A 72,089-nucleotide genomic window follows, 5' to 3' on the forward strand; every position below is an offset into this window, starting at 1 on the left:
TGGTTAAAATGACATTGACTGTAAGGAAATTTTACTATCAGGAAAGGCCAAAGAGGTGGCCGACACTTTAAAGATAAGTGGATAATTATAGGCGCGTGTGCCAAAAGAATACAGTGATGATGGTTAAAAATGTGAAGGTTGAATTATGGTTTGGAAGATTGACATTCCTTCTGATGACTGTGCAATACCCAACCGTAATAGTAGTTGGTAAAGGTTTAATTCGTGTAATCGCCATGAACGGGCTATCTATCTTAGAAGGTCCTATCTTGAGATAAGCCAGGACCATGTTTCAAAAAGGACTAGACGAACTTTTGAGTTAAGTCTTCTATTTAAGGCATATGATTAAGAATGGTATTAACCTGCTATCGTTGCTTTGATTGAAACTCTTCTGCAATTTTATCTGCTTCATATCATGTATGTATGTCAGGATCAGGAGTGTACTCCATGAATCATGAATGGTGATTATGTTACCTCCTTAGAAGGATTTGATACGACATGTATGGACTCCATATGGTTAGCTATTAAGACTTCATGGAAAATGAATGACGACAGTAGGTCAGTGGTGGACCATAGTAAGGCAGCAATGATTCTGCGAGTATTGAGCTGATTACAACCGTGAGAGTTGTATTGGAATGGGTGTTGAGATTGAGTACCACTAATCGGGTCGTGGTAGTGTATAAGTTATCATTGATAGACTAATTAAGTAGAGTATCTACCTAGTGAATAATTATTCTTTCTTATCAATAGAGAGTCGTATTATTATACGAGGAAGGTTGCGGTGCGAGCATAGAATTCTAGTAACGATGATGTATAGAATGAGATCCCAGATTCGATTTTCGATGTCGAGGGAGTTACAAAGGTGATTGTGTATAAGCTCGAGGAAGAGTGTGGGTCCATAGAATGATGGACGGAATAGAAATATTTAGGCATGGGAAATGCGATGCTATAATACTTGATGTTGATATAAATACATATATGTTTTGTTCTTCTATGACAAACCTCTATAGTTCAGAGGTAGGTTCCAAGCCAGATATTTTGTGGCAGTATATTTTTTTCATATATACAATTCTCTTCAGTTCGTTCTTTTCTCTTCTTTTCATTTCATGTAAGCTGAGAAGAACAACCCTTCCAAAAGGGGAGGTATTGCCGAATGACTATCTATCTGTGTGATAGAAGCCGAGTAGGATACCAGCTATTGTTTAATTGCTTGTCAAGTACTAAAAGCTGGCCACCTTCTGTACTAACTATGCGATATAACAAGTGTTCATGATCATAGTGATCTCTCAACAAATTCCTTTACTTCTATTTGAGTGATCAAATTTTGGAAAATAGAAACAACTGAAAAAGGAGTAATAAAGTGGTGGTAGTATGCGGAATGGGAACACATTCGTGATACTAAGGTTGACGTGGTTATTAAAAGGTTATAGAACGCTAACGAGCAAAAGTATAACCAGTATAATATTAGGAACGGAAGGTAGTAGCGATTACGAACTGGAAAAGAATGGGTATTGAGAAGCAGAAGCTCTAATGCTAAAAGCAATAATGAGAGTATGTGCAATAGACTTGAAAGAATTTGGAATGATCACTTAATTCGGATTGAGTTATCTTACGACAATAGATCATATGTCATTATCGAGATGTCGCCTTATGAGATCCTTGAGGGAAGACAATGTCGATCTCCCTTATGTTAGGATGAAGTTGTAGAGCGCAAGATGCTCGGACCCGCAGTAGTCCAAAGGACCAAGGATATGATAGATCTAATCAGAGGACGGCTGGTAGTAGCCCAAGATGGACATGATAAGTATGTTGATTTGACATGAAAGGATAAAGAGTATGAAATAGGGGACCTAGTAATGTTATAGGTATCCCTTGGAAAGGATTGATGAGGTTCGGAAAGAAAGGAAAGCTAAGTCTACAATTTGTTGGACCCTTGGATATATTAAGACGTTTGGGAAGTTAGCATATGAGCTAGCCCTAACCCCAAACATGTAGCAAGTTCATAACGTGTTCCACGTATCAATGTTAAGGAAGTGTAATTCGGATGCCAGTCAAATAGGGGCATATGAGCGCATAGACATGCAACCAGACGTAACCTATATGGACCAACCAGGAAGGGTATAGATTAAGAAGGAACGAGTGCTTAGGAGAAGGGTTATCAAACTAGTAAGAGTTTGATGGTAGAACCATAATGTGGGAAAATTGACTTGAGAGTTAGAATGTGCAATACTAAGAAAGTATCCCTATTCATTTCTATCTGATTCCGGGACGGAATCCTTTTAAGGAGGGGAGACTGTAATAACCCCAATTTTTGGGTAATTTTTGAAACCCTTATGAATAGTGTTTTTGCTGAATGAGAAAACTTTTCATGACACACTATGTAGGGGTTCTGATATGGATATTCTGAGATTTTATTAGTACTTTATATGGGATATAAGTGTATGTAAAGATCGTCAGAATCCAAATCCGAACACTTTGATTTTTCCCGGAAATCCACTAGATACGGAAAGAATTGAGAAAAAGGTAACAGGATAAAAAGGATTTAAATTAAAGGATTATAAGAGAGGATCATAAAAAGGAATATAATGTATTGAGAAAGGATAAGGGAACCTAAGTAATAAGATCCCGGGTATGATCCCTCAAACGATAAACGAAAACGAAAGTTAAGCGAACCGTATAACAGATCAGCGGTCATTAGGCAAACAATTAGGAAGTTAATCAAAGGGATTAGAGAGGATGATGTCACCCAACCAATTAGAAGAGGACAAGGAGGGGAGGATGACATCATGAGGATGACACAAGCATGACATAGAAGGGAAGGAAGTGTGGTTGAATTATAACCACACAAAATCAAGGTTAATTAAGTCATTAACCAAAAACAACACAAAAATCAACCAACCAAGCAAATCATTTCATTTTCATCAAACAAAACACAAAAATCTCTTTCTTCCCAAGCTAACTCTCGGCTTCTTTCTTAAAATTTGAAGATCCAAGCTCCACCACTTACTATTTAGCAAGGTAATTATCTAAGCTTCCCCATGGATAGTTACATACTTCCTATAAGTTTAAGCTTCTAATTCCAAGCCAATCTTTTTCTATAAATCAAGGAAGAAGATGGTGAATAGTAACCTTCAAGAAATAACTTTAGTTTTCTTGAATTTTTATGAAAGATTAAGGTTATACAAGCAAGGATCAAGGTTCTTTAGGCATTCAAAGCTCTTGTGTTGTGTTAAAAAGCTTCAAGGAAGGTATAATCTCTTAACCAAGCTTTGTTATTGAATGTTAAGAGCATAATATGAGTATTTCAGTTCATGAGAGGCTTGATGGTTGTGTATATAGAGATTAGTAAGTTTTGGGATGTTGTTGGATTGGTAAATGTTGTTGTTTTGATTAAAAGAACTTAAGTATGATAAAGTTAAGCTTAGGCATAAGTATGAATGATTATATTGAATTGGTTGGGGTTGTTATGATGTGATGAGGATGGATGTTGGTTGTATGTTGGATTTGAGGTTGATTTGGAATGGTTTTGAATGGTTTAAAATATTGGAAATCGCGTAAACATAGCCGTCGTAACGTCCGATTTTCTTTGGACTGTTTTTGTGCATAGCATTAGGACCCGAGAACCCCCTGCTAGATTATGACCACTGCCATGTTTAGATAGCTCATGTTACGAGCTTCGTTTTGATATGTAGTTCGTTCGATTCCGATGCACGGTTTAGGAGAAACGACCGTTTCAAGTAACGGCGTTTCGCGAACGAAACTTTTCCCCTCGCCTTACTTTGAAACATAGGTTAAAGACCAAAAAGGGTTAATTAATGTATGAAACATTTATGGTAAGTGTGTTAGGCAGTTGGTAAGACACTCACGAAGGAATCGCTTTAAAACTCGTAAAGATTAAATTATTAAAAATGGTGGAGCCGAGGGTACCCGAGTGACTTAAGCGAATCAGTGAGCGCAAAACAAGCGTTAGAGTCTAAGTTAGTTAAAGTATAGATTTACAAGTGATTTTGGTTTAATTCCAACTTACTTGTTGTTTATAGGTTACCAGACTCGTCCCGAGCCTTTTATCACCCCAAGTCGCTCAGGCAAGTTTTCTACCCGTTATACTGTTGTTGTGATGTATATATGTATATGCATTATCTTGTGATAGATGTATGTTGGTTAATTAGCAAATGTTGCGATATATTGAAGCATGCTGATATGGTATATATATGCATGCCTGTTTCGTATTCTTGCCATATATATCTGTTGGTTCATTTGATAATACCTATGCTAGAGAATAGCAGTAATTTGCATATACCCTTAGTATAAGGATCCAAAGGTGAAAATATTTTCTAAAACCGGGAGTCGAGGGTCCCGAGTAGATTTTGTATATATGGATATGGATATATATACATATATATTTATATATATATATGGTTATAGTTTTCCAAACTATTAATCGAATAAGGTTTATTCGATAACTTTAACTTTATTTTATTATTGAATATTATTTCGAATATTATTCGAAGGCGTATAACTCTTTTATATTATTTATTGAATATTATTTGAATATTCATTCGAGGGTTTATGACTCTTTTATATTATTTATTGAATATTATTTGAATATTCATTCGAGGGCTTATGACTCTTTTATATTATTTATTGAATATTATTTGAATATTCATTCGAGGGCTTATGACTCAGTTTATATTATTTAATGAATATTATTTGAATATTCATTTGAGTATCTATGACTCCGATTATTTGCTGAGATATATTCTTTATTTTATTAAAGAATAAGGTGTCAATAATCAAACTTATTTTCGATTATTCAAATAAAGATAATACTTTCATATAAGTATATCTTTGGTTATTTAATACTCGTTTCAAGTATAAGTTTTAATACTTCTACTTCAATTATTTTTATAAAGATTATTCTTTATGGGAATATTATTTAAATAATAATATTCAGTCATTTTCTAAATATTCTGGGGACTGATTTACTTCATTAAATCAGCTTTACTCCAAACACTCTATAAAGTGTTTTTGAGTCTTCAAAATGATTTTTAAAGTCAGAGCGGATCCCAAAACTCATTTTTATATTTAAGATCTTCCTTTTTTAAGGGGATTTAAATACTCGCTCAAAACCTGGGGAATCCGGCTCTGTGGTGTATTTTATATTCGCAACGAGGTTGCAGTTTTGGTAAATGAATTGATTACTTGCCCAATGTTCGGGAAGTAAGCCCATCTAATTGAGTCGGCATAAGCGACAGGCCGGGGTACGGTCTATGAAAGTGTAAGTGGCTGGGTGGCAGTCCATCAACGCGTAAGAGGCCGGGTGGCGGTCCAGCACAAGGTCCTTATGTGGCCAGGGTGATGACCGGTGGGGGATTCATCCATCTACTAGTAGAAAAGGTTACTTATTGGTATCTTTGCCTGATCAGCAAGATATCTGGTTTATGCCAAAATTCTTTTCCTTCCAAATTCATTGGATATTGCAACTCTGTTCATACTTTACATGACAGAGGTTTTCAGGAAATGTATGGGAGATATATATGAATATATTTATATATCGGGACTTAATGAAGTATCTCGTAACTTCATTATTTATAATGATATTCAAAGATTGAATCTATTCAAGTATTATCTTGTAGTCTCATCTATGTGATGAACTTTTGAACTGATTATAACTTGAACGGTGGTAGTTCAAGTAGTATTGGGAAAGATATAAGTATATTGGGGTATTTGGTAACCTCATCTTTTAATCTTATATCTAATTAATAATTGTCTTATGAATGACAAAGATTTTCAGAAAAACGTTGAGACAAGGTTAGATATATGAGATCACCTTGCAACGATATTTTTTTATACAGTTATACACTGGGACTTTGTGTATATTATGCATGGAAGAGGACTTCCAATATTTTGAAAAGTATATATGTATATATACTGAATATTTTGCGACTTCATCGCATTAAGATATCAAACTTGGTTCATTTCTTTTGACCAAGACTTTCATGAGTATTATGAGTAGGCTCATATATTGTAAATCATTCTACATATTATTTTGGTGGGCTTGCTGCTCACCCTTGCTTTATTTCTTCATCACACAACAACAGTTAGGAAAGATGGCCAGACTCCAGCAGACCCAGCGCAAGCGCGTGGGAAGCATCCCGCGTCTTCCCGTTGATGTTGTAGCTGCTATAGCTGCAGAGGTAGATCTATTGTAGATCAGACCATCTACTTTTGAGAATCAATTATGTATAATTATAACTTGGGGCAGATAATGGCAATTAATTGTAAATTTATCAAGTAATCATTTTGGGTTGTAATAACTTTTAAATTGTGGATTCAAAGACTTGTACTTATTTAAATTTCATCTCTGAGACTATAACGGGTTGTGGTGTGTGTTAGTGTGGGGTCACAGCATAAGGTTATTTATTATTAATTAAGTGAAGTGATATTGTGGAAAGAAAGACCGTGACGACCCGGATCCCCGACCCCGGATCTGGGGGTGTTACAATTTCTTTTTCTAAACTTTCTCTTATATCTAAATCTCTTTCTATTTTCAGGAGTATTTCTATATTTTTTAAATTTTCTTCTTTTAAATCTTCGATTAAATTGTTTATAAGGTCTATAGGTTTTATTTTGTTTTTTATAATATTCATTTTGATTATTATAATCTGTTTTTCTATATTTCCTATATTTCTTTCTAGTTTTATAATTTTGATTATCACATCCAAATATTAATTTTTTCTCTGTGAAATTACAGATTTCTCTTAATCTTTGTTTTTTATCCTTTTTAATTCTCTGTTGAATTTTTTTATCCTTTTTAATTCTCTGTTGAATTCTATATTCCTCACATTTTTGAGTTAAATATGCTCTTAATAATCTAATTATTTCTCCTAATGTATTTTCCTTAGGTTCTAGATTACTATATTCTTTAGTTATTTCGGTATTATAAGGTGAAGGTAAATGATCATAATACAGTTGTTGATATACTAAGTTTTCATTAGGTAAAAACTTAGCTTCATAAAAGAATTTAGTAAAACTTATGGTATATTCTGGTAATTTACTAATCCTACAACATTTCATATTATTTAGATACATTGTTATCTCTAATTTTCTTTCTACTGTTATATTTTCTTGAGCTACAAACCATCTTTCTCCTAGAAATTCTCTTTTTAGTAAAATATCAAATGTGTTTAACGTATCTTTCCAGCTTCTAGCATACCTTCTTACTTGTCCTTTTAATTCATAAATAATATTTTCTCACCAAAATGCTGCTTTTCCTACAATTGTTTTTGATATTAATTCAAAAACATAATCCAGATCTTCTATATTTTTTGAATTCATTAAGACTATATACATCCCTAAATTCCAATCTTTTATTCTTCTACTTATTTCTTGATCATCATAGACATTGTCTAAATCTAGAAAATATCCATTTATATTTATTCCCTGATTTATCGATCCTATGAAATCTTGTACTTCATTTTGTTGTCCTATAGGTATATTTCCTGGCATCTTAATATTATTTTTAGTTATTATATGATCTTCTATTTCTTCTTCTGGGTATGCATCTTTATCCATTATATTATCTGATTCGGTTTCATAATTTGTTTGTTTATGCGAAGTTTCTCTTTCTTCTATATCACTTTCATCGCTTTTTTCTTCATTTGTTATAATTGCATTTACGGTTTTTCCAAGGGCTTCTAATATTTCTTTATTTTCTTTTATTATTATTTCCTTTTCCTCATTATCTGATTCTTCTAAGTAATTTAATCCTTCTTCTCCTAGATTACTATCTGATTCACTTGTATTACTACTCTCACCTTGTTCTTTATTCGTTTCTGGATCACTATCGTCAGACTTAATAATTTCCTTTCCTTGTAATTCTATCATTAATTGATTAATTTCATTTTTTAAATTCTCTATTTCTTTTAATACATTTATTACTTCTAACTTTGTTTCTTTTAATTCTTTCTTTTGGGTTTTATATTTTTTTTATAAAATTTATATTTATTTAACCATTCTATATTGGTTTTAGTTTTTAATTTAGCATTTTCTTTTCTTAATTCTTGTAATTCATCTTTTCTTATTTTTTTGTTTTATAGGTTCATATTTTTGTCTTTCTTTTTCCATTAACTCTTTTCCATGTTTTTTAAGAAATGTTATTGCACTATGTTCTGTTATAGACATTTTTCTAGAATTTTCCTGATTTATGAAGTTCTGCTAAACCATTTATTGCCCTTTTAACCCCTATAGTCATTTTCGGTTTTGATTTGCTTATATCCATTAATATAGGTTCTTTAGTTCTTCCTATTACTGTTATAGGTACTATTTCTGGTTCTTCTGTTTCGTCTTTAATTATTTTCTTTTCTTTATTTTGTTCTAAACTATTTTGTATAATGGTTAACTTATCTAATATTTGTTTAAAGATTGGGATTTCTCACATATTCCATAACGCTGTTATTTATTCCTTAATTATTTTTCTATTAATTTCTTGATTTTCTTCCATCTTTTTTAATATAGCGTTTAAACTTTCTTTTATAAATATTTCATTCCAAATATCTTTTATTTGGTTTTCAGTATTATTCATATTTATAAACTCGTTTTCTCCATTCTCCTTCAATTATCCATGTTTTTCTTTTCTTACCTTTTATTTTCTCTAATTCTTTTACTTCTTCCTCTAGTTTTTCTTTTTCTTTTAAGTATTGTAGTTCTTTTTCTTGAGACATAATTAATGTTTCTTTTATTATCTTATTAATAGTTTCTATTTCATCTTTCTTCTCGTTTATCTCCTTTTCAGGGTTCATATTCTGTCTATAAATCTTAATTTATTCTGATCATTTATTTCTATTCCTTCATTCGTTATATTATATTTTATTTCATTTAAGAAATCCATTCCTAATAATAGTTGATAACTAACGTCATTTTCTATCACTCCTAGACTTATATTATATTCTACGTCTAAAATTTTTAATCTTAATTTTATACCTTTTGTTATTATTGTTTCTCTCGAACTATTTGGTTCAGTTATTATTTGAGATTCTATTTCCTCACATTTGTTTGAGTCAACTTCAGTTATATGTATTTGACTTTTTGTTGCTCCAGTATTTATTTCTGTTATGACTTCTTTGGCAAATATTCCATTAAATATTATTGTTTTTATTCTTAATTTATCTGATTCATAACACGGTAATTTTATTAAATCTAATTTTCTATTGGTCATACTCATTGATCTAACTAATTTTATAGGGTTTTGTTCTCTTCTAAAACTTAATCTAGATCCTTCCAATATTGGTTTAATTCTTTGTGTTGGAATTATTTGTCTATTACTAAAGTCTATTGTAAATTCTTCTGGGATTGTTATTTGAGATTCTTCTTTATGTTCAATTTTTTCTAATATATCATTATATATTTTTGGTACTATTATTCCTAATTCTGTTTGTTTCTTTACATGATGGTTTCCAGTCATAGCATATACTATTTTAGTTTCTATACTAATTACTTTACTTCCCTTTTGCATTTTTATTCCATCTAATTTATAATATAATGTTAAAGATCTTTCTTTATTTTCATCTCTTAATGATATGCTAAAATCAGGTTGTATTATAAATTTTAATTTCTGATATATTAAGTTTCCTTTTACTACTGCTATTAATGAATCTTGTATATTTCCTATTATTCTATCGTCTAGTACATATATCTGTATAGGAGTATCAATATTTTTCTGAAAATATGCTTTTATTGTAAATTATATTGCTCCAAAATAAATATTTTTTAGTTTATTTGGTTCTTTTTGTTTTAATTTAGATAGTTCTCTTTTTATCAAACCATCTGTTATTAAATTTATTTTTGTTTTTCCATTTATCGTATCTATGTCTATTACATTTTCATATTTTTGAGCTATATATCTAACTTCTTTATTTCTTTCAAAATATGATGTTTTGAATATCTTTTTTATTGTTACTTCTTCTGTTTCACTTTGGATTTGATTATATATATCCGGTTTAAAACTTAGAGTTTGTGATGTTCCTTCTTCGTATTCATCCATTTGATAATATACATCTTGTTTTTAACTTGATTTTTCTAATGACATTTTTTCAAACTGTATTATTATCCACTTATATTACTTGATAAAATTATTCTTTTAAGTCCTTGTATTCTTAGTTTATTATTTCTAAATGTTATTATCATATTTCCAAGTTGTTAATAACATCTTATTATTTCATCCCTATTTTCTCTTGTCCATTCAATTTCATTTTTTCTTTCTTGCAATTTATCTAGTGCTATTTCTAGTTTTTCTTGATTTTTTATTAATTCTTTTATTTTTCTATTATTTCTAGTTATTGCATTTGGATCTATCCAATTCATTTTTTAATTTTTTGCCTTAAATCATTTATTAATTTATATTGTTCAGTTAATACTTCTTTTAAGTCTTTTATTTGAATTTCTAAATTAATTTCTTTAATAAATTTTTCTCGTTTTATTAAAAGATTTTCTTCTTCCAGTCTTCTAATTTTTTCGTCTCTCTCTTCCAACATTGTTCCTAACCTAGCTATAATATCTAATTTTTCATTTATTATTTGCATACTTATTTTACAACTTTCAATATGTTGATTTATATCTTTATTGAAAGTAAAGTTTTTATCTGCTATCATTTTAATATTTTCTAACTTATAATCTTCCATAAATCAAATATTTATTTATTTTATTTATATAAATATATTAACTGTCTATATAGATTTTTCTTACACATTTGTTTTGTTTCTTTACTTTCTACTATAAAATAAATTAATAGATTTGCTATTATTTTAGACTCATAACTTTTATTATTATCTCTTAGTCTTTTTGCTGGAGGTCTCATTTAATTTTTATATTTTAATATTGATATTTCGTTTTTTTACTATTCATATTACTATTTAATTTTCACTATTCATCGGTTACTATTCATTGATTACTATTCATTCCGAAATTTTGAACTTTACTACTATTTGCTACAGTGATTTACTGTTCATCTTCTCGGCCTATTTTCTAGCTCTGATACCAGAATTCATCATTATCAACTTGTGTTACTAAAGAAGTTCTCCTCTAAGGTCATCTAAATTTGGATCATCAACTGATTCAATCTCTAATTCAAATTTCTGATGAATTTCAACAATGTGGTCCAAATTTTGATTCAAATTATCTTTTACATATTATTACGCATAATTTATATTAAACTCTTTATTATTAAATTTTAAATTTAAAAATGAATCACTATTTATATTATATCTAATAAATTAATTAAATCAGAAATAATTTCTTTTACTACACTTAAAAAATTAAAATTATAGAATAAAATTAGCTAATAATATATTAATTTCATTAATTAACATATAAAATATTATTATATTCATTAATTAATCACAAATCAATTTTAAATCTAATGAACTAAAATTATAAAAGTATTAAAAATTATTATTTTATATTAAATTAAATTTGGATCAGTGACAGTGGTGATCCAAATTTGGATAGAATTATTCAGTGGCACCATTTGGATCAGTGAGGAGAATTTAGGCTGCCATTAATTTGAATTTTTAGATCAGTATTAGAGATGCCCTTAAGATGGGCAGTATCATTATTTTAAAAAAGAGGAACGGTCTACAACAACCGTTTGTTGTAGACCATTTTATAACAAACGGTTTTTCCACCGTTGGACGAGGGAATGGGTGGCTGGGATGAGGGGTAGGACGGACCGCGGAAAATTTCTGCGGTTGGTAAGATTTGCTCCCTTATCCCCAGCAACCTAACAGCCTCCATTCACCACACAAAACAACCAAAATCCACAACAAAAATTCTACTTGGAGAGTGACCAATTTAGGCGATTCTGGGGCATTTTCATCAATAAATTCAAGTACTTTTATCAATTTAAGGTATATTTCTTGTCTTCAATTTCACATTTTCATTGCGGATAATTTATTTGCTTGTATGTTTCGTCATAAACGTCAAAATGAAAAAAAAAGAGGCTATTGATCATAGTTTACATCTTGATGATTTAAATACTAGTAAAGAACCTAAAACCCCTATATTTATTGAAGATGATGATTTTGTAGATAAAAATGAGGAATTTATTAATTTAGATGACGATTTGGTTGATGTTGAGGATGAAAATGATGAAAATGAGGTCGAAAATGAGCTTGAAAATAATAATGATAATGTTGAGGGTGAGGATGAAGATGCTAATATAGAGGATGCAAGTATGTATGAAAATGTTGATGGGGAAGTTCCATATTTGAATCAAATTTTTCAAAGTGTGGATGAGGCCGATCATTTTTTTACGGCTTATGCTTTACGAAATGGATTTGCTATTAAAATTCAAGCGAGCCATCATAATAAAGACAACGAGATATATGGTCGTTTATATGTTTGTGGGCTTTATGGAAAAATTGTGGTCGCCGAGATTAGTAAAAATAAACGGCGTAGTGAGGTTCTTCCTAAAAGTGAGTGCAAGGTGAGGATGTATGTCAATTATCAAAAGAAAAAATGTTTTTGGGAGGTAACTAGCCTTGAATTGGTACACAACCACGGTATTATTTCCCCTAGTAAGATGAATTTGGTACAACGCGAAAGACATGTCAACACCGCTACCCGTAGTTTGATTAAAACGCTTTATGATTCGGGGGTTCGTAATTTTCAAGTGATGAATGTGATTGGTAACATTCATGGAGGTAATATAAAGTTGATTTCAATGTTCAACATGTTAGGAATGTGTTAAGAGACGAGAGGAAGAAAAGGTTTGATATTAGTGACGCGCAAGAGGGGTTGGACTTGTTGCATAGGTTGAATGAAGAAACTGGTTCTAAATATTTTATTAGGACCGAAGTTGATGAAGAGAATCGTTTGAAGTGTCTAGTATGGATTGATCCGAGATGTTTAATGGCCTACCAAAATTTTGGCGATGTTGTGGCTTTTGATACCACTTATCAGACACATAGATATGCAATGCCATTTGTCCCATTTACCGGAGTCAATCATCATTATCAATCGGTGATTTTCGGGTTTGCATTGATGCGGACGAACATGCGTTGACTTTTGAGTGGATTCTTCGTACTTGGCTTGAAGGTGTGGAAAAGTATTACTTGCAAGAGCATAAATGGTTAAATGGGTTATATGAGTCGAAGCGCAAGTGGATTATTGCATATACTAGAAACACTTTCGGTGTTTCAAAATAGTATATCGAGGAGTGAGGGGATGAATTCTTTCTTTGATAAGTATGTGAGTTCGGCAACAGGTTTGAAGAAATTCATTGAAAATGCCCAAAAAGCATTGGGAAGGCAATTCATGAGGGAGAAGGAAGAAGATTATGTCACGATTAATCTAAAACGTCCCATGAAAATGCATACCACGTTGGAGTATCATGCTTCTTGTATTTACACGAAGGAAATGTTTAGAACATTTCAAGATGAATTGATTGAGTCTTCAAAATACTTTGTTGAAAAAAATCGGTGAGCTTGTTGTTAGGTAATGAATTACACACAAAGGGGGGAGGTGAATGTGTTTTTCTGATTTTAGCCTTTTCTTGAAAGATAATGGTTGAACAAAGTAAATTAAATGTTGTATAGAAAGGTGTTCATGCAGAAATTAAACTTGCATAAAATAAAGAACACAGATCTTCAAAACTCACTTAATTTTTGTATTAAAAATTAATATGCTTTGCTATAAAATTTCTAAGCTCTTTGAATTTAAAGAGCTCAACTTCTTCTCGAGAGTGTTACAAGAATTTTGATCTAAATTATTACTTCTAACTAGAGGACCAGTGTTAACTTTATAGCTCAGTTAACTACTGGTTTACACAGTGGATAATAAACATGATATTAGCTTTTCTAAACTGTCACTTGTCATTTCTATTTATAGAAAAGCAAATCTTCCATTTCGGGCTTAGTATATATTTAGCATCCCGTGTTTACTTTAATCCTCATCTATCAGTTAATCTTTGCCATTGATCTTGCACACACTTCAAGCTGCTTTTTGTAGACTTGTCAATCCAGCTATTGGATTGTTTGTTAATTATTTATCTTGGATATTGAATTGATATGCAATTCTGAACTTTGAGATTGTACTTCGAGATCTCCAGTTTGATTCATTTGAACACTTGATATCTCGATAAGTACAAAAGCTTATCGAGATCTCTAGTACTCCATAATGAGTTTGGCTTGTAGAGGTCTTCAGCTTATCGAGATCTCTAGTCTTCATAACTTCACTTGCCTTGTAGATATCTTTAAGTTCTCGAATGGATATAGACGTGTCGATAACTCTGAGTTCTCTAGTGAAGGAATGACTTGTAGATATCTTTTTGAGTTCTCGAGTAGCTTTCCTGAGTTCTCTACTCCCGGTGGATATTGCTTGTCCGTTGAGTAGATATTGTTCATCCATCGAGTAGATGTATAGCTTATCCGTCAAGTAGATGTTATTCATCCATCGAGTGGATATATAGCTCATCCGTCGAGTAGATATTGCTTATCCATCGGTACTCTCTAGAGTTTGAATGACTTCTCGATAAGTCATTATAGAGTTCTCGAATGATATCTCTATAACATTAAATCTGTGACTTGTAGAGATCTTGATTTAGAACATTTTTCTCCAAACAGATTTATTCAAATCCAAGCTTCTTCAAAATTGTTCTGAGGCATGATCTTTTTGATCTTCTTCCAAATAAAATCCTTAGGCTTGATACTATTTTAGGAAAAAGACTCCTCCTTTGCATTTTTACAGATTTAAGTGTTACAAGTATAGAATACAAATTTAGATAACAATACAACTTACTTAGGGTTGGCCCCAAGCCTAACTGATTGCTAATGAAATTGTCAGCTTCAGTAATATTTGACATCATCTATTATATATTACAATCTCCCCCAACTTGTTCATTATGAAATTATGCACAAGTTCTGATTGATGATGTCAAAACTTTATCAAAATGCAGAACCCAAGAACCCAATTTTCCCATCTGATCTTCTTTTGTGAGTTGCATTTAGATTTATTCTTCCTTCTCCCCTATCAAGAAAAGAATATTATTATCTGGAAACATCCATTAGCTGTTTTGGCATTTAGATATATTCTCCCCCTTTTTGACATTATCTTCAGGAAGAAAGATCCAGCTAGATGCACATTGTTCAAGCTTTTGTCAATGTTCATGTAGAACACTATCAGCAGCTTCAAGTTTTAGTGAAGTCTGTAGTGATGAGTTTACCAAGTAGATTAGAATAGGAAAATCCTAAGCTCTCTGTTCGTTTGAATAAGTAGTCTCACCACTTCTCACTGCACTAGTCTCATGAATTTTAAGAGTCAGAGTTACCTCACAAGGATTGCTAAATCCAGACAGTCATTATACCTCTCCTTATTCCAGGAAGGATCCTGCCTCTCTTATTTTCTGTTTTTCTCTCAATCTTTTCTCTCATTCTCACATGAAAGGCTCAATTGTTGTTTGTCCTACAAAAATAAGAGGTGGCTAAGAAGAGTTAATCTGTGATCATATGATTATGAGAAGACCATATAGGGCTAATCATACTCATTTCACCAGAAAAATGAGTGCATAAGCATCTATGACTGGGGTCACAGTTTGACTCACATATTGCTCTGTGGTTATGACAGTGTGTTATCCTCGACTTGTTGTGGGAACCTCCACTTGAATTGGAGGGGATTTGAGTAGGTTACTGACAGTGTTTTGAAATGTTTTAGCTGCAGTTTTAGCACTAATACCTATGAATTGATTATTTGAATTCCCTGTTGATGTCTTGTATTAGACCTGTAATGTATTGAACAAATGTATCTTTTTGGAATTTCATTAGACAAATACATTGTAAGATATTTTAGTTGCAAGCATTATTGCAGAGAAGGCAAAATTTAATATAGATATAAACACATAGGAATCATTACACAAACAAAAGAATACTTAGAGAAGAATTTGGATTTTCATTAATAATAGAAACAAAGTACATTAAGACATAGATTTAACAAGTAAATCCTAATCCTAACTACTCTAGTTTGGGCTCCTTCTTCTCTGCCTCCAACCTACTGGCCCTGCGCTCGTACGCTCTGGACATGGAGTTTGCAAGAGAAATAATTCTCTCCTGCAGCTCCAGAGCAGCAAGTCGTTGCTGCTCAGCCACCCTGGCTCTTCTCTCCTGCTCGAGAGAGACTTCCATCTCAAAGAAAAGGATACCAAGTTGATCATCCCATGAGAGTTCATCAAAGATCTCTCGTGGAAGATCAAAAGGGCTGCATACGATCCCCTTGATGCGGATTTGAAGTCCAAAAGGGTCATAATAGACCTTATCGTCAGTTAATTTTTGAGCTGGAAGATAAACATTGTGGTTGAGTGTGTGAGAAACGGGGGCAGCCATTGGAGCGAAAAGAACAATAGGTGAGTTTTGAGGCTAAAAAGTTTATTAGAAAGAGAGTGGTGATAAATGATAAAGAGGGAGGCATTTTTAATTTATAGAGGGAGTAACGATAGAAACCAATAGACTCTTGAGTTGCCCGGATAATATGAATAATAAACACATACGCATATTAGACAGTTAGAAATGACTAGTTACTATTCCCCATGCAAGTACTCAAGGATATTAGTTTAATTTAGAGAGTGACTATTCCCAATGCAAATAAGCACGTACTCCCTATACAGAAAGTAACTCCTCCTATCAGCATTCAGTCAAATAAATTAACCACTATTAGCATACTCAAAACAACACAAATAATGTACTAGTCTACTAACATTGGACTAACCTATTTCCACGTAAGCAAGAAATCATATAAGCATGTAAATGTGTCAATAAGTCAGAGAAATTAGAGACAAAATATGTCAAAAGTATTTTTCTGAACAGAATTTATGAATTAAATTTATTCAGCTTTTCATACTTTTTGCTTCTTCAGATCTGTTATTTTTTAAGTTCATATACTAAGGATATGAAGTAATAAATATTTAGTTTACTTAGAATTTTGAAAAAAAAAATCCAAGTTCAAATTAATCGAGAAGTCTGGGTATTTATAATGAAAGTAGATGACTTGTCGAGAACTCAAAAATAGACATTTGGAGTTGTTTATCGAGAAGTCATTTAAAGAAGTGAAGTACATGTCGAGAAGTCATTTTAAATTACTCTTAGAGAGTACTCAAACTTGACTTATCAAAATGTCAAATAAATACCCAGTTTGTCCAAAAAGTGGACTGAATTAATTCTAACTTTTACTTCAATAAATTCAAAATAAAATTAGAATGCATTTTCCAAAGGTATTTTACTAAAATAATTAATCAATTTAAATTATCTCAGTTCTGAGTTATTGATGAGTTAAAGTTTGTACTTATAGAGAACTCTGTGAATGAATACTACTAGAGAACTCTATAAGGACTTATCGATAAGTTATTTTGAACCTATTCGAGAAGTCACTCGAGAAGTCAGTAAGTTGACTTATCGAAGACTCACTCAAGAAGTCCTAAAATGACTTGTCGAGAAGTCACTTTATACTAATCGAGAACTCGGTTCTCTAGATACTTTTGGTTATTGTAATTCTGTCTTGAGAGTTAATTTTACATATTAAGGATGTAAATTAACACCTAAGCAGTTTACTCAGAATTTGAAAAATTCCAAGTTGAATGAATTTGAAAGACAAATATACAGAGATTTCTGAAATATTTATAATTCATATTTCAGTTAATTTCCAACTTAATCAAATTAATTTTAATTTACTGGAGATTAATCTGTTGCATAATATTAGCCGAGTTCTTACCTTAGGATGAAGAATTGAGCATTCCAATTTCACTTACAAGTCTAGTGAAAGTTGCCTCATCCAAAAGTTTAGTAAAAATGTTAGCTAGTTGTTTTTCTGTTGGTACAAAAATGAGCTCAATGGTACCATTAGTAGCATGTTCTCTAATAAAATGGTACCTCACATCAATGTGCTTTGTCCTAGAATGATTAACTGGATTAGCTATTATAGATATATCACTAGTAATATCACACATGATAGGAATTTTGTGTAGCACTGGGCCATAATCCATTAGTTGATTTCTAATCCAAAGCAATTGTACACAACAACTTCCTGCTGCTATGTATTCAGCTTCAGTTGTAGAAGTTGATACATATTGTTATTTCTTGCTGTACCAGGATACAATTCTTTGTCCAAGAAATTGACAGCTTCCACTGGTACTCTTTTTGTCAATCCTGTATCCAGCAAAATCTGCATCTGTGTATCCAACAACTTCAAAACCAGTTCCCTTAGGATACCATAATCCCAAGTTAGGAGTCCCCTTCAAGTATTTGAAAATCCTCTTTACAGCCATCAAATGTGATTCTTTTGGATTGGCTTGAAATCTTGCACATAGATATGTTGCAAACATGATGTCTAGTCTACTTGCTGTTAAGTAAAGTAATGATCCAATCATCCCTCTGTAGCTTGAGATATCTACACTCTTTCCCTTTTTATCCTTATCTAACTTTGTTGCGGTAGACATAGGTGTAGATGCAGGTGAATAGTCAACCATTCCAAACTTTTTCAGAAGATCCTTGACATATTTAGTTTGGCTGATGAAGATACCATCACTTCTTTGGTTGACTTGGAGTCCAAGGAAGTAACTTAGTTCCCCCATCATACTCATTTCATATTCACTTTGCATAAGCTTGGAGAATCTTTGGCACAGCTTCTCATTAGTAGAACCGAAGATGATATCATCCACATAGATCTGAACTAGGATCATATCTTCACCATATTTCTTGTAGAAGAGAGTCTTGTCTATGGTTGCTCTAGTAAAACCATGCTTCAATAGGAAATCTGATAGTGTGTCATACCAAGCTCTAAGTGCCTGTTTTAGTCCATATAGAGCCTTGAGTAACTTATACACAAAGTTAGGAAATTTTGGATCCTCAAAGCCAGGAGGCTGCTGAACATAAACTTCTTTTTCTAGTTCACCATTCAGAAAGGCACTTTTGACATCCATTTGATACACTTTGAAATTTGAGTGTGTAGCAAATGCTAGAAAAATTCTTATAGCTTCAAGTCTTGCAACAGGAGCAAAAGTTTCATCATAATCAATCCCTTCTTCTTGTGAGTAGCCTTTTGCAACCAACCTTGCTTTGTTTCTGGTAACTATACCATTTTCATATATTTTGTTCATGAACACCCATTTTGTTCCAATAATGCTTCTGTTCTTTGGTGTAGGAACTAACTTCCAGACTTTGCTTCTTTCAAACTGATTTAGATCTTCCTGCATGGCAGATATCCAGTCAGTATCCAGTAGAGCTTCGTCAATTTTCTTAGGATCCACTTGAGACAGAAAACATGCATGTAGGCATTCATTAGTTGTTGCACTTCTAGTCCTCACACCAACAGTATGATCACCAATAATTGCTTCTCTAGAGTGACTTCTATCCCACTTTCTTGTGTGTGTTTGTTGACTTGTGCCTTCATCATTTTCTTCATTATTGGTATGACTGGTGGATCCTTCTTCTCTTTCTCCCCCTGAGTTTGTGCCATCAAATTCAGGTGTTTGAGATGAGCTTCCATTCCCATGATTTTCTTGCTCAGCAGACTCTTCATACATCATTTGTTGTGCATTAACTTCATCTTCTCCATCAGAATCACTATCAATATTGAGGTTATCAAATGCAAGGGCTTCAGCTTCATTGTCATGTAGCCATTCCAAGCCTGGACACTTGTCTTCATCAAAGGTCACATATGTGCTCTCCATGATCTTCTTTTGATCAATCATATAAACTTTGTAGGTTGTTCTTTCCAGTGAATATCCCAGAAAAATTGCTTTAAAGACTTTTGAGTCAAACTTTCCCACATATTCAGAGTTGTCTTTCAAAATGTAACACTTGCTTCTAAACACATGAAGATGCTTTACAGTAGGCTTTCTCTTGGACATGATTGAGTAGGGTGACTTGCCATGTGCCTTGTTAATGAGATATATGTTATGTGTATAACATGTAGTGTTGACAGCCTCTTCCCAGAAACTTGTTGGCAACTTGGCATCTTGCAGCATTATTCTAGCAGCTTCAACCAATATTTTGTTCTTTCTCTCAACTACTCCATTTTATTTAGGTATTCTCGCAGCTGAGAACTCTTGAACAATGCCTTTACCTTTGCAGAATCCACTTAATGTAGCATTTCTGAATTATGTTCCATTGTCACTTCTCAGTCTTTTCACACTATTGTAATCCTCAGCCTGTTTTTCTATCTTCTTAATGTGCTCAATTATGATATGTGGAGTTTCATCTTTAGAGTTCATGAACTCTACCCAAGTGTATCTTGAGAAATCATCCACCATCACAAGTGCATATCTGTTCCTTGAAATAGATAAGACATTTACTGGGCCAAACAAGTCCATGTGAATTAGTTGCAAGGGTGCACTAATAGAAGTCAAAGTTTTTGACTTATGACTAGATCTTTTCATCTTTCCTTTCTAACAAGCTTCACAGACTTCAACTTGAGTAAACTCCAGCTTGGGCAAGTCTCTCACTAACTCCTTTTTGACTAAGTTGTTAATTGCCTTGAAATTCAAGTGAGACAGCTTCTTATGCCATAGCTTGCTTTGTTCTTCTGATGCCTTGGTGTGAGAGCAGCAAATACCATCCTTATTTGTTGAGTCCAAGTCTGCAACAAATAAGCTTCCTTTCCTTGCTCCTTTCAAAGCAATTTTACCAGTTTTCTTGCTGATAAAGGTGCATTCTTCTTTGTTGAATAAAACTTCAAAGCCTTTGTCTGCAAATTAGCTAACACTGAGAAGATTCACCTCAAGACCAGCTACTAGTGCTCCATCATCAATGACAACATTTTCAGAAACAATCTTGCCATATCCCATTGTGAATCCTTTACTGTTGTCTCCAAAGGTCACCAATGGGCCAGCTTTCTCCTCAAATTGTGATAGCAGGGCCTTATCACCTGTCATATGTCTGGAACATCCACTGTCAATGATCCATATGACTTTCTTCACTTTCCCCTACACACAATGAGATTCAGTTATGTTTAATAACCCAAGCAGTGTTGGGTACTTTCTTCTTGTTAACTCATTTAGCAAAAGTAGAGTGATTTGTTTCAGATAAAATAGAGTTCAATGATTGTTGTGCATTTTCCCTTTCTGATGTAGACTCAATTTTTGTTTCTTTAAGGTCTACTCTCAGTTTGTGGTAACTCTTCATCACTTTCAAGTTACAAGGAATGCAATCAAACTTATCACAGAATGAGTAGGGATCATCTAAATCTGCTTCATTGTATTTGCAAATTCCTTCAGTTGGCTTACTAACACTCTTTTTACAAAGATGAATTACATGATTTGTAGAACTACATATTCCACACTTCTTTCCAGGAATATCTGCAACATAGTTCAGATTATTGCTTTTGTTTTCCCCCCATTCTTCCACTTCTATTTTTCTTCTTCTTTCTTGCATCTTCAATCTTGGTTTCTTTGACAAGTGTCTTGGTACTTTGGTTGTCCATAAGATTTTCTTCAGCCTTGGAAGATTGAATTGAATCTGCATTCTTCTTTTCATTATCCTCATCTGCAATTTCTTGCTTGATAATCAATTGTTATTCACTGAAGTTTACCTCACAAGTCTTAAATACTGGTGACCCAACATTTTTCAGCATTGCTGGAACATTTTCAATCTTTGTTGCTTTTCCTCTGTCACCAGTGTTTTTCTTCTTGTTGTTTAAGGTATTATAATCAAGACCAATGGCAATGTTTGCACATGGTTTATTTTTCTCATGGTACTCACCAACCAATTCAGATGCATACTTGAAGGACTTCAACTTTACTTCACTTTTCTCCAGTTTTTCTCTTAGCACAGCTTCAATCTCATTTGCACACTTGAGCTTGTTTTTCAGATAGCCATTTTCTTGTTTCAAGGCTTCAAGCTCCACTATCAACAATTCAGCTACTTTTTTTTCATTTCCAAGCTTCTCATTTAACTTTGTTAATCTGCTAACTTCTTCATTAGCGGCAACCATGCTTGTATGAATGTGAAACATTTCTGTGCTCATCTTTTCAACAGTTTCCTTATATTGATTCACATTTAAATCAGTAGAGGTAGGAGTTGGAACCTGTGATTTAGATGAGAATGATTCTCCTTGCTCCAAGGCCATGAGTGCATAGTTTCCAAGTTCTTCATCTTCATCATTTTCAAAATCATCCCAACTTTTACCTTCTGTAATATAAGCTTTGCTTTGTTGTTTCTTCAGAAGAGCTTCATACTTTGCTTCAAGTTCAAGATAAGCCTTATCTTTCTTTGCCTTCTTGGTTTTCATGCATTCTGTAGCAAAGTGGCCTAGTTCATCACATTTGAAGCACCTTATATTAGATCTGTCAACAAATCTAGTTTTGTAACCACTTTTGCTATCAGAATTGTACTTCCCTTTCTCTTTCCAGCTGTTGTCTTTGTTAAAAGACTGTACTTTACTTTTGAAGTATCTTGGCTTCCTTACTCTAATGTTAAAGAATTTTCTAGCCAGATAGGCCATTGACTGATCTAGCTCATCCAGTTCTTCAAGAGTGTAAAACCCATCCTTTAACAATTCTAGTATGACTTGCTCCTGTGAATCAATTGTTCTCTGCTCACTTGTTGAGGCAACTGAAATATGAGATCTTGTTTCATCATTGGATGTTTGGCTTTCATTAACAAATAGAGCACTTGAGCCATCCACAACATGTCCTTGAGCAGATCTCAGCGATTGCCTTTGAATCATCTCTAGTTTATAGGTTTTGAGAATTCCATATAGAACTTCCAGAGTTATCCTGCTCATGTCTCTCCCTTCCCTGATTGCTGAGATTTTATGTTCCAAATGATCAGGAAGAGTAAGCAAGCACTTTAGATTCACTTCTTCGGCTTTATAGTACTTGTCATGAAACTGCAAGTCATTTATCAGCTTATTAAATCTTTCAAACACTTCAGTAATGCTTTCCTTGGGCTTAGCCATGAAACCCTCATACTGTGAAATCAGTATCCTTCTTTGATTAGATCTAACTTCCTCAGTTCCTTCACAGAGTATTTCAATCTTTTCCCATATTTGCTTAGCATTGTCACAGTTAACAATGTTGTTCTACATCACATTATCAAGTGACTCAATCAATATGAATTGTAAACTGCTATCTAGGGAAACCTTCTCCTTTTCAGGATCAGTATACTCAGCAGGATTTTTTGGAGCATAATGAGCTAGTATGGCAATGTCTCTATCTGTAGATTCTTCAACCCTTACCACGGGAATGAAAGGTCCATTCTTGAGGATCTGAGTGTAGAGTGGATTGGCCATCTTGATAAATAACATCATTTTCTTTTTCCAAAGAGTGTAGTTAGCTTTGTCAAAGGTGGGAATTTTGATGCTACTAATTTTCTGTGTATTCATTCTTCCAAGATCTTGAATCTATTTTTTTTCTTCAGATTTGGCTCTGATACCACTTGTTAGGTAATGAATAACACACAGAGGAGGGGGGGTGAATGTGTTTTTCTGATTTTAGGCTTTTCTTGAAAGATAATGGTTGAACAAAGTAAATTAAATCTTGTATAGAAAGGTGTTCATGCAGAAATTAAACTTACATAAATTAAAGAACACAGATCTTCAAAACTCACTTAATTTTTGTATTAAAAATTAAGATGCTTTGTTACAAAATTTCTAAGCTCTTTGAACTTAAAGAGCTCGGCTTCTTCTCGAGAGTGTTACAAGAATTTTGATCTAAATTGTTACTTCTAACTAGAGGACCAGTGTTAACTTTATATCTCAGTTAACTGCTGGTTTAAACAGTGGATAATAAACATGCTATTAGCTTTTCTAAACTATCACTTGTCATTTCTATTTATAGAAAAGCAAATCTTCCATTTCTGGCTTAGCATATCTTTAGCATCACGTATTTACTTTAATCCTCCTCTGTCAGTTAATCTTTGCCATTAATCTTACACACACTTCAAGCTACTTTTTGTAGACTTGTCAATCCAGCTGTTGGATTATTTGTTGATTGTTTATCTTGGATATTGAACTGATTTGCAATTCTGTACTTTGAGACTATACTTCAAGATCTCCAGTTTGATTCATTTAAACACTTGATATCTCGATAAGTACAAAGGCTTATCGAGATCTCTAGTACTCCATAATGAGTTTGGCTTCTAAAGGTCTTCAGCTTATCGAGATATCTAGTCTCCACAACTTCACTTGACTTATAGATATCTCTGAGTTCTCGAATGGATATAGACGTGTCGATAACTCTGAGTTCTCTAGTGAAGGAATGACTTGTAGATATCTTTTTGAGTTCTCGAGTAGCTTTCCTGACTTCTCTACTCCCGGTGGATATTGCTTATCCGTTGAGTAGATATTGCTCATCCGTCGAGTAGATATATAACTTATCCATCGAGTAGATGTTATTCATCCATCGAGTGGATATATAGCTCATCCGTCGAGTAGATATTGATTATCCGTCGGTACTCTTTGGAGTTTGAATGACTTCTCGATAAGTCATTCTGGAGTTCTCGAATGACTTCTCTATAACATTAAATCTGTGACTTGTAGAGATCTTGACTTGGAACATTTTTCTCCAAACAGATTTATTCCACTCCAAGCATTTTCAAAATTCTTCTTAGGCATGATCTTCTTCCAAATAGAATCCTTAGGCTTGATACTGTTTTAGGAAAGAAACTTCAATCTACTCCTTTGCATTTTTACAGACTTTAAGTGTTACAAGTACAAAATACAAATTTAGATAACAATACAACTTACTTAGGGTTGGCCCCAAGCTAAACTGATTGCTAATGACATTGTCAGCTTCAGTAATCTTTGACATCATCTATTATATATTACACTTGTGAAGAAGGGAGAGAATGTGGATTGTTTATACGTACTATAGTTGTTATAGGCCCATGTACGAGTCTACGAGAAGAAATGTTTATTTTGTGGCATTAGAGAAAGCAAGCTTATTGGGAATGTGTATGTGTAGAATGTTTGAACATTCGGGGCTACCTTGTAGACACCTATTGGCGGTCTTCACTAAGAAATGGGTTTTGTAAATTCCCCCGTATTTCATAAACTCGAGGTGGACAATGCATGCCAATAGAGTTGATGGTGTGTTGCCTTACGATTTGGATGTTGGACAAACTCATGAGATGACCTCAACCGATCGATTTAATAGCATGACAATGTTAACCATGAGTTTTTGTCAAAGTAGCATTACATCCAAGGAACGGTATGATTATGCCGTTGGAGTGATGAATCGAGAAATACCAATTCTCGAAAGAATGAGCGTTGATAGAATTAAATCTTACGAAAGCAATTCTCATGCTCGAAATGCAAGTGCTCATGAAGAACCAATTCTTGACCCTATTATGTCCCAAACTAAAAGGAGGAAAAAGGACGTTCATTTCAAAAGTCCCATAGAATCGATTGGTAAAAAGGAAAGCCGCCAAGAAAGTGCACCTATTGTCAAATGGAAGGCCATGATAAAAGAAAGTGTGCTAGGAGACTAGAAGATTTTAAAAATGCTCAAGAATTGCAATATCTTTTAATGAATTTGAACTTCTTGTATTTAACCTTGCTTTCTTTTTGGTTATGTTTAATTGTCATATAATCGCCAATTATTGTCATATGATTGTGTTTTATTGTGATAGGTAACATGACTAACGAGTATAGTGGTGACAACAACTTCAATCATAGTTGTAATTCAGTTTCCCACGTTAGCAACACATTCTCAGACTCCCAACTAAGCGACTCATGGTATGAGGACAATGACGAGGAAGATGTTGTCTCACCAACCTTTAGTGAGGTGGAAGATGCATGTGCCGAGTTGATGCCCCTTATGGACAATGAGGAGTTGCCCCATGTGGAGGAAGAGGAAACAGACTTGTACCCTCCCGATGAGGAGGCTTACAGGGCCAAAAATTGGATCGAGGCATGCAATTGGATGTGGGGTAGTGAACCGTGGAGATTGGTGAACTCTCATCCGGATCCGTACTTCCTTCCGATCTTGAATTTGGGCAACAACACGCCCGATGGAAAATGAAAAAAATCTGTGTGGAATGGCGGTAAGCTTGTTAAATGTGATCGGATTTCCGATATTGTAAACTTGAGACCTCGTGCGGGTTGTAATATAGACCAAGTGCGCATTGAATATGTGAAGGGTTGGGTTTCACACCTAACGGGAGGGACGGAGAGGGAACGCGGGATATGTTTTGCTAGATTTCATCTCTAAGATGGCTCGAGTACCATTCCCGTTACCATTTGGAATGACTTCAACCCTTACCCATGGAAACTTACGGAAGGGAATATCCATGATGGTTGTGTACTTGTTCTCTAATATATTGCATGCTTCGTGGATACTACGCAAGGAGTTGCTCAACACCGATTATCCAGTGATCTTTCTAATATACTAGGTATTTTTGGTTAGAATCAATATATGTCGTAAAATTTAGTGGATTGTAGTGATCATGTAAGTTCCATTCAAAACTATGTATTTTGTAATTTTCATTGAATTTGAGCGGAAAGTATGTAATTTCTATGAATTCAAGTATGAAATTTAAGATTGAAAGTCTACCTATAAATTTAAGATTGAAAATTAAAATTTACAAGTCCAACTATACATTAGAAAATGTTATGAATTGTATTGAATTTTTTTTAACATTTGGACAAAATGTTGAATTTTGTTGACTTTTTAAGGAATTTTCATTTTAATGTAAAAATTGAAAAAAAATAATTTTTTTTTTAAAAATCACTCATTACCCTATTTTAAGACCTTTGATAGTGGTTAGGAATTTTGGAAGTTAGTTTAGGACCAACTTCCAAAAATTAAGAAAAGAGACAGAATGTATTTACTCTATTTTATAACTTCACTCTATTTTTGCTCTATTTTGGGGGGAAAACTGAAGGGACGGACCGCGGTAAATTTCCGCGGTTGGGCTGAAGACGGACCGCGGAAAATTTCCGCGATTGGGCTGGAAAGTTATTTTTTGCAGTCTGAAAACAGACAAGCCAACCTGCACAGATAGTGAACAATGTCCCACACACCTACAATCCTCCAAAATCAACCATAATCCACAAACTTTATACACAAAAACCCTTCAAAATCCAAAACAATCAAAAATCCATAAAACATCCAAAATCCACCAAAATTAAACAAACCAAATAAACCAAAATAAACCAAATAAAATTGGACAATATAAAATCAAATGAAATCCAACTACGTAATTCGACAACCTAAAATCAAATGAAATCCAACTACGTAATCCGACAAACTAAAATCAATGAAATCCAACTACGTATTCCGACAACCTAAAATCAAATGAAATCCAACTACGTAATCCAACAACTTGAAATCAAATGAAATCCAACTACATACGAAATGAAATCCAACCACATAAGTACTACGAAGCTTCGTGACGTCTAGGCATACTAATCCTGGTAATCCCCCTTACCTTCCCTAGCTGAAGCTCCCTGGCTATCTGATACCTAAAGGTATCCACCTCCTCTTGCGACCAATTCGGTACCGCGGCTGAGTCATATCTTTGTGTGAAGTAGTCCATGTATTTCATCACATAAACACCGCAATCATTGGAGTTTTGTTGCTTTGGTCTGGACGGTAGAGCTAGGACCTCGGCTGAAGTAGGGTCACGCCCCTTGACTGGATGTATCATATGCAATAGCTTCGGAAACAACCATGACTGCAATGAAATTATGATAAGAGAATAAAAACAATATAAATACATAATTGATAAAGACTATATAGAAGACATTAATAGTAGACAAGTAAAGGACTATACCACCACTCGTATATCCTCCCGATAATCCGGCTCGTCAGTCATTGAATCTATGATAAGACCTTCAAATCGTCTAGTACCGAACATGAACAAAACCCAATGCACATCTTCAACACAGCAGGGGATGAATATGTAGTCCGTCTCGAGAACAGAAGGACCAACATTAGCAGTGGAAAAGCCAGTAAAATTACGTAATGCTTTATTCCATGCCCTCTGCAATGTATCTCCACCGATCATAGATGTTTTTCTGATTTTCTTCACATGTCCTTTCCCAAGTACCATGAAGTAGGGATCCATGAAGTAATAGACGGGTTTCCTCTCCCATATACCTCCAGTGTGAATCTCCTCTTCCCTACTCCTTAACAATCCCTGAAAATAAATATGAATGCAACAAGTAAAATGAATGCAACAAGTAAAATGAATACAACAACTAAAATATATTAGCAACGAGTATATATCGCATTCTTCTTTGTCATGCTCAGACTCTTCGTGATACTCCATTTCTCTTCTTTATCATGCTCAGACTCTTCGTGATACTCTACTTCTCTTCTTTCATCCTGTGGGATGCAAGCTTTGCGGGTCTACTGGATGAGGCAACAGTCTGGGGGGGCTGAGACACATGCTGGGATGGTTGGGCCATGTCAACGACATCCTGGGAAGGAATGGCTGGAATGTCAAAGTCGTCAGCCGAAGGTGCAATGAAATCTGGTTTTATGTTCTGAAATGTGGGAGGTCTATAGGCAGGTGCTTTGATCTTCTTCATCAACCAAGAGAATGTTGTGAGGAAGGTACCAGAAATCCTCCAAAACTCCTCCACAAACTCTAGAGGAACCCTAATATCCAGCTGCTTCAACATATTCAGCCCGGCAACCATCTACAAACAAAAACAAATATTTTTTCATTAATTCCACAAGGCTACCATATGTGCAAGATGAAATACGTATGAATGCAAATTTGGTAGTGTGTGGTGTAATGTGAAATATGCATATTTGTAAAACACTTACAACTTCATATCTCTCGAGGCTATCATACAACTCCCTCGTCCTGTACTGTTGTTGAGGCTGTGGATCCGGCTTCCCGATTTGTATACGAGATACATCTGCATACCACGCCATGTAATCAGCCTCAGAAGCAATGTCAATCGAGTCATCAACAAGTCCATCCAAATATGAACAAAACCTGGCCCATTTGCCAATATCAATGAACCACCGTACAAGCCAATTTTCTCCTGTAAACGTGGCCTCCTTAGGCCCCCTATAGCCAACCATGTTCACCGGCACTCGTGGAATATGGGGACTAGCACCAAACTGTCTACTCACCCTGTCCGGATGCTGCCACTTGACCACATCATAACAAACAAGGGGAACTCGACCGTACCCAGCTAATTGTGCCTGTATCATCTCACTGTCCATAATATCGTCAAATCTAGCATATGACCTTCAAACCATCTCATCACCAACAACACCATCAAACTCACCCCTATAGAACGGTAAGCTGTGGTGAGGACCTGTCTTGCTGCGCTTCTTTGAAACCCCCACATGAGTATGACTAGAATAGGCCCATCCCTCAGCAACTGGATAATCCTCCTGACCAGGAGACAGTAAAGGCACGCCAATACGAGGAAATCTCTCGTAAGCCCAAACCTGTAACACCCAGGAATAACAAGCAATTCTCTTACTGTCCTTCCTTGCAGCATACTCCAAACCCCGGTATATATGAGCTAACACAGCTGCACCCCAAGCATAATAAGGAATCTCCCGCATATAAATCAATGGATGTATATACCGAACATGAACAAAAGATCGGTTGTTGGTAGGGAAGAGGATACAACCCATCAAGAATAGCAGATACGCCTTAGTATGTACAACCGTGGCCATCATATTATTCTTCTCAGGCTTCTGTGCACCATATCTATCAAACAACCACCCTAGCTTGATGTTATTCCGATACAAAGCCTCCTTCACCTCCTCCTCGGTCAAAGGCTCAAACCAGTTATTAACAAAATACGCAGCCTTATTCTACGCCATAGATTGCCTAACTAAACATTTCAGGGGGGGTGTTACCTTAGATAATGTTACTATAGATGTGAAATTTTCACTCTATCACAACACCTACACTATGTGGGTTACTAAAGCTATATTACTGTGTTACCATATGCCACTGAGGTGTTTAGTAGAAGTAACATGATACAATGTGTTGTTATAGACTAAAAATAAAAGAAAATTTAAATTTTAACCAAAAATTAAATTTATTTTTGTAATTATTTGATTTGGATAAATAATTTATGGATTTGTCTTGGAAAGTATTTAATATCAAATAATTGACTTATAAACATATTGTAACAAGTAAAATAGTTTATTTTAACTTAGCAAAAAAAATAGTTTATTTAAATATAAAATTATTTATTAATTATTTTGATAAATTTTAATAATTTTTATTATAATGTTACTTCTTTAATTATTTATTATGCTCTAGTTATTTATTCTGCTCTAATAATTTTTTTACAAAATAATCTGTGGTTTTATTGTAATAATTATAATATGCAGAATTGAAAAGTATTTAGATAGAAAAAATAAAATAGTAAGAAATTAAATGGGTTGGGCTGGGCTGGATGGAAAATTAAATGGGTTGGACTTGGTAAAAGGCTAAATGGGCTGGACTTGGTGAAAAATAAAAGAATAATTTGTGGCCTAGTTTTAATGTATAGGCGGGGAGTTGAAAATTTCAAACAAAAAACCTATAATAATTATAATGTACATAATTAAATAGATAAAAATATTTGAATAAAGAAAAAAAATAGTGACAAATTAAATGGGGTAGGCTGGGCGGCAAATATATAATTTTGATGAAATAATTCAATGATTTGTCTTTGAATGTAAAAGTATATCAAATAATTGATTTTTTTTATATTTTATAACCACTAAAATAGTTTATATAAATATAAAATTTTAAAAATTATTAATTCATTTTACTAATTTTATAAATTTCAATTAAAATGTTTAAATCTGTAAATTAAAGCATGTAGTAGCTTTATATTTTCTGTAATTGTTATAATAATTATTTGGATGCTACATGTTACAAAAATTTTATAATTATTATAATAATTATCATGTTCCTAATTGAAAATAATTAGAATATCTTGATAAAAAATAATAATAGAAAATTAAATAGGTCGGGCTAGTTACATTTAGATTGGGTTTGGGCGGCCAAATTTTCAACAGCCATAGCGGGAAATGAAATTTTCGGATGAAAATGAAAGGGGAAATTGTTTAGGTCAATTATGTTTTCCCTCTATTCCTCTTCCTCTCTCTCCCCCTCTCTATCAGTCACAGATTCGAGCTATGGGTTGGAAGGGTTTCGGGTTTCTGTTGAAGCGCCGCATAAATTAAAATAATCGTCGTCGTTGGGGCCACGACGGAGCCGGTCTAATTGTCCGGGCAGGGGTGGTATTGAGTATATTTGCAGGTGGCTTGTTGTGGCAACAGGTGAAAATGCAGAGAGAGTTGTCCCAGAATTTGAAGGCTGGGAAGAGTTTGGTGATGTTTACAAGGGCAAGCGCGATTTAGTTGTTGGTTGTGGCAATTCAGGAATGGAAGTATTTCTTGATTTGTGCCACCACGATGCAATTCCAGCCATGGTTGTTCGAAACTCGGTGAGTAAACAGTAGAGAACATTCTATTTTACAGAAACTATACTAAAAAAATATATATATTTACTTGTGATCATTAGAAAATATGTACCCAATCATAACAAAATATGTTGGTTCTGATTCACAGACTCATGTGTTGCCTAGAGAGTTTTTTGGAAGATCAATATTCGAGTTAGTTGTTGCGATGTTGAAATGGTTACCAATATGGGCTGTCGATATAATCTTGCTGGCTAGTACAAGGCTGGTACTTGGAAATATAGAGAAACATGGTCTGAAAAGACCAGCAATGGGACCTTTACAGCTAAAGGACTCAACAAGGTGTTGAATGTGATAGTTCAAACATAAGCTCAATGTATGAATTATCTTAAATATCTACCCTTTAATCAGGGTTATTTATATATATTATATACGGGACTTTTTAATCTATCCTCTTACATTATATTATGCTTTAGAAAATTTAATGTTGCTAATATGAAAGGAGACTTGGGTGATAGCTTGGGATCATTCTCTTCCATCAAAATAATGTAAGGGATCCCTCATTATTTGTGCTTGAGCATATTGCAATCATCTTGTGCAGCTAAGTTTCATTATAATTTATTTATTATTTGACAGGATTATGAGTATGCGAGTTACAATCCTTCTGCCTACAACCTTGCTAATCATTTCTGTGAAATGGCAGCTAATTATCACTCTAAGACTCCGCATATTTTAGACTATAATATCTACCCAGGTAATCTACCTGTTACTTAAGTCAGTCATTTGTAGGAACTAATCTTCCCCAGCTAAATACCTATAGAAGTGTCCTAAAGTTTCACATCATTGTCTGTTCTTTTTATGTTGGCAGGTTTGGAGGAGCGTGAAAGATTTCTACATTCATCTCTGAGTTCCTTCTGAGTTTTTTTATGGAGTACTTGTTTTGGCTTCTACTTTCTCTGTGCTTTTTTTGTCTCGACTTTTTAAAACCTTACGTAAATAATAACCAGTAAAACACTTTACTCGTCAGTTAAATTGAACTTGATTATATCTAACAAGCTTAGCATAATGTGATTAATTGTGGAAAAGTAAATAAATTTTTGCCATGCTTAGCTAATATTCTAACTCTCATACTTTAAATTGGTTGCTTACCAACAATCTATTATTCCACTATGTTCTGTGCTACACTTTTTTCTCAATGTTATCCAAAACTGTTTGGATAAATGTAATCACGTGTACATAATTATGCCAAACAAGTGACCTATATGTATGTTAGCTCACAAGTCATTCTCAACTCTTGAACCCAGGATGTCCCCTGATTTGTTCTACTGATCTGTATTTTATTTTGTCAGCAGATAGACGTTGAGTGGGTACCAAATTATTTCTCAACTTGCATGAATTGTGGCCGAAAAAAACACATTTGCACAACAACTCAGATTTTCTTGATCTTAGTGAGCTAATATAATCTTCATACAACTAAAGTTATTAATATATGTATAGGTCATGAACCAAGTGAGACTGAAGTAAAGAGGCTTGTCAATGATGTAGAGAAGTACACTTTAGTAAACCATTTGTTCTGGGGCTTATGGGGAATCATCTCGGTACGAATCTTTACATTAAGCTTTTGTTGTGAATATATAACATTTAAGGCATATAGATGAGCAAAGAACTCGGACACTGGTTGATCTTTAATCTTTGGGGCAGGCAACCTATCTAGCATGGCATAATTTAAATGTTCTTGTGCTTGCTTCATTTTTTGTGACATATATGATAGTATACGTTCTCTTTCAGCCGGGTGATTGCATGTGCGTTAACATTTACATTTTTATGGCATTTTCACATATGTTGTTGATTGGTAGTATAAATGTTTTCATGTAAATACTTTTAACTAGTATAGCTTATAAATAACAGGAGCGAATTGAAGCACCTCTTATGTTTGCATCAGAAGAAGCTGAGGCTGAGGCAAGAAAGAAGTTCGTCAAAACATATTTACCTGGAAAGTTGCCTGCCCCCGAGGTACCGAAGGAAGAGCAACCCCCTAAAATTGTTTCCCCAGCACGATAGCAAATTACTCCTATTCAAGTGATAAAGGAGCTGATGGTACTCCTAGTTAAGCTTTTGCTATCCAGCTTAAGACATTATTACGTGGTTGGTTTAAAAAAGACCATGCTTTGTAGTGATTACGCTTTAAGTTATTCGGAAGACTTGTATGCTTAAGAAATATATTCTAGTTAGTTGATGTGGTTTGATGTCTATGACTGGTTGTATGAATGAAAATGCCTTGAAATTGCTTGGTATTTATTTGGGAAATGCAATATGCAGGAGTTGTCTTTCAATTATTTTTCAGGCTCAAACTATGTTGCAATAGGTGCTAAATCTGTTGTAGATAATTAACCTTTTGTAACATAAAAGATGTTGCTATATGTGTGTTGCCATAGGTAATAACTGGGTCCTCGGGTGGGCCCACATGTGGGCCCCCACGTGAGGCCCACCTTTCTGAAAGGAATTCTAAGATCTATTGCAACATACTACGTATGTTACTATATAGACCAAAGTATGTTGCTATTGAGATCTATTGTAACAGGATTTGCTGTGTTGCAATAAAGTAGCTTATATGTTGCTATAGATACCTATACTAACTAGCTACGGGTCAACATAGCTCTGATATTGCCTTAGCCCTTTTTAGGCCTTTAGCAACATTTTTTCAGGTCTACAGCAACACAGTTTGGGTGTTACTTAAAACAATCTATGACGTAGAGCTATCATCCCACAAGTCAATGCATCCCCCTGAACTGGAAACCCTAGAATGAACCCTACATCCTCTAGTGTAACAGTCATCTCCCCCTGTCTCGTGAAAAAAGTGTTGGTCTCCGGTCTCCAACGCTCTACCAAAGCGGATATCAACCGAGTGTCAGTAGCCAAGACAACAACAAGGTCTGCAAATATCACAAACCCGAGCAAGTGTAATAATTCCCGCTGTGGTCTCCTTAACTTCCAATCGTGCAATGACTTGTTTCCAAAATAGCACTGCAACTCCTCTCTCCCTGCACCGTCCCAAACATCCTCACTAACGTGATACCGATTATCCCAAATAACATTATGCGCGTTCGGACCCGGCAACATATTCCCGAAATCATCAAAATTATCCATACTTGAAAATATTGTCAACAGAATTCATCAATCACCACGCGTTGAACAATATTCTTCGATTAAAATACCAAATTTAAACATCACGTATATACGATAAAAACAATGACCACGTACATAATGAATTACATAGTAACAATTAATTCTAATTATATACAACCAAAACAATAATACATTTTGATTAAAATTCGAAATTCGAAATAATTTCCAATTTATCGATTAAATTAATTATAAATTCAAAATTCTCCTATTCTCGATTTAATTAATTATAAATTTGAAATTAATTTCCATTTTTAATTATGTAATTCGATTTAAATAATTAAAAATTCGATTTATATAATTAAAAATTCGACCCTAAATTAGTCATGCAAAATTCAACCCTAAATTAGTCATGCAAAAATTCAACCCTAAATTTTCAAATTAAATAACCCTAATTTGCAATTTCGAATTAAATAACCCTAATTTCAAATTAAGTAAAAAAAATTTGAATTTATTTTTCAATGATTTCCAAATAATTACCTAGAAATTCGAATTAAATAACCCTAATTTGGAATTCACAATACTTGAAGAAACTATAACAATACTTGAAGCAAACTATCGTTAAAATTGATAAGGATTGAAGCAAACAATAACAATAAAATCATATCAAAAACATAAAATTAAGGATTGAAATTGATAAGAAGAAGGGATCGAATATATACCCGTAATTAGGAAGAAGAGGATCGAGTGTTTGCTGTATTTGTGTGTCTCCTCCCTCTCTGCAAAATTCCCCTTTTGGCTGTGTTTAGTGTTCTGTGTTTGAGTGTTTGTTTACTTCGTTTTTTGTTGTGGTTTGCTAGGTAACTGATACTAAAAAAACGGTCCCAACCGCGGACAATTTCCGCGATCTGTCTGTTCTCTCAGCTCTTCATTCCTCATCAAACGGCTAAAAACTTGTTTGTTATAAAACGGTCTACAACAAACTTTTGTTGTAGACCGAGCTCCTTTATAAAAAGTGAGCAAAATAATATTTGGCATTCCCCCACATACCTTCCTAATTTCTACCATTCAGCAAGCCTGTCAACTGATTGTTATGAATAAATGTTGTAGCATTAGTGTCACCCTCTACTAAATAAAAAGCTTTCGCTCTCTATCGCCAATAAATTTCTTCATTCTCGAGAAGATTGTGAAGAGTAGCTTTCTCTGCATAATCGCCTTCTTCTTTTTAATTTTATCACTAAATTTGTGAAAGAAGTTCATGCCCCACTTAGCAATAAACGAAGAGACAAAATTCATATTAGGAAGAAGGTCAACGGCTAGGATTGTTTTCTAATCTATCTATCTATACTATTTATCTATCTATACTATATTAAAACAGACGAAACATTAAAAGTTTGGTAGTCGGTCGGTACTTACTGAAATTACTTAATTACCCTTACTTATTATTCAAATTCTAATTATTGGGTCGATCAATTATAATTCTAATTGATATTGAAGTCAACTTCCACTATTATTTTACCAATTTCAATTTTGTTTTATATCGAACTCTATATCATTATAAGTTATATTAAATTCAACTTCTTCTACAATTTATATCGAGTTCTATATTATTCTAATTTGTTACTTCAGGCTAATTTAAATTTAAGCAAACTGAATACAATTACTAAGATTAAGTTGATATATCATGTGAATCGGGTTAAGATAAGATAATAATACTATCAATCCTCCTAAAAAAAATTATACTAATGAATTTGGATAAACATATTGCATCACTGTATTTTCAATGCCAACTTCAATGTTATAGCCATCTAGTTGCACTATTCTAAACCATCAAATAAGACTCGTGTAACGAGGACGTCAACCAGTGAGAGAGTATACAGAAGACTAGGAGATTGCTTAGATATAACTCCAGAGTTTGATGAAGAATTAATGGAGTTGACAAATGACTTAGATAAATTACTAGATTCGTAGATTTTATATTATACTTTTTTTAAAAAATTATATTTGCACAAGTTTAATAGAACTTTCGATTTTAGCAATGAAAGGTTATTTATGTATAATAGTTAATAACCCGTGCGACACATGAGTCCGAGATTAAAATTTTAAATTAGTATTCATAAAAAATTGAACCTCTTAATACCTGCGAAATACATGCAAAATACGCGCAGATTGATATTAAAAAAAATTAAAAAATTAATATGAAATATTAAATTGTACTTGTAAGTAAATTAACCTGATGAGAATATATGATAATATTTTTTAATTAAATTATGTCGTTAAAAGGAATAGAAATCAAGTTTAATTACAAAATTTCACATAACATAGCTCAAGTTATGCCCCTATACGTTGTCTTACTTGAATTTTAGCAGTTTATCTTTGTTACTAATATAATTCTTTTCTGAAATGATATATTTAATTATAATATAAATCAAGTTTTTTATTTTAGATAATTTAATATTTACTTGATAATTATCTTTTTCAATATAATTTATTTAATATTACTTAATTGTTGATAATAATTATTTTTTAAATTAGAATAAAAATATATTATTTTACTTACTTCAATATAATTTCATAAAATTAAAATAAAACTCATAAGTTCACTGTTGTAGAAAAAATTTACTTAAAAATAAATATAGATTGGATTGTACACTAACAAATACAATTGTTAAATAAATCATTTTTTTTATTTTAAAAGTGAATAAATATCAATAAAGTACCATTTACTATTACTTAATTATTGTTAAAATTTTGATTTTCAATTTAAAAGTAAATCAACGCTTTGAGTGAACACTAACTGATAAAAAACAAAGTTTACGGAGACATAGAAGTCAATTCGTGTTAATAGTTGAGATTATATTATAAAATTAAAAAAATAGTCACATAATTGTCAAGTCAATACCCTTCGGTATTTTGGTACTTTGTGCTGCAATAAAATATCTTTGCTATTTTAGATTATTTTATATTACTTGATAATTATCCTTCTCAATGATATTAAAAATATCAAATTAGTGTTTGTAGAGAACTGAAACTCATATTCCGCGAAATACAGATCAAAATTAAAATATTAATATCAAATTTTAAATTAGTACTTATAACGAATTGAATCCGATGAGAATGTATAATTAATAAATATATACTGAACTATAATAAATGTATAATTTGTATTTTGGTTAAACCCTTATTTTGGTTATCGTTACAATCACAATTCACAACCGTTAATTCTTAAAGATCAAATGATCAACATCAATAGATCGAAATACTAAACAATTAGACAACCCAAGTTCTCAGTTTCGAATTCCATCAACAACAAAAATTTATATTATTATTTATTTTCATAAATATATAAGGCTAATAACAAGTATCTATATTACCATATATAAAAATACAAATAAGGCCAATGATTCAAATCTCACCAATCATATATTATTTTAGCATTTATGCAATTTGATCTTAACCGTAAATTATACACATTTAAAGTGAAATTTTCATAATAAGGTAATATAATTTTATATTAAATAATTTTAATATTTCACTACATATAGTAAAATTATAAATGATATAAATGAAATATTATAAAATAATAATGAAGATATGTGCATCATACGGATTGTAAAACTAATACCATTAAATAATGTAGTTAAAATAAATCGAATAATTTTTAAATTTCACCATACTTGTTCTAGAAATCTAACGGGTTAAAAATAATATGATATTTCGTGAAACCAATTGTATAAATATCTTATGAATCAAACATTCTTATTATTTTAGATAATTTAATATTACTTGATAACTATCTTATAATTATTTTTTTAATATAGTTTTTTAATATTAATTTATTATTTATAAGAATTGTTTGTCAAATTAAAAGCAAATAGATGATATTTTACTTAATTTAATATTAATTAATAAAATTTAAATACAACTCATAAATTCGTTGTTGTTAAAAATATATATTTTGAATTAAGAGTAAATAGACCCCGGGATTAACATATACAATTGTTAAATCAATAGTTTTCATTTTAGATGCAAATACATATCAATAAAGTCATTTATTATTCCCTAATTATTGTTAAAAAAAATATTTTCCAATTTAAAAGTAAATTGACACTCGGATAAACACTAACTAGTATAAAATGAAGTCTACGGATAGTAGAAGTTAATTCGTGAAATAATTAAACGTCAATTCGTGTTAGTAGTTGTCATTTAAAAATATAAAATTTTAAAAATAGTTATATAATTATCTAGTGAGTACCAAAATATGTTATTTTTGGTATTTCGGCAATAAAACATGGTTTTGTTTATTAATAAAGAGTATAAATTTGATTATGTATATTCGAAATTTTAAATTGTATATGCACAATTGTTTATTTTTTTATTTGAGATCATAATGTTATATTATGAGTTTATATTTGTGATGATTTAAAATTTTGATATTTTCGGAATACATGGGTGATTGTAATTACTTGTTAGTATTTGAGACCGTATTATGGTATCGTTGGGCAAAATTCACTTTTCACGCTAAGTTTGATTTTGATGGAGCTGCAATTTGGTTAAAATAAATTATTAGCATGATGTGGAAAATGCAGTTTTATATTGAACTATGAACTCCAACTGGGCTCAATTTATTTGTTGCAGCGTATTCTTGATCATATATTCAAACGATAGTCATAAACTAACTAGTCGTTGTTGAGAAAGTCTGTCTATGATGTTTAATTTATTTACTGTTGTAAAATTTGGGAGCGATAACCAATTTTCACTTAATTTTATGACCGGATTCTTCTTTAATGGTCATAACACTCCATTATCCGTACTCAGTAAGCATCATTTCATTAATGTTTGCTTGTCGTTTGACTTTAATTTTAAATTTCATTTCTTTACGCTACAAATCGGCATGCTGCTATGCTATAATAGTCAAGTAGAATGCGACCGCACTGAAGGACCAATAATAATTATAAAAAGTAATATCCGAATAAATTATCTGATTATAGATGAGGTTGTTGAGGTTGAGAAGAAGAAGGTTGATTAGATGGGTGTGAAGGTGATAAGGTAACAGAACCACCTGTAACAGAAATCAAACTCACAATTTCCACTGTGTTTATGACAGGATATTATCCTCACTTGTGGGAACCTCTAGTTGAATTGGAGGGGATTTGGCTGGGTTACACATGATATTTTATAGCCTAGGATAGGATTATAAGAAGTTGTCACAAACTAAGATTCAACATATTCAATCTAATATTTGAGGCCTAACATAGGAATCTATCTACAAAACTATTGTAATAATCACAGACAAGAAAATGTTCGGTGAACTCACTTTGATAACACAAAATTTGAACAAATTTGAAGTTAATTTAAAGAGAAGCAAGTTTTGAAAAGCCTAGATAACATACATTTACAAATAAATTCCAACAGTTATAATATTTGGATATAAAATATCACATTAACTAACCATCATACATCTTGTAAAATTTTCTCAATTTCTTCATCAGAGTGACTCCACTAGACATTTTTTTAATGTTATATTGTTTTATTTCCAACAACCTGATCCTCAGCAGAAACTTGTAGCACCTGATTTACATTGATATCAAAGCTGACAGAAACCTGTGCCAACCCCATAGGGGAATGAGGTATCCCGGAGAGTTTAAGTGTCCCCAACAGATAATTATCCTTCGTCCTTATTCTCCCACCTTCATATACTTGGATCAACACATCAGACTGATTATATACACGTATCGCGAAAACTTGCTTTTTCTTCACTGGGATAGGTGTATTTCGTGGGACTAGGACAGTATTACTACATTATTCGTCTCCTTCCCAAGGGATAGAGAAATGATATTCAATAGTAATAGGTCTTGAACTTTCTCATTACCCTGGCCACTCAAGATGGCAGCTTGAACAGCAGCACCATAAACAATAGCTTCTTCAGGATTTATGCTCTTGCAGAGCACCTTCCCATCGAAGAATTGCCGCAACAGCTGTTGGTATTTTGGAATTCTGGTAGACTCACCCACAAGCAAAACATCATGTACCGTGCTTTTATCCATTTTGGCATCTCTTAAACACTTCTCTACAGTCTCCATGCACTTGCTAAATATATCCATATTAAGTTCTTCAAACCTAATACGAGTAATACATTTGTAGAATCCAATACATTCATACAAATCATCAATTTCCATCTTATCGTTCTTTGGCTATTGGTTACAGTTAGATTTTTATAAATAAATGATAACTGATAAAAAATATTTTAAAAAAGTAAACTAAAACAAAACTAATTTTTTTTATCTGATGCCATACTTATATATAAAATACACTTTAATCCTCCTCTTTATATAGATGTACATTCAACCAATACACCTAATAAATAAGTAACCCTAACCTTATCTAAAATTCAAAAACTACGTTATCTAATAAATATTTAAACTCTATTTTTAACAACCTAATCAAAATCAATCCAAAAAAACAATTCAAATAATTTTGAATTATTATTTCCAACACTCCCTCTTAATTCAAAATTTTTAAATTTGCTTGATCAGTGATGTACTTTCCATCACCTCCACCATTATTGCAGAGCACTTATCTCCACAGTTTCTTTTGAGAGCCCTTCTCTCCACAGTTTCATTCGGGAGCCCTTCTCTCCATAGTTTCATTTGGGAGCCATTCTCTCCACATTTCTTTATGGTGCACATAATCACCAATAACTCAAAAAAATATGTATTTTTTTAAGCCCCAAGACACATTCTTCATGAATCTCTAGCAGTACTACATTTATTTTTGTAATACCTTGAGACACATTCTTCTTAACAATACCATCCTTGCCTTCCTTTTCTTCATTTATACACAGCAATTTTCGACGCCCAGTTACTCAATCGAACATAGCTCGAATACCCTGTTAGATTTTTATAAATAAATGATAACTGATAAAAAATATTCTAAAAAAGTAAACTAAAAACAAAACTAAATTTTATTATCTGATGCCATACTTATATTTAAAACACACTGTATTCCTCCTCTTTATATAGGTGTACATTCAACCAATACACCTAATAAATAATTAACCCTAACCTTATCTAAAATTCAAAAACTAAGTTATCTAATAAATATTTAAACTCTATTTTTAACAACCTAATCAAAATCAAGCCAAAAAAATAATTTAAATAATTTTGAATTAGTATTTCCAACAGTTACGGTGCCCTGAAGTTTTAGCGGTCCTCACTTACATGCATCCCTGTATGGAAGATTGACAATGATGGTGGAAAGCATTTTATGCATCAGGTTTCCTCCCCTGAAAATTGACCGAAGATTCAGCCATGCACATTGATTATCGGGTTGGCTCATAGATAAAGATTCTCCTATTGGCCCCTTTTTCTGTGCAAGTATGAAGTCAGGAGCTTAAATTGTTTCGCCAGTACTACCGGTTATAGGGAAACTATGAATGAGTTATTTTACCTCTACACTGTGGCTAGAGTTGATACAAGATGAGATCTCCTAGAAATAGTTAATGCTCATAGTGTGGGTAGTAGGTGAAAAGATTTTATTAGTGTGATATTTCACCTTATGTTTTCGTGACTGTAATGCTCGTATGGAAATTACGGTGGTGTGACTAGGTCTGTTCACGAACCGAGTCGAGCCGAGTTTTGGTATACATGAGCCGGGCTTTCATTTTTTCTCTGACGAATCGAGCCGAGCCGAACTTCTTTATCGAACAAAAAATGTGTTCGTGCTCGAGCTCGTTAACTAACAAGCCGAACTCGAGTTTGTTCGCGAACACATACGAGGCCGAGCCGAGTTCAAGCTAAACCGAGCAGCTCATTAACAAATAAATAAAAATATTAAGCTTAATGACCCAACATAACCAATTCAAGCCCGCAACTAAAAAAACCATTCAAGCCCAACCCAATTATTTAATACAAGTCCAACCCAGAGTCATCTAAAAGCCTAAACTTATAATACCAATTCCTTTGTCCTGTGTTCTGTCTTCTCCTCCTCGTTCTCATCTCTTATTCTTCTCTTTCCCAGCCTAGATCTTATTTTCACCTAAATCTTTATTATGTTGTAACTTACACGCAATACACAGAATCGTATCAATGAAGTGTGACTTCTATTTCAAGATTTTATCAGCAAAGTGTGGTTTCAGATTTGGGGTTTTTTCCAGAAATGAAGGTTATGTAAGCTGGTGCTTCAAGATACTTGTTCGATTTGGTTGTGTTCCTGATTTGGTTTTTGATTTTGTTATAAACAACCTCTTATCATCATCTCTCTTTATCTCTATATATATTTCTGTATATGTATATAAATCAAGTGGTGTAAGTATAATAAAAATATTTAGAAAATATTATTTTTTTCGAGCTTTAACGAGCCGAGCTCGAGTCGAACGAGCTCGAACCGAGTTCGAGCTGAGCTCGAATCGAACATAGTAACACTCGGCTCGAGCTCGTTTTGCTTAACGAACATATTTTTGTGTTCGAGCTCGAGCTCGAGTTAATGAACGAGTCGAGCCGAACGAGCCCTTACCGAGCCGAACTCGAGCTTGTTTGCGAACAGTTCTATTCGTGAACATCCCTAGTTTTGTCATTTTTTCGAGTAAAGTCTGCAAGCAGTTCATCTTTGTGTATGTCTGTGTTTTTCAAGATGGCTTAATAACATTGTAGCACTTAAAGTATATGTGGTATACCCATAATCCCCAAATGAATGGAGTCGTACTCTTTGACCCTTAAGATTTTAGAATGCGTACCCTTTAACCCTTATTGGCATTTAAACGATATATCGTTAAATATCGGAGGGGTAATATCGTCTTATACTGAAATGGTTCCCTCCAAAACTGAGGAAAAGCTCCCACCAAACCCCATAGCCCCCGTGCTTATATAATTAGTCAAAGATGTATGTATTAGTATAGATTTTGTAAAAAAAAAAGTTCAAAATGAATCATAATTATTGGTGGGGAAGTGCAGCAGTGCTAAGAACATCATGGACAGATGTGAATCCGGTAAGGCGATTCTGAGGATAATTTAATTCATGGTTAGCAGACGTCAAGTGTAAGCGTGCTTCATCTTGACGTAGTTACACGTATTAAATATGTGATTCCAGAATAACAACGATGACTTAAATTAGTTACTCGTAGTTAATTGTATTGACTTAAATTAGTAGAACAAGTGAAGAATTAGGTTCAGTATTGTTTCTGGAATCGAACAAAAATTAGGTTCACAAATGTAATCTAGAGGATTATAATTACGATTTAATGTTAAGACTTGTGATGAAAGATTAAACTCAAGTACTTGATACTTCTTATTGGGACCTATATTTACTACAACATCATTTCTGTTGCAGCTGAGCTCAAATCCTTCAAGTCCGCAATCTTTAGATCGAATACCACCTCCCCAGAATGGGAATCCAATTCCTTCACTTGCAGGTTTGTCACAGGCACGAGTAATCGTCTTATTACATGACTTGTACAATTTAGTATCAATTTTAGCATCATGTATGGGGAGCGATAACAAAAGGATTGAAATGATAAAACTAATGCAGTTTAACACATACAGTTTAACACATACTGGTGAGGTCTAAAGAGTTAACAAAAAATGTTGGAGCTAACAAAAAATGTTAACTCCACTTCTAATTCTATATCAAATAATCATAGTACATCAACATCATTAGAAAAACCTAGAAAAAGTAAAAGATGTAGGATATAAAAAAATTATGGAGATGACTTTCTTGTTTATTTAGTTGAACGTGAACCTTCTTCTTATGAGGAAGCTATGTCTTCACCAGATGCTCCTTTTTGGAAAGAAGCTATAGATAATGAAATTAAATCCATTTTAGAGAATAATTCTTCGTATGTAACAACTTACCTAAAGGTTTTAAAACGATAGGGTGTAGATGGATTCTTAAGAAAAAATTACGACCCGATGGATCTGTAGATATATAAAAAGCTAGGTTTGTTGCTAAAAGGTATATGTAAAAGAAATGAATTAATTATTTCGAGACATACTCACCGGTTGCTAGAATAACCACTATTAGGACCCTTTTGGCCTTACAAATTACATATTCACCAAATGGATGTTAAAACAGTTTTTTTTAATGGCGATTTGGAAGAGGAAATTTATATGGATCAACCCGAAGGTTTTGTAGTTAAAGGACAAGAAAATAAAGTATGTTGGTTTATAAAATCTATATATAGTTTACGACAAGCCTCTAAGGATTGGTTTAAAATATTTCATTGTGTGATAACTGATTATTGATTTTTTTCTAATGAGTTTGATAGATTTTTATATTATAAATTAATTGATAATGATTATGTCATTATTTGCATATATGTGGATGATATATCGATTTTTAGTAGATCCCTGTCCAACATTGTTGATGTTAAAAACTATCTTTCTAATAACTTTAAAATGAAAAATTTGGGATAAGCAAATGTAATTTTAGGAATGAAAATATTTAGAAGTGAAAAGGGAATACACTTATCTTTCAATATTTAATAAAGAAAATACTTAAAAATATAATTATATATATTGCAAACCAATGTGTACACCTTATGATCCTAGCATAACTCTTAATAAAAATTAAGGCAACCCCGTTTTACAACATACTCAAATAATAGGTTCCCTTCTTTACATTTCAAATAGAACGAGACCTGATGTATCTTACGTCATAGAAAGACTTAGTAGATATACAAGTATTCCAAATTAAGAATAGTGGACGGCTTAGAGAGAGTACTTAAGTATTTAAAATACATCATAGATTATTCACTTGTATAAAATGGTTTTCCTGACTTGTTAGAGGATTATTCTGATTCAAATTGGACAACAGACTCACATCAAGTTAAATACACTTCAAATTTTATATTCATGTTAGGTGGGGGTGCTATATCTTAGGGTTCTATTAAACAAACTATAATTACTAGAATTACTTGTGATGCTAAATTAATAGCCCTTGATACTAAATTAATAACTCTACTTGGATAGATAATCGCGTGAGAGACTTCAATTTGTGGAGTTCAACTCCTTAGAATATGTACATAGATACATTCTTCTTCCCCATTTCTATGATGATGAAGTGCTCATATAGTTAACGGTAAGGTTCAGTGTTTACACTCTTAATAAGTCTTAAAAAAAATTTGTGAGGTATTTTTCCATTCACTAATACCTTTGAGGACTTACCTACGTGAGAGGAGTTCTCAAGCCGCGACAATGAGGTACGGGCTAATCTCCAAAAATCTCATGAGTCAGTTATTGCGCATGACCATTAAAACGCAAGTCCTAACAATTAAATATCCTTATGTGTGCTTTTGTCAATATTTGGTTAAAAAATTCAAGTTCCAGTCATAGTACACGTAGTTTCTTCAAACTGCGATAATTGTCACTAGGTACGGGTTCCAAGCCAAAAACTACCCGTACTGAATACATAATAAATAAGCTCCATTTTGTATTTGCGATGCTATTTTTAACTATTTTAATTATAATATCATTTTAAGGGGGATTGTTGGATATTATGAAATATCCATTACAGAATAAAACAAAATTTCAAAAGGGTTTGTATTTTTTTATATTTTAATTACCAAGTATACGTGTAATTTATCATTTCTAATATGTCAAAGATTTTTATTCTTCATACCCGTTGTTTTCCTCTAGTTTGTTTCCTTGCCGTTAAACAATTACAAGACCAAGTCATAAATTGTAATTATCTTTGTTGTTAATGTAGATGTTCCAGTTAGTAGTTTTTGAGCCTATAAAACAAAGACCTGTTAACTCCACAGGGATACAAGTGATTATCTCCCCAATGACACAAGTGAAATAATTATTACATACTCTCTGTTTCTTGTCGAACTCAAACTGCTGAGATTTTACCCAGTAAGTTATAGATTACCCGAGCAGGGGAGAGCATATCATATCTATACTATATTATTATAAGCCAAACATGATTTGGTTTGGTCGGTTAATAACTTCCAAAAAAAGTTTAAACAAATATTATTTAATTAAAATAAATAAATCATATATCTAATATAATCACATAGTCTATGAATTATTATCCAGCTTAATATCTAATCACACTCAACTTCTTTCTTAGTAGGAAACCAAACACTTCCAAAATTAATTTATTAATTGAAATTATAATATAACAAAATATTTATTAAATCAAGAATAAATTAAAAAAATAATATTCAAGACTCCCACTTTACTATAGGCCATGCACCCGCCATATAGGCTATAGAAAAAGATTTTGAGACTTTTTAATATTTTAACTATCTAAATTTTGAATATTTCAGTAATGTAATACATTCAAAATAATACGTAATATTTTAACTTCATTCATTTCAATAAGATATAATCACTATTTTTATAATTTAATTTTATAAAATAATCTATACTATATTATAATACATGAAACATTAAAAGTTTGGTAGTCGATCGGTCGGTACTTGCTGAAATTACTTAATTACTCTTACTTAATTGTTTTAATTTTAATTATTGGGTTGATCAATTATAATTCGTATTGAAGTCAACTTCCTCTATTATCTTACCAATTTCAATTATATTTTATATCGAACTTTATATCACTATAATTTATATTAAATTCAACTTCTTCTACCAATTTAAATTTTAATTCATATCGAGTTCTATATCATTTTAATTTGTTACTTCATGCTAAATTAAATTTAAACAAACTAAATATAATTCTTAAGATTTGGTTGATATATAACGTGACTTAATAGACGAAACATTAAAAGTTTTGTAGTCGGTCGGTCGGTACTTGCTGAAATTACTTAATTACCCTTACTTAATTGTTCTAATTTTAATTATTGGGTTGATCAATTCTAATTCATATTGAAGTCAACTTCCTCTATTATTTTACCAATTTCAATTCTATTTTATATCGAACTCTATATAACTATAATTTATATTAAATTCAACTTCTACCAATTTAAATTTTAATTCATATCGACTTCTATATGATTCTAATTTGTTACTTCAGGCTAAATTAAATTTAAACAAACTAAATATATAATTTTTAAGATTTGGTTGATATATAATGTGACTTGGACTAAGATAAAATAATAATACTATCAATTCTCCTAAAAAAATTATACAAATGAACTTGGATAAACAAAATAATATATTTTATTTATCTATGATAAAAAAATATATTATACAATTGATTCAGACTAACACAAAATTAAAATAAAAATACAATTCGACCAACAAAAATAAAATAATATATACTAATTATTCAGTCTAAAACAAAATTATCTTATTGATCCACACTTAAAAAAATTAAAATTAAACTAAAAATAATTAGTTTGATTTGGCCGGTGTATTGGGCATCGGGCTAAAATAAAATAATATAAACCACTGATACGAGATAAATCAAATTAATATTAGACTAAGTATAATTTGTATCATATTGATGTGAACTAAAAATCAAATTTTAATTAAAACATAAATATTAACTTTTTAAAAATACAAATAAAATTATCAATAAAACTATATCGTACAATCAATAATATTGTCTTTTTCAAATATCTTTTATAGAATTACTGTTAATCGATTAAGTAATCAAAATGCTAAAATAATATTTTTTAAGATCCCAACGTAATGAAGACATTATATTTTTACCCTTATTAAAATAATGTTTTCGTTATAATAACATTTCCCTCCTTACCAATGCTATCACTTTAAATAAGTTTAAATGTTCTAAAAAATTATGAACATATACGTTCACTAATATAATTATTATAAATTCATATCATTTAAAGTTTTAAATGAACAAAATTAAAAATTGAATTCAAGTTTCTTTAAAAAAAAATATATAATATTAAAAAAAATTATGTGTTATAATCAGTCTCTATATTGGATGGGTTATAGGCTAGTACATATTTACTTATATATAAATCTTACAATTCGGATAACTGGTTCGGTTTCGGATCAGATCAATTGTGTGTCGGATCTACTTTCGGATTATGATATATTTGAAAACCATTCGAATCGGATCAGATATGATTCGGTTCGGGTCTAATTCGGATTAAAATCGGATAAAATTCGGATTACAATCGGATAAAATTCGGTTCGGATAATATTCAATTAAGATATTTTTGGGTCATAACTTATTTATTTTTTCAATTTTTGAGATTTAAAAAATATATTTTTTATTTAATTTAGTATTTTTAATATAATATAATATACTTTTACAAAAGAATATGATTAAATAAGTATGTTATCATAAACAGAAAATTGTTTAAAGTATAAATTTTACTTATTTCGGGTCATATTCGGTTCGGGTAATATATTATTCGGTTTTAATCGGTTTAAGGTTATAATCGGATCTTGTATTTCAAATCATTTTCGGTTAAATATTCGGGTCGGGTATTTTTCGGATCGGTTTAAATCGGTTTTAAGATTATCGGATTGTATGATTCGGATCTCGGATTAGATCTTGGTTTCATGAATTTCGGTTGGATTTTTCGGATCCAGACCCATTTTGCCAGGTCTACTTATATACATATAAACTCTTGGTTTTTATTTGGATTATAAGGAAAGTCATATTTGAATTATACGGAAAGTCATTGTTGTTGTCCTTCGTTGTTCGTATATGAGGGAGGAAGAATCAAATTCGGTGGTGTACCGCTAAAGAGTATACGAAAAGTCATTGTTGTTGTACTTCGTTGTACTTGCACGAGAAGGGGCACAATTCTTTAGGACGGTGTTTTCACACACCTCATGAGGCCACTCTCTAAACCCTCTCATTTCAGTTTGTTAGATTTTATATTACCACCTGCAAATTGTTTGTTTATTTGCTTATTAATTAACTGGTCCAAATTCCAATGTGTTAGTTGTGTATTCATTGTATTGCTACTTGACTTGTTGTTTTGTTGTTATAAATCTGGCACCAGCTTTCACTTACTCCCTGGAACACTTAGTTTGCTGAGCTACATTTTTTCTAAAATCAACTAATATTGTTGATTCGGCATGCCAGTGTGTATTAAACTCCAGATTCACTACAAGAAAATTAGGGTATTTTCAACCAATTAAATTCGACCGCGCGTAAATTCTACTATATTCGGTCGAATTTAGTAGGGGCGGCTAAATTCGACCGATATTCGGTCGAATTTAGCGGCGGTCGAAATAACCCGGTCGAATTTACGGTTATTTTCGACTAACTTCTCTTTTCGGTCGAGTTTAGCACGAGGGAAAAAAATGCGGGAACAATCCCGCCAAAAAAAAAAATTCCCGCGTAAAAAATTCGACCGAATTTGGTCGAATTTAATAAGTGGGATCGGCGGGAAAAATTGCCGCCCTTTAATTTAAAATTTTCAGTGGGCAGAAAATTTCCCTCTAAAAAATAAATTTGAATAATTTCTGCTATTTTCGACTAACAACAGTCGAAATAATATAAATTCAACTGACCTTGGTGGAACGGAGATAAATTCGACCGTAGGCGGTTGAATATTATATTTTCGACCTAAGGTAGTTGAATTTATATAAATTCAACTGACCTTGGTAGAACGGAGATAAATTCGACCGTAAGCGGTTGAATATTCCTAAATTCGACTACAGTGGGAAGCATTTATTGACATACTAAATTCAACCGTGTCTGGTGGAATTAAATCTTACTATATTCGACCAGCTGCGGTTGAATGTAAATAAATACGACTATAACTAGTAGCATAAATATAAATTCGACTGATTTTAGGGCGTTACTAAATTCGACCGCTTCTGGTGGAATTGACCCGTACTAAATTCGACCATTTCTGGTTGAATTAACCCGTGCTAATTTCGGAAACCCTACCCCTTTCTCCATTCCAGTAGCCGTTTTCTCCATTGTTTCTCCCTCCATACTTTCTCCCCATTTCACTACTTTTTTTGCTTTTCTACTAAAAATTACTTCTTCATGTGAGCATCTCAAATCTCAAGTAAGTGTAATTCTTTTACAGATTTTTGTTTTAAATAATTTAATTGTGATAATCTTTATAAATTTGAGTAGATTAAATGTTTTTTCAAGAATAATGTGATTATTATTTGTTTATTTTTTGTTGACTAATATGGTATTTAATAATGAGATAATCTTAGTTTCCATAATTAAATTGGTAATTTATTTTTATTGATTATTTTGTAGATGACATCCGATCGTAGTTGGATTGGTCGTCATCGATTTAACGAGGCAAAATATTTAACGGAAGATTACAAAAATGGTGTGGATAATTTCATTAAATTTGCTATTGAAAATCTTGATCCCGAAGACAACGGTCTTATAAGATGTCCGTGCAAAAATTGTGGTAATGAGTACTACAAGTATCCTAGTACCGTGAAAGTTGATTTGTATCGACATGGTATTATGCAATGGTATACTAGATGGGATTGTCATGGGGAAAAAGATGTGTTCCGCAACGATGTTGGAACGAGTTTTGGCAATACTAGCTACAGAGATGATGATATGTATGATGCACATGATGATGATTTTGAGGATTGCAAAGATTTTGATGAAGAACCGAATGCAAAAGCAAAAGAATTTTACGAGATGGTAAATACCGCTTCCGAACCAATATATCCAAATAATGCCAATTTTACAACATTGGAGTTTGTAATGGAGTTGCTTCGTTGGAAAAATAGGCATAATTGTAGTAATAATGGTTTTGATGACTTGCTACACCTCATTGGATTAGTATTGCCTAATGATCATAAGTTGCCTGAGAAGTACTACACTGTACGAAAGATGATTAGAGGATTGAACATGGAGTATGAAAAGATTGATGCTTGTGAGAATGATTGCATGTTATTCTACAAGGAACACAGTGAGAAGACCAAGTGTGATATATGCAAAAGAGACCGCTACAAAGTGCAAAAAGATCCTAAAAAACAGAAGATCCCGCGTAAGATCTTGCGTTATTTTCCTATTACCACGAGATTGCAGCGTTTATTCATGGCTGAGAAAATCGCAAAATGTATGAGATGGCATCATGATAGAGTTGTTGTTGAAGGTCAATTAAGTCACCCAGCAGATGGAGATGAATGGAAACAATTTGATCGTAGATTTACACGATTTTCAAAGGAGATTAGAAATGTTAGACTCGGACTCTCTACTGATGGATTTGATCCCTTTCGCGATGCTCATGCCAAGGAGTATACTGTATGGCCTGTGGTGATTGTTGTGTATAATCTTCCCCCCTCTATGTGTACTAAGGCTCCATACATGTTCATGCCTCTTCTTATTCCCGGACCAACGGATCCTACAAAAGACTTACATGTTTATCTTAGACCGCTAATTGATGAGTTGAAATTATTGTGGCATACTGGGGTGGAAACATATGACATATATTCACGTACAAATTTTATGATGAAAGCTGCACTTTTATGGACAATTAGTGACTTTCCTGCACTTGCCATGCTGAGTGGGTGGTCCACTAAGGGTACGTGTTTTATTTTATAAACACACACATGTGCACATATTTTATATAATTTCACATATGTTTATTTATTGAGTTTTTCACATATGTTTTAGGTAAGTTGGCATGTCCAGTTTGCATGGGAGAGGTAAAAGCTAAACAACTCAAACATGGTGGTAAATCTACTTTTTATGGCACTGCTCGGTATTTTTTGGAAGCAGATGATCCCTTGAGAAGGAGTACAAGGTTTGGAATTATTGAGACCCGATCAGTCTGCGCTCGACATTCAGGATCTTTTGCAAAGACCATGTGCGAGCATATACAATTCCCCCCTCCAGGAAAGTCAACAAAGAGAAAACCAAGGGATTATGGTGTGACACATAATTGGACTCACAGTTCTCTATTTTTTGAGCTTCCATATTGGGAGACACTTAGCCTTCGTCACAACATTGACATTATGCACACTGAAAAAAATATCTTTGACAACATATTCTACACAATTCTTGATGATGGAAAGAAGTCCAAAGATAACACAAAAGCGAGGAAAGATTGTAAAGAATTAAGTGTGCATCGTGATTTGTGGATTCAAGATGATGGTACGGAACCACATGTGCCATACGCTCTTTCCAAAGAACAAATTCATAAGTTGTTCAAGTGGATTGAAGAATTACAACTTCCAGATGGGTATGCCTCAAATATATCAAGGTGCGTAAATTGGAAAAAAAATTGCATTCGCGGGATGAAATCACATGACTGTCACGTCTTCATGCAAAAGTTGTTGCCTATCGTTTATCGTGACTTACTTCCGAAACATGTAGCTGATCCTATTATTGAGTTGTGCAACTTCTTTCAAGATTTATGCTCGTCAAATCTCAAATACTCAGATTTGGAAAAAATGGAGAAAGATATAGTGAGAATAATGTCAAAACTTGAAACTGTCTTCATTCCAGGGTTTTTTGATCCGATGGAGCACTTGCCACTCCATTTAGCTACTGAGTGTAAGTTAGGGGGTCCGGCTAATGGGCGTTGGATGTATTTTGTTGAGAGATACTTGCATAACCTGAAATTGAAAGTTGGAAACAAAGCTCGAGCAGAAGGTTCCATGGCACAACGCTATATTGAGGAGGAAAGTGTACACTTTTGCTCAGTATTTTTTGATTCAAAAGTTGTGTATGGTCAGTTACGTCGGAATGAGGCACCTCGAAAGTTTCATGATGTCGAATTGTTAGAAGTTTATACATATCCGACACATCCTAGTCTACGAAGTAGAGATAGAATCTTGAACGGTGATGAACATGAACTTGTGGCATACTATGTTCTTATTAATTCGCCGGAAGTTGGAAAGTACTTGCGGTAAGATTTTTCTAAACCCTCTTTACTTCAAGTAACACTACGCGTGGTCTGATTTGCAGGAATATTATAACTATCCCAAGGGTTGTGGACCAGAAACAGGAGATAGAGTTGTGAGAGCACAATTAAAGAAAAATTGGAAGCATATCATTAATCCAGAGAAGGCACGACTGATGGCGCATGTGAATGAATTATTGAAGAGTGGATATCGTGAAGAAGAAATTGATATTAAAGAGTTAAAGCCACATTACTTCTCTCAGCGAGCGTGGAATTCTCTCTGTGCTTATTGGGGAACACCCCGATTTGAAACGAGGTCCAAAAATGGAAAAAGGGCCAGAAAGATGGTGGAATTTACCTCCTGTACCGGGGCCAAATCATTTGATCAAAGACGAGAGGTATGATTTAGTTGTCTCGTAGTATATGATAATTAGATATCAGATTGAATAACTGCATCCTATGTCCCACACTGCATGAAATATTATATCCCTACAAAATATATTACTTAATTTAAAAAGAAGGGGAAACATATAACATATACTACGTGATACTAACTGCTTAGTTGATTTATTTGTACTGAAATTGACGTTGCAACTTTGATTTATTTAATATTGGTTTGTTATATCAACTATAAGATGATTATGACCTAGGTTTTTGTAATATTAGCTTATTTATCTACATCATCTGATGGGGTTTTTACCTATCTTAAAGGAAATAGATGCTGAAAGAGAGGCAAGGGGCGAAGATCCAATTGGTAAAGAGGAATTCCTGGGTACTGTTTACGATCCTAGTGAACCAGTTGTGAAAAACCTCCAGGTTTCCTCCCATTTTACTAGATGTGTTTATTTTACTAGATGTGTTGAATATTGGTATATATTGATATGTTATGCTTGCCGTGTATTCGGTCGAATATCATCTTATTTGCGTAAATTATAAAGAAAAAACAAGTAAATATACAGTGATAATAATCTTAATCATCTTTTTTGCGTTAGGTGTGGTTTCTTAAGTATATTTAATCAGGACTATTATTGTTCGTTTGCGTTAGGTGTGGCTGAAATATTACCTGTGAACTAACCAGACAAAGTATGTACACTAGTATGTCCTACCTTTGCAGACTGTTATAAAATGTTCATTGAATTTATTAAAAAAAAATCACAAGTGGGCTGAAGACAATGCAAATAATGGCGTTAGAATTTGTTTGGGCAGTAGAAAGTTGCAGAAAAAGAACATAAAGAGGATGATGCAATGAATTATAAAGCATTTAGACTTAAAAATATTTTAACTATAAGAATATATTTATAGGCTTAATGTGTAAATTACTGAGGGTAATGTTCATTCTCAGCTAAAGGGTCATGAGATCTGTCCCTCCCTATGTTTATACTGAAAGTGCTGCTATACCATATTTGGCAACTTCCTAAACCACATCTTGTAATTATATGTATTTACAACATATATCAGTGGGGCATCAGGGGGAACTTTGAGGGGAAAGAGTCGAAAGACTGCCACATGCATCTCTGCTTAGGCACCATACTCTGCTTTGACCAGTTGTTCCGGTCATTAAACTCGTTCTGTGTTCATCGTCCCAGGACTCATATTTGCTATACTTGATTGTATTTGGTTCACGAAACTGGCCATCTACAATATTCATCTGATTGATGAGAGAGTGTCTCAATTTCAGACTCGGCATCCTCTTATCACTTCTGTTAAGGTTTACTCCAGGAAAGTTGCATGTTGCAACAGGGGAATTCGGATTACTTAAAACTTCTTCCTGCAGAATATCTCCTATCCTAGAGAGTATGCTGAATGCTAAGTTTGCAAGAACCCGAGAATAAGCCTCTAAGATTGACTGGCCAACATCCTATAAACATGCAAACACATTATTGTGCCTTAAGTATTAGACCCTCTGAATTATTTGTTCCTTGCATCTTGCCTTCATATATGTAGTTCGTAGTCTGAAACTGGGTCTTGGTTAAAACTTAAAATTCACAATACAGTTTGCCATTTTTGGTGTTATGCTCTATCAACACTTGAATTTTATGGTTGATCTTTTATCTTTTACAGATGTAGTGATATCTTGATAAGCAGATTAATTGTGTATTGGATATGTCTGCGACCTTTTTGTATGTTACATGTGCATGAAAGTTTTTTTTTGGGGGGGGGGATGATGATGAAGAATATCAATTTTGATCAAGCATTAAGTAAACAGTTTGTGGTTAATTTTTACTACCAATAAAATGTGAGATACATATAATAGTTTGTGGTAATAATTAACAGCTTTATGCAATTGTGACATAAAGTTGAGCGATTTTGTAATGATCACTATGCTATTTACAGTGAACATGAATCCTTATGCCCCATTAAAATATGTACAATATTATGTTATTACAATTCGGGGTTAGGTTTGATTCGAAGTATTGCATATTTCAGGAAAAAATGAAAACTTTGCTTGCTGCTAAAGCTGAATCACCTGAGTTGTCATCTGGTGATCAACCGCCATCCCCTCGAACCAGAAAAGAAATTCGGAGGAAGAAAGAACTCGAAGTGTTGATTCAAGCTAAGCCTCCGAACAAGGGGATCATCTTTCTTCATCCCTGTGAAACACTGCCAGAGCTTATTGGAGCAGAGAAAGCATCACAGTGGATCAGCAGAGAAATGTCTAGAAATTCTCAAGTTCGAGCTAGTGTTCCAGATGAGATTTGTTTGAGGATGGTTAAGATTTTAGATGAAATGAAGGAGATGGTCCAGTCCTTGCCTATGCGTGAAGTGAAACAATCTGTTTTGGATGAAAATGTGCGTAACTTAGCTGCTGCTGCATTTTCGGACCCAAGTCAACATGTATTGCAGGCATATTATGCACATGCAGCTATCAGTTTGCTTCCTCTAGTGTTGAAGGACAATGATAAAATTATTGCGGAGGTATAATTTTACAGTGGTTATGTCGTATAATTTTACAGTGGTTATGTAGCATAATTTTCCAGTGGTTCTGATATGAAACAGTTTTTTAATAATTGCATTATTTTCCAGGAGAGTCTAGTAGAGAAGGATACTGCGGTGGACGGCACAAAGGCTGTGAAGGTGGATGACATGGACGACTTTGAAAATGAAGATCCACTCGCACATATGTATCCTCTCCTTTAGGCCTTACTGCTTTATTTTGGACTTATCTTTTGCAAAATTCAGTTCAAGCATGTAATGAAAAATATTAAGCGGTGTATGTAATGAAAAGTACTGGGATGAATTAGCGGTGTATGTAATGAAAAATACTGGAATAATTTAGCACTTTTCTTTATTAATTGTAATTTTACTAATGGTTACATGTTTGTATTTTTATCATTTTTGAATGCTTACTTGGGGATTATAATTGCAAAATGAGATGTGAGTGGTATTACTATAAATAGGTAGCAAATTTTTAAATTGCATATTTAATTTGATTGGAAAGCAATTAAAGCTTTAGCATGTTAAATACGACTGAACTTAGACTAATATAGCTTGAAAAAAAATCTGGTATATTATATTCGACCAGAAAAAGTAAATTTTATAGCTAAAATCAACCAAAGCTGGTCGGATTTTTAATGACAATATGTGGTCGAATATAGTGTGTAACCATATCAGGTCGAATTTATATTTAACCAAAGATAGTCGAATTTGGTATCCGACTATATTAGGTCGAATTTAGGTACGACCAGATTTGGTTGAATTTAGTATTTTGGCGGGATTTTTGATTTTTTTTGAAAATAATTTGAAATTTCATTCAAAAAATTGCAAAATAAATTAACACAAAAAACAGTCGAATTTAGTTAGTCGAATTTAGGGTGGTCGAATTTAGTCGGTCGAATTTAGGGCGGTCGAATTTAGATAAATTCGACCGGATTTGTCATTTTCGACCAACCTCTGTTCGACCAACACAATGCCGGTCGAATTGAGCTAAATTCGACCATTTTCGGTCGAATTTAGCTAAATTCGACCGAAAAAATTTGGTCGAATTTAGCCGAATTTCTTGTAGTGATTGTATATTTTGTTTGATGCATTTTCAAGAAGTTGTTGCTGGTTGGATTTGACATAGCTAAAAAGTTCTGAAAATTTATACAACAAGTTTCAGTTTGAGATGCATCGTCAAAATGTTGTTAGTTAAAGATAACAAGTAGAAAGCAGAAGAAAATATTAAACAGATTTCAGCTTACTGAATACTCTTCCCCACAAAATGTATGTTTCTTGTTTTAACATGTATTATTTTTCTAGTATATGATTTGTGTTTTGTTTGTTTGATTTTGAAATGATGCAAAGGGCGATCAAGTTCATGTTGGAGTTAGGAATGTCAAGATGCTGCGACTTGCTATGAAAATTTATTTTGGTTTTAAATTTTTTGTGATGTAATCTAAAAGCATTGAAAGAATCGAGTTTAAAAACATCGAGTTCTTGAAGAATCGAGCCCAACCGAGCTCTTAACGAGTTGAACACGAGTTTGTTCGCAAACAGTTCTTGGTGGATAACCCTAATCATGGATATATCTAAAGTTTGAGTATGAATTATATAAACATGATTCAGGTATGAATTGAAAATGACAGTAAATAACAAAGTGAAAGTAAAAAAGAAGCGCATTAAATGAAGTTATAGCCGGCTTAAGATATTTATATAGCAGAATGTTACACAAACAACTGAACTGTGATGAACATATATATGTACCATCAACAAATATATTTCGTTTCATATTCCCGGTCTAATTAGTTTCATGTTCCTGTTCTAACTCGTATATTTCATGATTCCTATCTGGAGGTAAAGATGGACAGACTCTCAAACTTCTAAAATTTGTTCCATTCGAAGTCCTAATCATAATAATTGCTTTTCCTGGTTTGAAAAAATACTGGCATGCATTGTACAGGAGTGCTGTGAAGATAGATAACGCCGAAGAATAATAAGCCACGGTCAGTCCTTCACTGTACTTGCTTATTACGAAGTTTGAAGCAACAACAACAAAATTACATGTGATAACCAGTAATCCAATTGACTGTCCTACAACCTTCCAGTAAAACATTTTTTTAGTTCGTCTTCTTTAACGATAGTGGAATAATCCAGCCATATCTTGTTTGTGCTCCAGAAAAATTTTAAATGCGGTAGTTAATAAGAGCACTAAAGATATAACTGCAAGAGATATGGCTCGATGAATTCTTTGAGCTATACTCTCGTATGGAAACTGCATGTTAAAAATCATAAGACACGCAGAAAGTAACATAAATAAATAGGCACAACCGTCAATTAATTTTACCTGCACATATAGAAATATTTAAGTATTAAATTTAATATACCATAATTATATGGAGATAATTAAATAGAAATATGTATACACACACATACATAGTTATATGGCTGATCAAGTCCGGGAGATGAAAGTGAATTTTCAACAACTGCATCTCCAGAGGGTGCTGTAGAAGATATTCCATCGGAAATGACAACAATATGCGTTGAGGAAGGTGTATGGGAATCGTTCTCACTATGAACAGAGATATCATCATCATCCAAAGACAGAGATATATCATTATTATGAGGGAGAGGGAGTGCATTTGGAAGGGAAGAGGGAATGTCAGACGATATAGAATCTGAAGATGGTGAAAAATCAGTAGACAGGGTACAAGTAGTATCAGAAGACTGATATGATGATGGCATAATTATACATAGAAATGAAGGTAGCACTATGGAAGGGATAGAGAATGGCATCCAAAAGGAGACGGAGAACAACCTGATGAGACATTTTGAAGAAGCAAGTACATGTACACAAGTACTAAATTAGTACATTTTTAAAGTTTGATTAATGTCATATTTTAGCTTGGATTACCTAGCAAACTTCTGAGTAGTAAAATTTTGGAGTAAAATGTTAACCGTGTATTCGAAGTTTAACTTTATTGCATCATGTATCTAGCCAATTACATGTTAAAGTTCAAAAAACTAGAAAAATGCATACTCATGTAATTAGTCAGAGTGAACACGGTTAAATTGGTAATTCTCTTTGTTCAATTAAATCAACCATCCTATTCCTTGTCAAAAAAAACCCATGTCTCAATTACAAATAAAAACACACTATAAATAAGATTTTACTTGGGCCATTTTTCAAATTTAAAATAATAGTAAACTAGAAAATCAAAGGCTCGCATTTGTTATTATAAGTTTTATCAACTCTTCTTAACCCTTTGATGATCGTGCTTTCAACCAAAAAACCTAGTACACTTTTTATGGGGGTGTGATAAAACATAACTTCAACTACAATTAAACATATATAGTTTACAATAAATTGGACTGTCAAAATTTTATAAGGCAAAATATCAAAGCCTCCGGTAACTTGGCTGAGAACACCCAAGTTTTCTCTATTAAATAAATAGGGATTACTTGAAATGAATAGTTAGGGTACTTAGAATTTACAACTTAGAACGACTAACAAATAGGAACGGAGGGAGTATTACGTACATGGTGGCCCGATAAAGTCCGTGCAGGCTGAAACTAAGAAACCTTAGTGCTTGATGGCCAAGCCCGATAACATGACCCCGTCCGCCATCAACATTTTCTACACGTTCACCGCCCATGACTCTGGCAGGTAATACAGGGTCCATAATCTCCAAATCTGTAATGCTCTAACTGAAGTAATATAAGAGGTTTGAGGTGGAGCTGAGACTGTTGGGGTTCAGGAAGCAGTATAGTGTGTGAAGAATTTGAGGTGGTGATCAAATGTGCACATAATCTCTTATAGATCATTTCTTGCTTCTGCGTCTGCGTATGTTACATCAAAACCCCAAGCAAAAATACTTTTATTTCTTCACCCAACAATATACATGCTATTTTCAGACAATGAAAATATGCGTATGTTCTCTTTATATAATTAAACTTGTAATCCATTCATACTAGCAAGTTAACACTTCAAAGCAAAGCATATTTGGATACTGCAAAGTGCAATCCAGAATGCCAACCAGAGACAAACAAAATACACACCATAATAGAACTAAAGCATACTAAGATTATAGCTTACCCCCTTTGCAAATTCTACTACAATACGACTCCCATCAACATCTAGGCCATTTAAGCTCTATTATGCATCATCAGCATCTCGAGAATCACTAAATTCCGGCAACAGTAACGGAGAAGACAAAGTTGTTGGAAAATATGGGTATAAGTCCCATATTGGTAAGTCATATTTTGAGCATTATGACTAAAATAAGTGTGAGATATGCTGATATTCTCTTAATAATGAAAATTATTATTTTCCACTAGAATTTGGCTCAAATATTATGGCATAAATAATGTGATTTTGTTTCAGATTAATTGACATGGTGTATGTGTTGATATATTTAATCTGATTCTGTTTCAGATTATTTATGGTCAAGCGCTGACAGCAAAAGATGTTATTTTATCTGACCACTCCAAACCTTGATCGATATCTCAAGGAGGAAGTACCATTGCTCATTGCTGAGAGTGAAATGCAGACTGTGTATGTTGTGGATGCCTGGAAGCACGCCGACTATATCTGTCGGAACTATGTGCTAAACTGTTGGGCTGATTCATTGTATAACGTATAGTGCTCGAAAACAACAACTAAGGTCTTATGGGAATCACTTGACCATAAGTATAAAACCGAGGACGCTGGGGCAAAGAAGTGGATCGTTGGTCGCTTTCTTGATTACAAGATGGCGGATTCTAAGACTGTGGTCAGTCATGTGCAAGAACTACAAGTGATCATCCATGATATCCATGCTGAGGGGATGGTCATAAGTGAGTCCTTCCAAGTTGCTGCTGTGATTGAAAAGTTGTCGTATGGTTGGAAAGATTTCAAGAACTACCTTAAGCACAAGCGTAGGGAGATGTCTATGGAGGATCTTATCGTTAGACTTCGTATCGAAGAAGAAAATAGAGGATCCGAGAGGAAAACTAATGTTGCCACTGAAAAGGCAAACGTGGTGGAGCACCAGAGTTCCAAGCCCAAGAAGAACAATTTTGGGAAAGGGGGGAAGCTGGAACCCAAAGGAGGAATTTCGAAGCCGTCGAAGTTTCAAGGAAAGTGCTTTAGCTGTGATAAAATGTGGCATAGGTCTGCCGATTGCAAGAAGCCCAGTAAGAAGAAGGAAGCAAACATGATTGATAATGTGTTCAAGGAGATAGGTGATATAGACCTATGTGCTACAATCTCTGAAGTAAACCTCGTTGGCTCAAATCCAAGGGAATGGTGGATTGATACTAGAGCTACAAAGCATGTTTGCTCGAACAAGGCGATCTTCTCTAGCCTCAAAGTTTCTATTGCTGGTGAAAAGCTCTACATGGGAAACTCTGCAACTTCTACGATTAATGGAAAATGCACGGTGATTCTGAATATGACCTCTGGAAAGAATCTGACTTTGAAGAATGTACTTTTTGTGTCTGATATTCGCAAGAACCTGGTGTCTGGTTCTATATTGAATAAGCATGGTTTTCGCATTGTAATAGAGTCAGATAAAGTTGATTTGTCTAAGAGTGGTATGTTTGTAGGTAAGGTTTATGTAACCGATGTGCTTTTTAAGCTCAATGTTATGTCCATTAAGGACGATAATAAAATGAAGAATTCTTCTGTTTACTTGCTTGAGTCTCCTAATTTATGGCATGCTAGATTAGGACATGTTAATTACGACCCTTTACGAATGTTAAGTGTAAAAGAATACATACCAAAAGTTAACAATTGATTTAAAACATCACTGTCATACTTGTGTTGAGGAAAAATTAACGAGATCATCATTTAAACATGTGGAAAGAAACGCAAAAGTGCTAGACCTAATACATATCGATATATGTGATTTTAAATTCTCTCCAACAAGAGGAAGAAACAAATATTTTATTACATTCATAGATGACTGTACAAAATAATGCTATGTATATTTGCTGAAAAGCAAAGACGAAGCTATAGATAAATTTAAAATCTATAAGGAAGAAGTTAAGACACAATAATCTGAGAAAAACAAAACAATACGAAGTGATCGTGGAGGTGAATATGTTGAATCCTTTGGGGAATTCTGTTCATAACATGGTATAATCCATGAGGTCACTGCACCATACTCCCCTCACTCAAATGGTGTGGCTGAGAGGAAGAAGCACACTCTTAAAGAGAAGATGAATACGATGTTGATAATCTCTGGACTTCCGCAGTCGATGTGGGGAAAGCCATCTTAAGCGCAAATAATATCTTAAATATTACGATGCGCAAGAATAAGGATGTAAGTCCTTATGAATTGTGGAAGAAGAAGAAACCAAGTTATCAACACTTGAAAGTGTGGGGGTGCCTTACAAAGGTACTAATCCCTATACCTAAAAAGGTGAAGATTGGTCCAAAGACTATGGATTGTATCTTCATCGGATATCCTCCACATAACATTGTATATCGGTTTCTTGTTCATGAATCTAAGATTCCTGATATTCAAAAGAATACCATTATGGAATCAAGGAACGCCTCATTCTTTGAGACAACGTTTCCATATAATCCAAGAAACGAACAACCTACGACGTCTAAACGAACTCATGAGTCTATAGATGATAATAATGAGAGTGAAGAGAGTGAAGACGAAAATATGGGGGTTGTGAGAAGGAGCAAAAGACAATGTACGGAGAAATCCTATGGGTCTGATTTTATGACCTATTTGCTCGAAGAAGGTGATCCGAAAACCTATAAGGAAGCGGTTACCTCACCGGATGGGCATATGTGGAAAGAGGCCATCAAGAATGAAGTTGATTCGATTATGCAGAATCATACTTGGGAATTAATAGATTTGCCAACCGGTTGTAAACCATTAGGTAGCAAGTGGGTGTTCAAGAAAAAGTTGAAAATCGATGGCACTATCGATAAGTATAAGGCTAGACTTGTAATCAAAGGATACAAGCAACATAAAGGCCTTGATTACTTCGATACATATTATCCTGTAACGAGAATAACATCCATAAGGATGATGTTTGCTATCGCTACAATATGAAATCTAACAGTACATCAGATGGATGTTAAAACAGCTTTTCTAAATGGGGATATAGATGAGGGAATCTATATGGAACAACCTGAAGGGTTTGTTGTCCCTGGACAAGAGAGAAAAGTCTGTAAATTAGTGAAATCACTATATGGTCTAAAGCAAGCGCATATGAAATGGCATGAAAAATTTGATGAGATTGTGCTGGCAAATGGCTTCAAAATCAATGAATGTGATAGTTGTGTCTATTATAAGGATTATGTCAAGGAAAATGACAACGGTTATGTCATGATGACATTGAATGTAGATCATCTACTTATTGTCGGAAGCAATGATAAAGTGATCAAATCTACCAAGGACATGTTGAAATTAAGATTTGACATGAAAGACATGGGACTAGCAAATGTTATTCTAGGAATTCAAATTTCTAGAACATTAGAGGGTCTCGCACTAAGTCAACCTCATTACGTTGACAAGATCCTAGAAAAGTTTCTTAAGGATGACTTTGAGAAAGCTAGGATACCAGTGGATATGACTTAACATCTATCCAAGAATAAAGGTGTAGGAGTCTCCCAAATGGAATACTCGAGAATAATCAGAAGTCTGATGTATCTTATGAGTTGTACAAGACTAGACATTGCATTCTCAATTAGCATGTTGAGTAGATTTACGAGTAATCCGGGAGCTGATCACTGGAAAGCAATCATAAGAGTAGTGAGGAATTTGAGGGGAACTCGAGACTATGGACTGCATTATGGCAGATATCCAGCAGTATTAGAGGGATATACTGACGCAACTGGATATCTAGCAAGAAGGCACTAAAGTCTACGAGTGGCTACATATTTACACTAGCCAGAGCGGCAGTATCATAGAAATCCTCCAAGAAAACGGTGATAACTCATTCCACGATAGAAGATGAGTTCGTGGCACTAGATAAATGTGCTGAAGAGGCTAAATATCTACGCCAGTTTCTGGAGGATATTCCAAGATGGCCAAATTCTGTGACTGCAATAGGGATACATTGTGATAGGCAATCCACTATTTGCAGAGTACAAAGCACGATATATAATGGAAAGTCCCGTCATATATGATGATGACATAGTTCCATTAGATAATTAATCTTAACCGAAATTATCACCATTGACTACATATCGTCAAAGGATAATATCGTGGATCCGCTAACCAAAGGGTTATCAAGAGAAGTGGTTGAGAAACATCGAGAAGGATGGGTCTTAAGCCTATTGCTTAACGGCATCATGGTGGACACCCAACCATTACTGACTAGAGATCCCAAGAACTTGGTTCAATGGGACAACTAAAATCATGATGACCAAATCACTGTGGGGGTAACCCTTGGCTTGTTCCTATGATGAGTAACAGTGAGACCCGTAAGGTACGTGGTTAAGCTTCTAAGCTTTCAATGATATTTAGGTGAATACATGGAGCTCAAAATGTTGAATGCATGGAATTCAGTTGAGTAAACGCGGGTTACTCTATAAGATAAAGATCATCTATGTGGGAGAGAAGTGGGGCCGCTTCAAAGGAGAATTGTGAGGCACAATTCTTTAGAAACTCCTACAGAACCAGGATGATGTTCCATGGCCAAAATGGACATACCCATGAGAGCTGAACGAGTCAGAAAAGATATAGTGATAAGTATATCATCATTTACACAAATGGTCGAACAGTTCAAGGACAAGCACGTCTACTGTCTACCAGTAAAGTCGGTATGCTTACTCGAGCGAAGGTTCAAGGAGCATTTTCTACGAATCGTATGTTATATCTGATCGAAGAAATTATCACCAAGTCAAACCTTGTGTCTATCTGTCTGTCTGTCTGGTGTGTGCTACTCAGATCACCAATCTCACCCATGTGGGGGATTGTTGGAAAATATGAGTATAAGTCCCATATTGGTAAGTCATATTTTGAGCATTATGACTAAAAGATGTGTGAGATATGATGATATTCTCTTAATAATGGAAATTATTATTTTCCACTAGAATTTGGCTAAAATATTATGGCATAAATTAATCTGATTTTATTTCAGATTAATTGATATGGTGTATGTATTGATATATATTTAATCTGATTCTATTTTAGATTATTTATGGAATAGAGTAGCTTGCAAGTATTACACCGGTTCCATAATTAGTGATATTTAATTATGGAAAAGAGTAGTGCACAAGTCTATCTACACCTATATAAACACCTCTAGGGCACTAGGGTTAGAGACACCAAAAACACATTCGCCTATAAACACAAAACCTTATCTCTCTCTAATCCAGTGATAATTTCTTGCTTTGTTTCAAGCTCGCTGAGAATGCTTTTCTACATCACTGCAATCAATTTTATCCTGGGAGGCTTTTCGCTCGCACACGATGGTGAGGGCTAATAAGTTTTAAGGAGACAGTTCTGCACTGGACTCGGATTATATCCTTCTCTCCTCTTTTTCTGTTACTCTGTTTATTTATCTTGTTCACACACACATACACATATTGGTTTGTTTCTGCACAGATTGTACAACAAAAGTTAGTCACACTTTCCCTATTACATGAAAGCAGCTAGGACAATAATAAGAAACTGCGTAACACAAAGGCTAAGTCACGCTTCATATGGACATCACGTAATAGGCGAATATAATAGAAAAAATCTCCAACGTTGCCTATAAGTCTATCAATAATTACGACCAATTCCACCAGGGGCAACCTCGCACCACAAACCTCCAGGTGAATCCTGAAAACCTTCATGAAGATCATTCGAGTAAAGTAACTTAGCGAATGCTAAAGGTGTACAAACACTAGTATTTTCTTTTGAGACATTGACTTTACATGCTCTTCCCCCTTCAACTGACATTCAAACATTTCAAAAAATTATGGGAAGCCTACATTATTTAAAGATCACAAGGCCATATATTTCTTTTGTTGTTAAAAAATTGGCTCAGTTTCTGCATAAGCCACTAGCTAAACATTTTCAAGCCTTAGAACGCAATTTGGGTTATTTGAAAGAAACTATATATTATTGTCTCTATTTTCGACACAGTCATCCACTTTCTTTAACTGCCTTTGCTTATGGAGATTAGGGTGGTTGCCCTGATAGTGCTCGATCTACTACTGCCTATGTCATCAATTTTGGCCACAATGTAATTTCATGGAAGTCTGCACGTCAAAAATCCGTATCATGTTCATCAACTAAGGCCTAGTACAGAGCTTTAGCCCATGCCACTGCTGAATTTAGGTTGATTCAGAATTTACCCTATGAATTTGGCATTTTAATACTGTTGAGTGGCATTCATGACACTTTATTACGCTTCGTAAAGCTCTAAATTGGTGTAATTGTACTCAAGTTGTTGGTATTTTAATGTGTATTCTGGTGTATTTACATTTTCAGGCATTATCTAGGAAATCAGGTGAATTAGCATTATTTTGGTGCTAATTTGGTGTTAAGGTGGTGTTGGAATAAAAGCTCGTGAAAAGCCGGCTCAAATCAGCAAGGAAAAAAAAGAAGTCAGATTTTTATGCAGGAGGTCAGTGCGCCCGCGCTGTGATAGCACGCGGCCGTGCCCAAATTCCATAAATGCAGCGCGCCCGCGCTGATGAAGCGCGCGGCCGCGCCGGGTCGGGATCCCAGAATCCTGATTCTAGTTGATTTACAATTGGAGGACTTCTATCTTGCATGGGTTGCTATATATACTTAAATAAAGGACGTTTTCTAGATAGACGGACATACCAGAGCAAAAGGAGAGCCGTAAGAAGACCGTATTAGCACGATTCAACAAAGACAAAGAAGATCTTATTTTTACTTGTGAATCTTTGTTCTAAGTTGTAACTTGGATGCTAGTTTTCTTATTCGTGAACCTTACTCTTGTTTTGTACTTGGTTTTATTATTTATTCAGTATAAAGACTACGTTTATTATACCATGCTTTCATCAGAACCCATGTTGATGATGAGTCCGATTATGGGATAATCGTTATCGTGGGGTTCTAGCGGATTTACTTATGGATTTATTTAATTAAATTGTTTCGATACCTTAGTGTGTGGTGATTGTATGATAAACAGGTATTGGTTGTGCTTATTCATCTTATGAGCGTCGCGAACTTATAAGATAGCATGTTAATCTTTAATGGAGCGATAGTGAATTTAAGGATTTAGAACTTGCCATACTAGCATAGGTTCATGTGTTATTGTTATGCATGATTCGTAGGTAATTTTAACCATCTTACTTGCCCTGTGTAATCATGATAGATAACTTATGCGTTAAGCCTTTATGTCGTCAAATTATATAGACATATAGGATCTCAATATAATTGGTGTCTATTCAGCTTCTATCTCTTTTGTGGATGTCTGGTAGTATGTTATTCGTGCAATGAAAGTTGGCGTTTAGCAATTTTGTGTTATCTGATTAGTGTCATCACCATTGCATGTTAAGATTAATAATAATAAGGCTATTAAATAAAGTATTTAATAAAGTTAGAATCCCATATTTGTCTCATATAATATACAACTCTCTTTTACTCTCTTAGTATAATTGTTAGTTTAAATCATAATTATAATCAAAACCCCAATTTGTTATCGTCTTAGCATTGGATAGTAACTATATCATCGGTGCATAAGTGCATAAATTACTTAGTTAACCAAAGCCAGTCTCTGTGGGAATGAACTAGAAATAATTCTATATTACTTGCGAATGCGTATACTTGCGTGAATTATTAGCGCTTGTTTAGCCCTAACAAGTTTTTGGCGCCGCTGCCCGGGACTGTAGTGTTAACTTTTAGTTTATGTGTTTTTCATCAGTGATCGTTAAAGTTCATTGACTCGGACATTGTTACTTACCTACTCTTTTTTCTCATCGTATTTCAGGTACTCTAGCGATTGTTTATGCAAACGCGTTCGCGAGTTCGTAGGAGAATTTTTGATAAAGATGAGGAAGAAGTTGTAGATGAGCGAAGGCAAGATTTTGAGGATGAAGAGAAAGTAGTAGAAGAAGAGAAAATCGAAGAACCACCTTTATTAGAGATGGGTGATCAAGCAGATAATCCTAACGCTTTGATGGACTATTCTCAGCCTAAGGTCGATGATATTCAGTCAAGAATCATCAGACCAGCCATTGCGGCTAACACTTTTGAGATCAAGTCGAGCATGATTCAGATGATACAGAACTCAGTTTAGTTTGGGGGTTCCTCCTATTGAAGACCCCAACATGCACCTCAGGGATTTCATCGAGATCTGCAACACTTTCAAGTTCAAGGATGTGACTGAAGATGCTATCAAGCTGTGACTATTCCCATTTTCTTTGAGGGATAAAGCGAAGTGCTGGTTACATTCTCTACCACCAGGGTCAATCACCAAATGGGAGGATCTTGCTCAAAAGTTTCTCAATAAATTCTTTCTTATGGCGAAGACTGTAATCAGGAATGCTCTTACTCAGTTTGCTCAGCAAACTGGTGAATCTCTGTGTAAGGCTTGGGATCGATATAAGGAGATGCTAAGGAAATGCCCACACCATGGCATGCCTGATTAGATGATTATAAACTATTTCTATAATGGTTTAGGTACACAATCTAGACCTATGCTCGATGCAACGTCTGGTGGAGCCTTATGGGCTAAAAGCTACAATGAAGCTTATGAGTTGATTAAGCTAATGGCAACCAATGATTACCAGAATCCTACACAAAGAATGTTGCAAGGAAAGGTAGCAGGAATTCTGGAATTGGATACATCTACTACTATAGTTTCAAGCTTTGACGATGAAAGTGGACTCTTTGACTAATTATGGAGTTAATCAAATCACTAGTGTTTGTGAGCTCGGTGCGGGAGCACATGAAACTGAGCAGTGTGCTATTTCCAGCGAATCCGCTCAATCTGTAAGCAATTTTTAGAGATCGCGGAAAGAACCTCCAACCACTTATCATCCAAACCATCGTAATCATCTTAACTTCAGCTGGAGCAACAATCAGAATACGGTGCAACAATCTCATCAGCCATACACAGCAAGGCAGTATAACCCTCCTGGTTTTCAGCAACCACCATATATCCCGAAGCAATAACTTCAACTTCAGCAGTTACCTCAAGATAATGAAAAATCTGAATTGGAGGAGTTGAGACACATGTGCAAGAGCCACGTTGTCTCTATCAAGACCTTGGAGAATCAGATCGGGCAAATTGCTAATGCATTATTGAATCGACAACCTGGCACACTTCCGAGCGATACTGAAGTGCCAGGCAAGAAGGAAGCTAATGAGCTTGTTAAAGCAATCACATTGAGGTATGGTAAGGTTGCGAATCTTGAAAAAAAAGCTAAGACTCCAGATTCTGAAGTAGAGGTTGAAGAAGAAGAAGTGCAGAAGGAAGTAGAAGTGGAGCCAAGGAAGACTATTGTTGAGCACACTCCTTCTGAGGGTAATACAGGGGAGAAATACTATGAGGCTGTAGAAGAAGAAACTGGATAAGCAGTTTGTGAAGTTTCTAGAGGTGTTCAAGAAACTTCACATCAACATACCTTTCGTTTAAGCTCTATAGCAAGCCTAGTTATGCGAAGTTCATGAAAGGTATTCTCTCTAGGAAGGTGAAGCTTGATGACTTAGAGACCGTTGCTCTCACGGAGGAATGCAGTGTTGTGCTGCAACAAAAATTGCCTCTGAAGCTTAAAGATCGTGGAAGCTTCACTATTCCTTGCACCATTGGAAATGTGTCATTTGATAAGTGTCTATGTGACTTGGGAGCTAGCATAAATCTAATGCCATTGTCAATCTTCAAAAAGTTGGACTTGCCTGATCCAAAGCCTACATATATGACTTTGCAGCTGGCCGCTCGTTCTATTACATATCCGTGAGGTATTTTGGAGGATGTCTTGGTCAAGGTGGATAAACTCATTTTCCCTTCTGATTTTGTAATTCTTGATTTCGAGGAGGATAAGAAAATTACCATTATCTTGGGAAGACCTTTCTTGGCTACTGGCCGAACCTTGATAGATGTGCAGAAAGGTGAGCTTACCATGCGAATGATGGATCATGATGTGACTTTTAACATGTTCAATGTCATGAAATTCCCTACAGAAAATGAGAAGTGTTTTAAGGTGGAAATGGTCGATATTGTGGTTAATACTGAACTCGATCGATTGCTAAGGTCTGATGCCTTAGAGAAAGCCTTGTTTGGGAATTCTAATAGTGAAGATGACGAAGGTGATAAACACTTGCAATATTTGAATGCTTCTCCCTGGAAGCGAAAGATGGATATGCCATTTGAATCTCTTGAATTGGAGGAGTTGAAAAGTTCTCCGAAGCGCCTCAAGCCATCTATTGAGGAAGCTCCTACTCTTGAGCTTAAACCTTTACCTGAACATTTGAGGTATACATTTTTAGGTGATGCATCTACTTTACCTCTTATTATTGCATCTGACCTTTCAGGTACCGATGAGGAGAAGCTTTTGAGAATTCTTAGAGAGTTCAAATCGACAATTGCTTGGACTATAGAAGATATCAAAGAAATTAGCCCTTCTTATTGTATGCACAAAAATATGCTAGAGGAAGGAAGCAAGCCTAATGTTGAGCAACAGAGAAGGCTAAATCCGATCATGAAAGAGGTTGTGAAGAACAAAATCCTTAAGTGGCTAGATGCAGGGATCATCTATCCTATTTCTGACAGTTCATGGGTGAGCCCCAGTTCAATGTGTGCCAAAGAAAAGTGGTATCACTATGGTATAAAATGAGAAGAATGAGCTTATTCCTAAACGAATAGTCACGGGGTGGAGAGTTTACATGGATTATAGGAAGTTGAATAAAGCTATAAGGAAGGATCACTTCCCTCTTCCTTTTATTGATCAGATGCTGGATAGATTGGCTGAGCATGATTACTATTGTCTTCTAAATGGCTATTCGGGTTATAATCAGATTTGTATCGCTCTAGAAGATCAAGAGAAAACTACATTCACATGTCCTTTTGGCACTTTTGCTTTTCGAAGAGTTTCTTTTGGGTTATGTGGAGCGCCAACCACTTTTCAGAGATGCATGATGGCTATCTTCTCTGATATGATTGGAAATAACATAGAATTATTCATGGACGATTTCTCCGTCTTTGAAACTTCTTATGACGAATGCTTGCACAATCTTGGGTTAGTATTGAAAAGGTGCGTTGAGTCCAATTTGGTTCTCAATTGGGAGAAATGTCATTATATGGTGCGCCAAGGCATCATTCTTGGTCACAAGGTTTCTAGTAAGGGTCTAGAGGTGGACAAAGTGAAGGTGGGGGTGATCGAAAATCTCCCTCCACCAATATCTGTTAAGGGAATTCGCAGTTTTCTTGGTCATGCAGGTTTCTATTGGCATTTCATCGAGGACTTCTCAAAGATTTCAAAGCCATTGTGCAATTTTCTAGAGAAAGACGTTCCTTTCAAGTTTGATGACGAGTGCCTTGCTGCTTTTGAGACATTGAAAAAGAGTTTGATTACGGCACCTGTCATAACTGCACCTGATTGGTCTGAGCCATTTGAAATGATGTGCGATGCAAGAGACTATGCAGTTGGAGCAGTTCTTGGGTAACACAAGAACAACATATTTCATGTAGTCTACTATGCTAGTAAGACTCTGAATGGTGCTCAACTGAATTACACCACTACTGAGAAAGAACTTTTGGCTATCGTCTATGGTTTTGAGAAGTTTCAATCTTATCTATTAGGGACGAAGGTGAAGGTTTTCACTGATCACGCTGCAATTTGATATCTCGTCTCGAAGAAGGACTCGAAGCCAAGGTTGATTCGATAGGTTCTTTTACTTCAGGAGTTTGAGTTCGAGATCAAGGACAGGAAATGGACTGAAAATCAAGTCGCCGATCATCTCTCGCGTTTAGAGTATTCAATTGCTACTTCACAAGATAAGTCTTTAATTAATGGATCTTTTCCCGATGAGCAATTATTTGG

At 33.9% G+C, this 72,089-nt stretch overlaps 2 protein-coding genes, 1 long non-coding RNA gene, 1 other non-coding gene and 1 pseudogene across 6 annotated transcripts; 3 read left to right on the plus strand and 2 right to left on the minus strand.

Annotated features, from left to right (window-relative positions):
* Positions 1–30,934: 30,934 nt before the first annotated feature.
* Positions 30,935–33,707, plus strand: LOC141659200 (uncharacterized). 2 transcript variants are annotated; one of them, XR_012549665.1, is made up of 7 exons: positions 30,935–31,398; positions 31,523–31,747; positions 31,848–31,919; positions 32,008–32,125; positions 32,240–32,302; positions 32,869–32,969; positions 33,280–33,707. It is a non-coding gene; the product is annotated as an uncharacterized LOC141659200 (long non-coding RNA). The 2 variants fall into 2 exon arrangements; XR_012549664.1 differs by having other exon boundaries at positions 31,523–31,919.
* A 6,290-nt stretch (positions 33,708–39,997) lies between these two features.
* LOC141724697 (heat shock cognate 70 kDa protein 2-like) lies at positions 39,998–40,673 on the minus strand (annotated as a pseudogene).
* Positions 40,674–42,508: 1,835 nt separating this feature from the next.
* Positions 42,509–53,235, plus strand: LOC141659201 (uncharacterized). 2 transcript variants are annotated; one of them, XM_074465976.1, is made up of 4 exons: positions 42,509–42,662; positions 43,822–43,903; positions 50,605–51,895; positions 51,988–53,235. In XM_074465976.1, exons 2-4 carry the CDS (start codon positions 43,877–43,879, stop codon positions 53,226–53,228), a joined length of 2,559 nt encoding a protein of 852 aa, XP_074322077.1. In that variant the 5' UTR covers positions 42,509–42,662; positions 43,822–43,876; the 3' UTR covers positions 53,229–53,235. The 2 variants fall into 2 exon arrangements, with proteins under 2 accessions (XP_074322077.1, XP_074322078.1); XM_074465977.1 differs by having other exon boundaries at positions 42,642–42,657.
* A 6-nt stretch (positions 53,236–53,241) lies between these two features.
* LOC141659202 (uncharacterized) lies at positions 53,242–56,551 on the plus strand. Its single transcript, XM_074465978.1, has 4 exons — positions 53,242–53,616; positions 53,930–54,034; positions 55,646–56,134; positions 56,243–56,551. Exons 1-4 carry the CDS (start codon positions 53,395–53,397, stop codon positions 56,354–56,356), a joined length of 930 nt encoding a protein of 309 aa, XP_074322079.1. The 5' UTR covers positions 53,242–53,394; the 3' UTR covers positions 56,357–56,551.
* Positions 56,552–68,579: 12,028 nt separating this feature from the next.
* Positions 68,580–68,686, minus strand: LOC141662883 (small nucleolar RNA R71). The gene has a single exon (XR_012550984.1). It is a non-coding gene; the product is annotated as a small nucleolar RNA R71 (small nucleolar RNA).
* Positions 68,687–72,089: the final 3,403 nt, after the last annotated feature.

This window comes from Apium graveolens, chromosome 5, assembly GCF_009905375.1.
Source record: "Apium graveolens cultivar Ventura chromosome 5, ASM990537v1, whole genome shotgun sequence".
Lineage (NCBI taxonomy): Eukaryota > Viridiplantae > Streptophyta > Magnoliopsida > Apiales > Apiaceae > Apium > Apium graveolens.

Coding starts and splice junctions, on each gene's coding strand:
- LOC141659201 (XM_074465976.1), top strand. CDS start 43,877: ATGGGAATCCAATTCCTTCACTTGCAG. Junction 43,904..50,604: donor TCCAATTCCTTCACTTGCAG/GTTTGTCACAGG, acceptor ATTATTTTGTAG/ATGACATCCGATCGTAGTTG. Junction 51,896..51,987: donor GAGTGGGTGGTCCACTAAGG/GTACGTGTTTTA, acceptor CATATGTTTTAG/GTAAGTTGGCATGTCCAGTT.
- LOC141659202 (XM_074465978.1), top strand. CDS start 53,395: ATGGCGCATGTGAATGAATTATTGAAGAGTGGATATCGTGAAGAAGAA. Junction 53,617..53,929: donor CATTTGATCAAAGACGAGAG/GTATGATTTAGT, acceptor CCTATCTTAAAG/GAAATAGATGCTGAAAGAGA. Junction 54,035..55,645: donor CAGTTGTGAAAAACCTCCAG/GTTTCCTCCCAT, acceptor TGCATATTTCAG/GAAAAAATGAAAACTTTGCT.